Source organism: Ascidiella aspersa, chromosome 5 (assembly GCF_963924565.1).
Source record: "Ascidiella aspersa chromosome 5, kaAscAspe10.2, whole genome shotgun sequence".
Taxonomy (NCBI): Eukaryota; Metazoa; Chordata; class Ascidiacea; order Phlebobranchia; family Ascidiidae; genus Ascidiella; species Ascidiella aspersa.
In genome coordinates this window covers 18,875,529-18,947,617 of record NC_139451.1, presented here as the reverse complement: position 1 = coordinate 18,947,617, position 72,089 = coordinate 18,875,529, and the positions used below count along the sequence as shown (strand labels likewise).

General features: G+C 36.7%; 3 protein-coding genes across 3 annotated transcripts in view; all 3 read left to right on the top strand.

Annotated features, from left to right (window-relative positions):
- LOC146145223 (tyrosine-protein kinase HTK16-like) overlaps positions 1 to 16,529 on the top strand; it is a 17,172-nt gene extending 643 nt beyond the window's left edge. Inside the window, exons 3-17 of the mRNA XM_083389478.1 lie at positions 1 to 153; positions 611 to 790; positions 2,042 to 2,168; positions 2,595 to 2,770; positions 4,242 to 4,380; positions 4,900 to 5,037; positions 6,172 to 6,296; positions 7,541 to 7,628; positions 8,450 to 8,623; positions 9,305 to 9,451; positions 10,077 to 10,207; positions 11,465 to 11,611; positions 12,500 to 12,626; positions 13,082 to 13,164; positions 13,724 to 16,529. The exon at positions 1 to 153 is cut by the window's left edge and continues 20 nt beyond it. Coding sequence (XP_083245604.1) covers positions 1 to 153; positions 611 to 790; positions 2,042 to 2,168; positions 2,595 to 2,770; positions 4,242 to 4,380; positions 4,900 to 5,037; positions 6,172 to 6,296; positions 7,541 to 7,628; positions 8,450 to 8,623; positions 9,305 to 9,451; positions 10,077 to 10,207; positions 11,465 to 11,611; positions 12,500 to 12,626; positions 13,082 to 13,164; positions 13,724 to 13,847 — 2,059 coding nt within the window. The 3' untranslated portion in view covers positions 13,848 to 16,529. The remainder of the gene's footprint in view (positions 154 to 610; positions 791 to 2,041; positions 2,169 to 2,594; positions 2,771 to 4,241; positions 4,381 to 4,899; positions 5,038 to 6,171; positions 6,297 to 7,540; positions 7,629 to 8,449; positions 8,624 to 9,304; positions 9,452 to 10,076; positions 10,208 to 11,464; positions 11,612 to 12,499; positions 12,627 to 13,081; positions 13,165 to 13,723) is intronic.
- A 3,392-nt stretch (positions 16,530 to 19,921) lies between these two features.
- On the top strand, positions 19,922 to 29,361 carry LOC146145222 (solute carrier family 25 member 44-like). The gene is made up of 6 exons (XM_083389743.1): positions 19,922 to 20,124; positions 22,177 to 22,287; positions 22,399 to 22,479; positions 22,672 to 22,802; positions 23,284 to 23,620; positions 26,200 to 29,361. Exons 1-6 carry the CDS (start codon positions 19,987 to 19,989, stop codon positions 26,485 to 26,487), a joined length of 1,086 nt encoding a protein of 361 aa, XP_083245869.1. The 5' UTR covers positions 19,922 to 19,986; the 3' UTR covers positions 26,488 to 29,361.
- Positions 29,362 to 42,667: 13,306 nt separating this feature from the next.
- On the top strand, positions 42,668 to 59,881 carry LOC146145221 (apelin receptor A-like). Its single transcript, XM_083390510.1, has 10 exons — positions 42,668 to 42,829; positions 44,790 to 44,899; positions 46,281 to 46,421; positions 51,810 to 51,916; positions 52,088 to 52,166; positions 53,255 to 53,475; positions 56,913 to 57,037; positions 58,730 to 58,861; positions 59,119 to 59,192; positions 59,764 to 59,881. Exons 1-10 carry the CDS (start codon positions 42,668 to 42,670, stop codon positions 59,879 to 59,881), a joined length of 1,269 nt encoding a protein of 422 aa, XP_083246636.1.
- The last annotated feature ends 12,208 nt before the right edge of the window (positions 59,882 to 72,089 follow it).

Below are 72,089 nucleotides of genomic sequence, written 5' to 3'. Positions count from 1 at the left end.
AAGTGTCAACATACCGGGAAGCTATGTTCTCTCCTTAATTCACAATGGCGACACCCAACACTTTCAGATTAACACATCTCCGCATTCTGGATGTTTTAGCATTGATAATGGTCCACCATTTGTTGGACTTGATCAATTAATTAAGTTTTATAGGTGGGCAAATTTGAAATATACTGTGAAATAGCCTGTTTTCAAATAATGCCTTGGTGTTTTTAAAAAAAAAACTTTTTGTTTGCCAGATAGAAACTTCAATATATAAATTGTACAAAATGCAAACATACAAATTCCACTTGCTTGTATAGGCTAACACACTATTTTTATATCAAGTGCCTGGTGCTTTTTATAGAATGTTTTTGCTGTTAGTAATATAGGCATTTTTCTCTAAGAGTGCCCTTTGTTTCATTAACTTATACCTAGACAAGAGTAATTTTAAAAATTGGTAAAATTTAGTGTCTTTTATCTTTATATGTATATATCACCAAAATGTTCTTATCTTAAATAATAAACTTCCAACTACAAGTCATTCTACACTAAACATTGCATATTGTAGTGAATTTCACAGGATGCGTAAATAAATTAAAGATGCTACATGTCTAAAAATCACTTACAGAACCGGGGCTAATGGTTTACCAACAGCCCTTACCCGGAATTCGCCGGGCTACCCCCTTTCCCCCTGGCTGCAACAGTATGGGGTAAACACCATTGTCCATCAGGCAGTGGACGAGGCCATTGATACCTCCTTGTTTCGTCAGCTCTTGGTGCAACAAACTTGTCCTAATGTGAATATAAGGTGAGCTGAGATTAGTACTTCTCCACCTTTAGGAAATAAAACTCAATGAACTTATGTTCACAAAATGTTATCCCAATATTACATGTTAACTTAAATGCAAGATTTTTTTATCAAACGTCCTTAACTATTTTACATCTTAACTGTGCACCTTGGTGTATGATTTTAGTACCTTGGTATATGATCAGTGGTTCTCAAACTTTTTTGTCTGGCAGATGATACTTGCCTTAGAAGAATGTTTTATCCAATCCAAATATAAAATATATAAAATTAAAAAAATCAAACTGTACTACGATTTCTTAATCATTAAAACTCAAAAAATATGCTGGATAAAATCTTAAGTCTTTGTGAGCCCCACCAGACGGCTGAGATTTCCTTACAGACCACAGTTAAAGAACCACTCAGTAATCTAATTGCTTATTAATTGTAATTCTCGTGTGTGGTTTATTTTATTTTATTAATCTAAATATTGCATTTCTGGAATATGAATAAAAATTATTTGTAAAATGTAGTTTCTTTAAAACATTTTTATACTCAATAAAAAATTGATTTTCGTAATTATTAAATTAAAAACTATGAAACAATATGTTATCCAAAATTCATCAAAATTAATTCTAACCTTGTCTTTTAAATAGAAAAGAGAAAACTTTCATTTATTTGGTTTCCTGTGTGTCAAAGATTATTTGACTTATCAATTGACACCCATCTTATAGGAATGCTAGAACAACCCTGAATAGTTGGCAGCCACAGTCACACATCCAGGTTCCTCTGGCTTGCAAAGCTATGACTAATTCCTAGTGAATAATAGGCACCTAAACTCTGATGCTGCCTGTTGTTGCGTCATGTTGGCTGAAAATAGATGTTAACTGACAATGTCCTGTTATCCTGTTACAGTACTCCCTGTTGTCTGGGTTTAATTTCTGGCCCACTCATGTTATTATGAAACATTGTTTTTTTTTTATAAGCGTTAAAACTTGTGCCCTGTACACTGCTTAAAGTTATTATTTTTGGTATCATTTTGTGCTAAAGACCATTGTTTTTATTAGAGTTAACCTTTTATAAAACAAAGCACAACTTTTATCACATTTGAACAGCCTTAATTTAGGTTGGCAATATTAGATTTATGATTTTATTTAATTTAAACTTATGTTTGAATGTCTTGTTTATAGTATAGTTCCATCCTAAAGATATGTTTATGTAAATAACATAATGCATCTGTGATGTGCATTTCCCAAATAACTATTTGCTTCACAGAAATTTGAGTGGAAGAACAGCCCTCCATGAAGCTGCGGCCAGGGGTTTAAATGATCTTATTTTTGAACTTTTTAATCGTGGTGCTGATGTCAAGACCAGAGATGCTGACGGAAACTCACCATTGCATGTAAGTTTATTCGGCTGCTCGAAGTGTCATAGGTTGCTTGGGATGATTATATCTCAAAATAAAGCTTCCCTCATATTCTGGCACTTAATTTTTTTTTAATTTATAGCAATAAATGAGATCATATACTTTTTGTACAGAGCTAACTATACTAAACATAACATGTTGCTAAAATCTGAATGTTGCTCAATAGTTTAATTTACATATAATACTTTGATTGAAAAACCATTTAATAGCCTTGTTGTCTTTGCCAAACAAAACATTGCTGGGTGATGACACACACTTTCTGCAGACCTATTTGTCAAACACTCTTTTCCGACGGACTAATTAGTCATGTGCCGGAATCTTAAGCAAGAAAACTTGGAGACACATTACAAATTGCTTGCACAAAATCATGTGCTTTCACTTCTGTCTGTGTATGTTTTGCAGCTGGCATGCAGAGGAAATCATGCAGACACTTGCAAGATTCTCGTCAAGCACTGCCACGCCAAGCCACAGGATCGCTGCTGTGGCACTGGCTGGGTGCCACTGCATGAGGCAGGTTACGGTGGATACCATCAGTGCATCGACATGCTGCTTAAACATGGAGCCGCCTGCTACCCAAGGTATGACACAGTAAACAAACAAAATTGGTATCTAGTTATGTGTTGCAAACGAAAGCTCGGTTTGATGTTTCTGACATGTTGTTTAGCAAACCTCTATTTCCACATACCAACATATATTATACACAAGATTTAATACAGAAGTTTTTGTTTTTTAAGCATAACATTTTCTGGTTTTTAAATCTCTATTTAGTTTTAATCTGGGATCAAATAATAATATTCAAGTGTTTAATTTTTCACGTGTGCTTAACAAAAGGTTTGAAAAAAAAATAAGTTTAGTAATTCCAACTATTTCTTTGTTTAATTTGTTTCAACTGTAAGTTAGTTTTATTTGTAGGAAAGTGACATAAAGTGAGTCTTGCATTTTTATGTTTATTTAGAGGTGGTAAATATGTAAATATTATCATAAATTTATATTACTATGTATGCCGCCTGATTGATATAGCTCTATTTGAATAAAGAAAAAGGTTCATTTTATTGCTCTTAGTAGAATGATTTTATCTGACAACTTTAAGTTTTTAATATGAATACAAACAGGTAATTTAGCTTCAGGCCATGTTGTTTTTCCGCAACTTTAAAGTGCATACAAACTACATTTACCCAAGTAAAATGTTTAAATTAGTAGGTTTACCCTTGTAAATCAAATAGGTTTTTCGTTATGTTTTTCATAGTTTGTAATAAAAGATATAAAAAAAGTTTTGAAATTGTTATTAAATAATTTCATCAGATTTTATATTGTTATTATTAGGCCAGCAGTACGTTTTAGGTAATTTTTTGTTATTTTGCTATATCGACACATTCATCATCTGGAACCAATAAGTATGTCTTGCTCTATATATATAGGTTATGCACTCTTTTTTCGAGTGGACCACATACTTTTCAAAAATGCAATCTTAAAAAAAAATTACAAAATCTAATCATACATTCGCAAAATCATATAGGCATAACTATTAGGTTCTCATGCAGATAATGGATTAAATACAATAGTATACATAATGGGTCACTTTATTTGCTAATTTATTAACACCCTTTTTTGTTTATCTTTAATGTATAGACAGAAAAGTATTTTTGTTGGCATCTTGTTGCATTCAAAGTGTTTATACTTCCCCTTCGCTTGATTAAATATTAAATACCTATAAAATGTTGTTTTGTGCATCTTTTTTATGTTTTTTATGTTCAACAGTAATTAAGTTAAAAAAATTTTTTTATTGGACTATCCATTGCCGGGCTTTACAGTCATTTATCCCATGTTGAAAAAGTTTGGGGGCCTCTGGTGAGGTTAGGGGTAAGTTAGTATCCACATTTTGATTTGATTTGATTTGCTGTTTCGAGATAAACTTAAAAAAAAATTCAGGAAAGTTGCCTATCAGTTAAAAGTCTGGGGAAAAACTGTGGCGATCTATTTTATTCTAAAACAATAACAGATTTACCTTTTTGCGTCACATCTCCTAAATCATTCATTATTGTTGGACAGATGCCTAAATGGCGACACACCTCTGGATTTGGCGAGGAAGAAACATCATCGACAGTGCATGCAACTGTTTGAAAAATACAAACCACCTAGCCCCCACTTCAACCGGTCACACTACTTACACAGCTCTGCTGACCGATATGTAAGTAGCAAAGTTCTACAGTACACCGAAAAGCCATCACAGACTCACCGAATCTGTCGAACAATGATGCAAACAGGGCAGGCTATAAAAAGAACTAGCCTGCAGTGAGGTTTAACCTCACGTCCTCCATCTCCGGTCATACCGGGACCCTTGTTCTACCAACTGAGCTGCCCTGCTTGCATCATTGATCGACAGATTCGTTGAGTCTGCGATGGCTTTTGTGTACTAATGATAGTTCAGCCGTAATCGTTCGCCAAAAAGCAGCTTCAAAAGGGCTAGATCACAGTTGTTAACACACAATAGATGGTTCTATTCGTAAAGTATCGGATTTACTGCCGAATTTCTTTGACTACTATGCAGTTGTTGTCTTTAATAAAACAAACAATACATTGTATTATTTCGCTAATGTTCTTTTGAACTAAAGTAGTTTTTTACGTGTTTGTTAGTATCCACAGTTGCATACAAACTTACAATTTACGAGCGTGCCGCCCTTAACGAGAGCTTTCTCCCCCCTGCCAGAAAGCGGTCGAACTTCTGGAACACGCCGGACTAAAAGACGGATGCTTCTTGGTTCGACTGAGCAAGCGAAACCCCGGCGAACATGTTCTCACCATGTCCTTCAAGGAAACAGTGTTCAACTACGAAATCAAGAACAAGGTTTGCAGCGCATCGCTCGACGCGACGCTAATATATCAATGCCAATACAATTGGCGAAACCGCTAGTCATAGTTCTTGCCTTACTCGAGCCCACCAACACGGAGGGTTGGGTTAGTCGTTAATAGAGCCAAAAGTTGCGGTTAAATGAACAGCCCGGTAGCTTTACAACGGTACCAGTGCTCCTTCAGAACAAGTTATTTTAAACTGGATCAGGTTTTCAATTTTCGTTGCCCTATTTGAATTCAAGGTCACTGTGTATCACGGAAAGTTCTAAAATAAATCATCATATTTTTTAACACTAAAGTGTCCGACAATATATTGGGAATATTTTTGACAATTTGATAGTATCTTTTTTAGTCCTACAGGGTGATATCACTGTGAATCAGATACCTTAAGGTAAATTTCTGAAAATATATTATTTAAAATTTGGAGGAAAAAAATAATCTTCCTAGGCTAAGCGACATTTTTGGTTACTTGGTCATAGTAATGACGTAATTTGGTCTCTAATCAGGCTGTCGTAAATCGTAATTATTTCTAAAATATAGGGAAACAATATCGGAATAATATCGACATTTCTGGTTTCTGATATTGCTGTTTAATATCGGGGTGTTATATATTTAGGTTAAAATATTATTCGCCAAACCATGTATATAATTAGAATTATAGTTATTTCAAGTTTTTTTCGCCCAGCTTAAAAATTAAACCCGAAAAGGACAGACGAGTTAAAGTCGATTATGAAACGCCCAAACATTTCCTCAAATGTTTAATTCGAATAATTTTTAAATGTGTATTTACACACTACACAGTGAGTAATCAAGCTATTTAAAAAACTTCAATTGTACAGTTGTAAGTATTTTGTAGAAGATTGTCATTTCCGGAGCTTTTATTCAAAAAGCCACTTAATCCGATTTATATTGCGTGATGAAGCCTTTCATGCTTTTTTAAGCGTGATAAAGGTTCACCTTTGACAGGTTTTCAATACTTTTAAGTTTGTAAACTGCTTACTTTGTTTAACAAGTATAACATAAAATCGCAAATAATGTCAGTAAACATTTGTTAAAACATGGTTTTGGCATGATGGCCAGAACTAAATCTACTTTTTGCCTTCCTTTTTGACAAATGGCGCTTTTTCAGAACAACTGGTTCTATATCGACGACGGTCCACTTTTCTCCTCACTGGAATACCTCATCGACTATTACTGTCGGTGTTCGGACGGCTTGCCTGCAGAATTACATTCCCCCATACCCCCATTTTCAAGGTATCTATTTATTTTTTTCAACTTAGCTTTCGTTGCAATCGCAAAATCGAACTCATTGATTTATTATCTCAAAAAAATATGTTTTTCGCAAATAACTACACAATATTCAGCTTTATTGCTTGTGGTAATAGAATAACAAATCATTGGTAAGAAATGAACGCTAGCCTTAAATTCTTATATTCTTAGATCTGGGAATGTAACCCTTATGTGAGGTTCGACTTCATAGCTTTTTGATAAATTTTACCGCTATTCATGAAAGTGAGTATCAGTAGTACTAAGTACTAACATCGTTGGAAAAATAAGTCTGAAACCACAGCAACAGAGTAATTTCATTTGAAGAACTTGGTACAAAAAAGAGTTGCAGAAGTCGATTTCATTTGGACAGTCACGAATATTGTCGTTTAAACTAACATGCCAAGTTATTCCACATTTTGTTCAATTAGAACATCGAATTCATAACGACTGCACGAATTAAGGTTGGCTCTTGTTTTAATGACGGATGATTCATGTCAAGTACCCCAACGATAAGTGTGTTGAGCAGTGAAGTAATTTGCTATAAGGATTTTCAACGTTACCTTGGCTTTGGCTTAATAACATCAATATTAGCAATGGAGTCAATGTTATACATGTTTTGTAAAAAAACATCAATCGACCAAAACACTGAAAGGTGAAATACATACCACGACAACACGTTTTTAATGACTGCACGAATTAAGGTTGGCTCTTGTTTTAATGACGGATGATTCATGTCAAGTACCCCAACGAGAAGTGTGTTGAGCAGTGAAGTAATTTGCTATAAGGATTTTCAACGTTACCTTGGCTTTGGCTTAATAACATCAATATTAGCAATGGAGTCAATGTTGTACATGTTTGTAAAATAGCGCGTAAATAAACTTACGTGTGTGATTTCTGCGATTAAAAAGATATCTTGCCTATTCAAACTCTTTTACAAACGATATTGACTCACTTTTTTATTACCCCATATAACGGCGAGATTTCTATAGGAATATGTTCGAATTCCAGTTAATTGCTATCTACTTTATAACACTTCAAAGTGTTAAAGTACATTTCGACATTTTAAGCGGAATATGGACTCACCAACATTTTCCACACTATATGTTGTCTGAAAGCAACAACCCCTGGCTTTTACCTGAGATAAACTACCTTAGTCAACGTAGCTCAACGCAAATCCAATTCGCAATTCTGCTTTAAATCCTGATTTTGTGTTTTGTTGTTTTCTGCAGAAATCAGCTTCCGCCGGTGCCTAAACCTCTACCTGTCAAACCCCGTGAAAACGAACGACCTCCAGCCCCGGTTCCACAACCACACAAAGTAAGACAAATAACGAACCATATCCTGTTAAAAAAAGGGAAATCAGTCGATATGTATAACTTGTTTGAAAAGAAAGATTTTTACCTATCGTTTTACAGCCGCTTTTACGAACTTTCCATTGTCCAGCAAAATTAGCTGGTAAGCTTGTTTTTACGCAATACTTTTATTTTGTAGTTTTGTATGTAAATAATTAATTATTAAAACAAGGTTGTCCATTTTTTGTTGGAATATTACGTAAAAGTCTCAACCATTTCTTTAGATAAGTTTTGGCTACTTTAACTTGGTATACGTAAACGTATTTGTCTGGCGATAGTTACTGTGTCGGGATTAAATCGTAATAATAAAACCTCGTCCTATCAAAGAGATGTTAATTAACAAATATCATAAAAATACACTTTTGCTCCACGTACGAATGCATTCCAGTCAATTCTAAAAGAAATATATATGAAATTGATTTCTGACCCTGGTTATTAGATTAGTTCGTTTGTTGTTGTGATTATTGCGTGCCGTCATTTGTTTATATAACAAACTGGCAAATAAACACTTTAATAATTGTAAAATTGGCCTTTCGGAAAATAATTTTTAATAAATGTACCGGCCTATATGTATATTTTGCCTAGTCGCAATATCATTGCTCTGATGAAGATTTCTTGTATAGCTTATCGAAACGTCGGTACATTTAATAAAAAAAAATGCCGAAAGAACCATTTTACAATCGATACAGTGTTTATTTGCCAGTTTGTTATGCAAACAAATAACGGCACGCAAAAATCACAATAAGGCAACAGTATATTGAAACACTGTATTATTCTACATTGCAGCCCAAAAACCACTACCCGCCCCAGCCCACGCACATACCAGGCTTGACCCCGACAAACCCCCAAGGTCAACTGGAAGACATCGACCCGAAAAGTATCGTCCTGGGCAGAGAACTCGGTCAGGGCGAGTTCGGGTCGGTCCTCATGGGAGTCTGGGCCAACCCCAGCGGAAAAAAGGTATTTTTTTTTTAAAACCAATTAAAATCTGAATGAATACCACTGTGTTTGGGAGCAATGTTAACGTAAGTTGTTTAAACATGTAAAGAACCGTTGTCTGGTTGCTTCTCGCTTTACAGTTGGCCTTTTATTTCACTTGTTTGCACACTAACTATTTAAACCTGACAGACTCCGTTTAGTATTCTGGTTATGCCGTTATTTTTGACAACAACGATCTACAGGTCCGATTGAAGGTTTTAATACACAACTGAACATGTGCATACCGTTAAAGTGCCCAGTTGTGAAATGACCAAAAAACAAAACAAAAATATGTCCCGAAAATAAATATTAGCACAGTTGCCGGTTATCGTTGTACTACAATGCTTGTAAAAAAAACTGTAGCCCTTCTTAGTATTACTTACAGTTTTGGGATTATTCAACGAATTTATCAGAATGTTTTTTTAGTTTAAAATTCCTTCTCTATTTTTAAAACGTGTCTCCACATAACACCACAAGTGGTGTCCGATTTAACTTCCATTATTCACATATGTTTAAATTGAAAACTTTTGTCTCCGGTAGGAAGTAGTTTTTTCTATGGTCTGGATACAACTCGATTTTCACACAAAATTTAAAACAAAACCTATTAGTTCACAAGTAACCAAGTCGAACCAGCCCTTCAGGTTCATTTGTGATATGTATCAGGTCCCGGTCGCGCTCAAGACATTGCACGGCGAGCACATCAACACTGGCGAGGTGGAATTTCAACGCGAGGCTGAGGTTATGATGGGACTCGACCACCTCTGCATCGTCAAGCTGTATGGCATTTGCAGGGGCGAGACAATGATGATGGTAAGGTGATACAGAGTTCGACCAAGCGCGCTTTCCTTGTTTCCCAATTCAATCTATGTAGATTTTTTTCTTTTGTGTTTCTATCTCTTCCTCCTTTAAGCTCTTACCCTTTCACTCTCATTTATTTGCTTTTGCTATTTTACTCTTGTTAACCTTTTTTCACTTTTTTACTTGCTCTTACTCGCTCTGTATCTCACAATCTCACTCGCAACGTTTCCTTCACACTCTTTTTTATCCAAATGCTGTAAAATTTCTCACTTTTTTGCTTTTTTTAAGCCGACAAATGTTTAAAAAACATGTCAGGGTTACTCAACTAGTTATTATAGCCAAGTTTCAAAAACAAAAGGTAAAAACTTGCGGTTAACCACATTAATGCTTATGTGTTTTTTTTTACATTTTCTGATTTAATTTACTAAAAAAAGCTTTTGCTGTTTATTAACTTAAAACAAATCGCCGGTTAAGTAGCACTTATATAAGTGATAATGTAATTTCATTGGTCAGCATAGCCTTTGAAACGGCTGTGACAAATTAAATATAAACGGTAAACATAATCATTAAAATAGCGTTGATTGTTTGCCCTATTGTTTTGCTTTGTATCGGACTTCACGGATTTTGTGTCGCGAAGGTGCAAGAGCTAGTAGCCATGGGGTCAGCCCTGGACTACATCCTCGATTACCCGATGGCCGTGCAACTGGCCGACTTCAAGCTGTGGGGAGCCCAGATCGCCAGCGGCATGAACTACCTGGAAGGCAAGGGGTAAGAAAACTTTGTAATGGCTGTAAAACTAGTATTTTCCTCTTTCAAGTTTTGATGGGAAACTCTTAATAGTCGGGTTAGGTATAAAATTTCGCTTTGTCAATGACTATTTCGACTTAATATTAAATTCACTATTTTTATATAACTGACCTACTTCATATATTTTAGTAACTGTGAACTATTTCTTTTATTAAAGAATTGGCCCCCCAAAAATGTTAATGCAACTAGATCCCTATTAAATTGAAAGCACTATTTATGGCTAACGAACGCTGGGTTGTCGTAAACCTATAATGTAAAGTTCGAACTTTACAACAACAGTAAAAAAGAGGTTTGCCAGCAATCTATTTTTAAAGAATTTACTTGTATGCAAACGACGGTTTGCGTGTTTTAACCTATTTTACTGCATTCCCTGACTTAAGTAGATTAACCAATGACTGGAACTTGGTTATAGATTTATTAATTGTTTCCTTGGGTATGTAACTCCAACATGTCACGCAAAGTTTTGCAGCAGCACAATAATTACTTCGTTACTTAGTTATGGTCTACGTAAATGTCTGTTTGTTATCAAATGATAATTAAGACCTCTTATAATGCAGCCTACTGTAATCGAACTCAAAATTGGTATTTATTTCAGTAAAAATGTACAAACCTTCAATGTTTATGCACAGTGCAGGAAATCCCTGAAAATAACTTTACTATTTTGTACGATTAATATTCAACATCCACACTGTACTTTGGCAACAGTTGTGTTCTGCCTCAGGAATTTTGTGCAGAATTCACTATTTAAGCTTTAAAGATATATTCGAAATGTTGTGCATTTTTTCATACGCAGTACCTAATGAGATTATCTTTCTTAATCTAGAACAGGGTGGTCCAACTATATTTTGTCGAGGGCCAACAGAAGCAATTCGTTTCATATGGGTGTGTAACAAAGGTGCCGTAAAAAAGTTACCGAAAACATTCGCGCGAAGCGAGATAAAATTTGCGTTTATATGTTTAAAAAGATAAGGTAAAGGGAGCAAGTGCATTTATGTTTAGCCGAGCGACTCGACTGTGGGTGAATAAAAAATATTTTGTTTGATTTTATTACTGGCCCATAAAAATAAATTCGCGGGCTAATAAAAAGGGTCCGCAGGCCTGTAGTTGGACCACGCTGATCTAGAATATACCATTTTCATAAAAAAAAAAAAAATTTCGGCTTACTGTTTCCCGGCCGAGCTTCGAAACGCTAACCCTCGGATTCTGCTTCGTGCGCAGCTTCGTGCATCGGGACCTGGCCTTGCGCAACATTCTTCTCGCGTCCAAGCAACTCGTCAAGATCTCCGACTTTGGGCTGAGCAGAGCAGTGGGCGCCGGAAGTAACTACTACAAAGCGTCCGCCGGTGGCCGGTGGCCTGTTAAGTGGTTCGTCCTCTTTTTAATATTGTTTGTTTATCTAAAAATTTGGAAAATAAAGATTGTCCTGAATTTGACTAATTAGGGAATCATTTTCATTTGTTTTACATTTTGACTTTATGATAGAAAAATGAGTAAAGGTTCCATAGACTGAAAGTAACAATTCTATGTGATAAAGTGTTTTTACGATGGCCTTGTATTCACCCATTCAACGAAAAAAAGAGAACAAACGTGAAAGTGCACTCAGCCAATACGTATTACAAGTGACTGAGATAAAAAAGTGGGCTAAACTCTGCTGTAGCCCATTGTATTTACATGTATGTTATAATTGTTATACAGCTAAAGTTTGAAAAAGTGTATTTAGATTCATTTTTACTGATAATTCCTGGATGTATCCATCTATATTTATTAATTAGTCTATTTAAATAGCTGCAGAATTTTACACTTTTACACTTGTTATTTTTAGATTAACATACTATTTGATACCTCGCCTATAAGAAGCATCGTTTAGACTTAGAACACGGGTAACTTAGGGGCGGGGTGGCGGATCCAGCCCGCCAATGTAAATCATACGTCCCTCGACTTCTTTAAACTGAGCACGAGTAAATGCAATACCTTTTTTTTAAATCAAACAAACGCATATTTTTCAAAATGTGTTCGCCTTTTTTCAATTGTAATACGCTGCAAAAAACCTAGTACGCCCGTATACAGTTATAATAATAAAAAAGCCTAATATACTTTTTAGGTTTTGCTTTAGCGACTCGAAAAAGGTTGCCTACCCTCGGGTTCGTGTTTAAGAATAGCTTATCGAAGGCGCATCAGACTAAATAAAAAAACCTTCAATAACATACAGCAACCCTTTTTTCCGGCAATCTGATTTTCTGTACATTTTACCAGGTACGCCCCGGAATCCATCAACTACGGTACGTTTGCTTCCAGTTCGGACGTGTGGAGTTATGGCGTCACCTTGTGGGAAATCTTTTCCAAGGGCGAACAACCCTACGGCTCCATGACCGGGGCACAGGTTCGTTGACTGCACCTAAATGTACCTCGTTTATGTCGTCTAAGTGTGGTGCAGAGTGGGCTACCTACAGTGTGTATTTAAACATGGTGTTCAAATAAAATGGAAGTTTCGTTGGTCTTAAACAACACAAAAATAAAAGAATTGAAAATAAACAGAGAGGTGGTGTGAAATATTTTAATTTGTCCTTTTTTTGTTTGGCAAAAACTTTTTTAGGTTTTCGTGTAAAAAATATATATCAACTGTTTGAAATTACTGCAGTTTTGTATCATTGTGTGTTTAATGCAGCGCAAAGATGTTTTATTAGTCAACTCCAAAACTGACTGTGTTTATGAAGCCCTGAACATAGAACTGACTTCTCTAGACAAAGTTAAATGGGGACCTAAGTAGTAGTAGTATCTTGTAAACTGCTTGGTTATTTTACCCATGTTTATAAATCTGCCTTATTTTTTGTGAAGGTTATTCAATACATCGAAGACGACAAGCGGCGCTTGGCCCGGCCCGAAGGCTGCCCCGAGAAAGTCTACGAAATAATGCTCAAGTAAGTGCCTTATCACAAAACTTTACTTCAGTGGCGCGTTATACCCTTTTTCTTCGTTTTGTATTTTTTTCGTTTTGTATTTTGTTGTTTTTTTCGTTAGTAAAATCGCGTTTTTTTATATATTAACTATAGCCGCAATGCATAATTTATTTCAAACATAGCTTCATGGTAATTACATTTGTACTACAACTTTTCGGCTACCTATGCAAAAGTGAATGACATCGAACGCTCGTGCAATGCATGGAAAACTACAATAAAAGCGTCACTGTATAGCAGCTTTAACCTGCCAACGATTATTAATTTTCCCTGACCACATCTAGCTCATAGTATGCTTGAGTTGGACTTACAAATATTGGTCTGCTCGAATTAGTAGCATCATTCTCACGTTGCGAACTTTCGCTGTTACATGTGCTGGCACTGAATAGCAGCTTTAACCTGCCAACGATTAGTCTTTTTTCTGGCCACATCTTGCTAACACTATTCTGGCGTTGCACCTACAAATATTGGCTTTCTCGAATTAGTAGCAGCATTCTCACATTTCGTGCTTTCGCTGTTACAGGTGCTGGGCTTACAATCCGGAAGAGCGACCGACCTTCAAACGCTTGCACTCCAAGTTCCGCAGCGACCCGGACTATTTTAATATGCAAGTTCCCGGACACAGGGAAAACAACTTCGATTCCTGAAAATTGCCGCCGACAAAAACAATTGCCGACACCAGAAACGAACGTTGCTTCGCGCGATTTCAGCTTCTCGATTTTTTGCTTTTGCACTTATTAACCTTCCCGTGGGGTGTGTCGTTGTTTTAAACGAGGGCGGCCGCAAGTTTCAGTATGTTTTTACCCGGCGCACACAAGACTGGCCGTCGAGTTGCGCGATCCTAAACGGCATTTTACTACCTTTGCGCGGCCCAGGAATAATGTATGTGATTGAAAAAAGGGAACTGGCGTGGTTTATTGCTGTCTGCTTGTTCGCGGTTTTAAGTTGCAAGCTTAATGTCTTAGAAGCAACGTTTTACATGGACATCATTCCGAACCATCGCACATCGACCAATGATTCTATTGTTTGCTGCATTTTGTCTGTAGTGGATGTAGGGGTTAAGCACCCTTTTGGCAGCATTGTACTTTTTTTAGCTTCGAATTCACTTATATTTTGTTTCGACTGAGTTTGACCGACAATCTTTTCAACTGCGCCGTTTTTGCCGTCCTTTACTTTTATCGACTTTTTACTGCACTAAGTTTTCCATATTTTTCTGTGTTCCTACTTGGTCTCCAAGCTTTTTTCGTGTAACTCTTCGATTTTGTGCAAAAACGTGCCTCTGGTTTTGCTTGCTTGGTTGTGCTATACCCGGTCATAGCCATTTGTTAGCTTACAGGCAGAGTTACCATTCCTAAATGAAATTTGCTCTTTGGCTTTTCGCAGTTTGTTCGCCGACGCTTTACGGCGAAAGTAGTGTCACTTGAATGACGTTGTCAGAGTCAATGTCACCCATGCCCCTGTTTCACTGACTTCTAAAAAAAGATGAATTAGTAACGCTTCGTATTATAATGAAATCTTCAATTGCCACCTTTACCCCATTTAGCGCTCTATACTCCGATTCACCGCGTGTTAGCTTGGCAATAAAGCCAAACCCACGAGGTATAACGACAGATTAAAACTTTTTGACCAATCTTGTTTATATTTTAGGATCTACGTTAACATTGGATTGGGCCGACGCCCGACGCCAAGCTGTATTATCGCCACCCAACATTGGCGAGCCAAACTGGCAATAGACATTTAACCATAGTTTTTATCTGATGCAGCGTTTTTTTAACCTGGTAAATTAGTAGCGGAGGGTAACAAATCTTCGTAACACTACAGCAGTTTTTACCACAAACAGCTGAAAAATACTTTCGAACCTTTTTATTTTATTCTTTTTGTCTATTTAACCACAGCAATGAAGTGTGACCCTACTTTTTTTCCCGAAACATATGGTAATGGTTTCATAATGAAATACAAAGCTTTAGACAATCTTATTTTTGCATTATGAAATTAGTAAATTTCGCCCCAACGCTCTGTTTCTTCTTCTTTTTGCCAGTCAACAATATTATACAAACACATATCTTTAATGCACTATTTCTTGCCTTTAGTGCATACTTTCAATCGTTAAGTTGTTTACCAACTCCGTCGCCGTTCTTCACTTTAAACATCGTTTAAGTATGTCAACCGCCGTTATCCACTGTATGGTAGCTCAATATGCACTGTTGTATATATTTCCCGGTCCCCGCTCTTAATCAAGTGTGGTTCGTTTAATCAATTAATCAAGTGTAGTTGTTCGATGTTTTTTTGCTACCAAATAGCTGCCTATTACTGCTAGTAACACGGAAACTAGTCAAAGCCTGTATTGTGAAAGCAAAAAAAAAGCTGTCCATGTATTTTCGGCATATTCACAGCAGTAAGAAGTAATTTGTCGTGGGTTTATCACCAATCTACCCAGGCTTATCACAAAAGTTACTAGCATCTCCTGTAAGACAAAATCTCCACTTCGAAAAACTTTATATAAACCTTAAACAATACAGTTGAAAAAAGCTCTTACAATGCAACAGAGAAACACAAATTGTGTTATAAATTATCGCTTTTGCAATGCAACGGGAAACCAGCCTAAAATTTATTTTTGCGATGTGGCTTGCGCAAGTGTGTGAAATGTGTGACTGCTAATTTGCCGTGCTTCCTTATCCTGTTGTATTGCGCCAGGCCCCGTTGCTTTCCGTTGCAATTTTTGGTCATTCTACGGACGACCCTGTGCCTTGCTCGCACTTTTTGTCGTGTGTCCGTTTTTTTGTTCGTCCAGCATTTTGTGTTTTGACGAGTTGCTACGTTTTCACACGATTAATGCTGTTGTTTTAAATTTGCGAAATCCGAATTTGTTCACCGGAATGAAGGCCTGACAGCTGTACTATTTTCTAAGCTAGCAGCGTGCGAACTTTGGTTTGTGCAAATCAATCACCACTGCTGAACAATGTCGGCCTGTTGGTTTTAATAGCAAGCGTTATTTTCTTACATATTGCTATATAATTATACAACTCGTCGTAAACGTGAAGAAATGCGGATAAAAATGTATAAGATTTAACTCGTTTGAAATGGCCGTTATACCTACGTATATTTTGCAATTTTGTGGATGTTAGGACCGAATGTTCGGATGGAACTTAACTAACTTAACAATTTGTGTGTGCTGTGTCCGCACTTTAAAGTGCATAAGGCACGCCCATCCCCGTCTTCATTGTGTAAACGTTATCTATCCAAGTCCTATCACATATGCTACTTGTTATCATTACTGCAACTTCTAGTCGCCTTTTACTCCGTTTCTGCGAATATTAATAGTATCCCTTTTGTCCTAGTATCATGTGATTTGAAAATATATCATTGTGTTTTTTGCAGTGACGTCATAGTAATGTGTAAAAAGGAAATGATATCAGTTAGGGCAGAAAGTACACATTTCGTTACTATTTGAATAAGATTTAGTTACTTGCTGTTGGCCCCTTCGTTACAAGTGTTGTATAAGATTTAGGTTATTTCTTTCGAGAACCTTTTTGTTTTTTTGAAAAAGTTTCTTCATATTGTTAAAACCACTTTCTCCTACGCAGTTTCCTGACGTTAGACCTTAAAAACCGTCAGCCCGCTTAACTAAAAGGTGGCCTAATAATACCAGTATGAATGAGGTAAATAAAATGTGCGATAATACGCTTATCCCTGGCCACTGATCGCATTGCAATCCGACTTCTGTTTTTTTGTTTTATTCCTAAAAATATAAACGTAATTTGGAATATGGGCTCCGCTCCAAGAAAGTTTTTCATGATGTTGTTTTGTTAGACCTCCATGTTTTTATTATAACGAGACAGTTCGTAAAGTTCTAGTAATAATGGAATAAGTCTGTAAGACTTCAAGAAAATCAAAGCTGTTGGTGGCCACCAGGGCCAGGCCATGTATCGTTCTTTACGCCATCCCTGTATTTTCATGGTCCCCGACTCTATAGCCCTATCCATCCGTTTACGTAACTGAAGTAGGTAAGATACACAGCAATCCGCTCACAGGGATGTCATTTAACTTATTCTTCCACAATACGTGATTGGAATATTCTACCATATCCTTTTCAACATTTACAATTCATAACCTTATCGGTTCTAAACTTGGTAATGCACACGTCGGAGTCGGTTATTTCGCTAAGCGCCGGACTCCTACGTTTGCAGTTTTAAGTTCGGAACCGATAAGGATGCGAATACTGCACAGCTCTGGTACATAGCCTGCTAACGCACATTGTGCCGTGTGAACTAAAACTTTACCAAGCGTTAAGCAAATTACAAAACCTAAAATATTTATTTTACTTTATTTTTAGGATTTTTATAACCGTTTACCACAAAAATTACATTTTTGATTTTAGCTGTTATTAAGCATTTTTGTAATGCGGTCTTTGCAATTAATCCTAGTGACCCTTTTGTTCAGGTGTTTCCAAAAAATCTGAGATCGAGTCACATAATGCGGCATATCCAGGAGGGTGGGGGTTCGGAACCCCCCTTTTTGTTAGTGATATTATCATTTTTTGTTCGTTTCTGTCAGGATTTAACAACGTCCGAAGCGGCAATGTTTGTAAAGTAGGCCTACTTGGGTCAAGCTTCTTAAGCTAATGCAAAATCAAAAGCAAAACGATGTTTTTCGTCTCTTGTTTGGTCGACCGTAAACCCAGGATGTGTTTTCCTATTCGCCTTTCGTTATTCGTTCAGGTTGGCTGATTAGCATGGGTAGATTCGACAGTTGAAATAATGTTTCTCGCTGCGCCAATATCCAATGTTGGTGTAACAACGGAAGTTATATAACTGAAGCAGATTCTCTACTAACTGCGACTGTTCAAACTCCCCTTTTTATGTAAACAAAATCATTCTCTATAAGCATATCCTAAAACCTTGTGTTTAGTGTGTAATTGACACAACTTATTTTCTCTCAACCGCAGCTTGTATTTTAGCTGACTTGGCACATGTTGCACTATTAGTAACATAATAACACCCGAGAAAAACAATTTCGTTTAGTATTGCAGGGGCCAAAAGGCTTGCTTGTTTAGCGTATAGTCCCTTACATGGAACTTAGAAAACTGCGCTGCTGATAGTCACAAACTGAATCTATCAAAATCAATCACAAATATTTCACCGTAGTTTAATTTTTCGCCTGAAGTTAACGATTGCAAACGTCGGGGGTTTCGACGAACGTGTTAGCTTTGCGTCTTGAAGGTTCGCTTTTGCTTTTTTTACGTTAATCGACTGTGTCTGATTAATAATGACGTCATTAAAATCCCTATTTTATCACGTAATGTCCATCACTATTTTGACGTCATTATGCATGAACGTCGGACGGAAAATTCCCTATGTTAGAAGTTTGGGCCCCTTTTTTGATTTTCTGGATACGCCCCTGGCTCACATTTGTCACTTGGTTAACTGCAAACAGTCACATCTTGCACATGGAAAGAAATAAATATGAGTTGTTTCTTTCTCAATTTTCTTTGCACAAATATACTACTTATCGTTGCACACTAACAATATTGCGTAAACTATATTTAGCATTCCTTTATTCACAGTGCAATAAATATCATTTTGCTGTCGGAATTTTTTAAATATGTTGACTTTATCCTGTAAAAAGGAATAGGAGCTGAGCAGGGATGGATCCTGTGAATTTGTTTGAAGGGATCGTGAAAACGTTAGGCGTCAAAAGCATTGGCCCGTTAAAATAAGCAAACAGCCATGAGACGTACAGTTTGCCAAAAAAATGCATGGGCATGGCCTTTTGTTATGAATGGATATTCAAAACATGCTAAAATACTTGAAAGTCACACAAATTTTGCACTAAATATTTAAAATAGGCAAAAACCTACACGAAAGTTAACACTGGACGCCCTAAGAACTGAAATGCAACCTAAAGTGCCACATAAAACTTCATGGTTAACGAGCCGCATGCGGTTATTAAGCCTCGGCCACCCCCGCTTCCTTCTTTTGCGATCCATACAAGCCATGCAAACTATGCTATTTACTCTTTTTATCTTCAGTCGGCTCTACTTCTACCCATTATATGTTTTTCCAAAAATATTACTCTTTTGAAAATGATAATTATCGCAAATATACGAAATAACCCTAGCGTACCAAGTTTGTTTTTTTTTGTCATTTTTGTGCAATTTTTATACCCTTGATCCAAATGGTAATCGTCTTTTATATGAATAAATTAATAAAATACCTCAAAGTTGCATATTTTATAGCACTTTGTTTTTTCCTTAAATATTTTGATGCAGAATATTTAATAGTCAGTATTTTTAAATGGTCTGTATCATTTGTATGCAATGATATATAAATAATTTAATTTACTTTTTCGTGGTATGCGGATCTTAAAAAAATTTAAAACAATTCTAGCGAAATGACAGTGCAGTAGTGAACTGTTGTGGACAATAGTGAAATTATATATCCAAACTATGTCGCATGTACGTACAACTGTACTAGTCGTCTTTTTTCGGTTGTTTGGCACCTAAGTCAAGTCTTTTTCGTCGGGACGCTCGCATGTGTTCCGCGATAGTTACAATTTGGACCTGCTTATGTATTAAATGATTGATAAGGTCATGTTCTGAGGCAAAAAGTAGCAACTTATGACTTAATGACTGCCTTCAGGCTTTGTACTCCTCCTTCGACCTTCCTTTGTTGTTGTTCTTGATTACCAATTTTCACAACTTTTTCTGTTAAGATGAATTAAACTTTAGGAAATATGGAATAAGTAGGTTATAACAAGAAAAATAGAATTAAAAACCAATCCAGAAGAATGAAGGAAGGTAGAAACTTTCAGATTATAGAATGGGAAGACTTGGACAAGAAGACATTTTATGCATATGGACTTGTTATGTCTGGAGCTTTAAGGCTAACAATATATCCCATGAACCTGGTTAAAACAAGGTTGCAGGTAAATAAATTTCTTATTTGCTTTCTAGGCTTTTGGGTAAGTAAGTCTCAGTAAATCCCACTCTCAGTTACACTATTATCAGTGGCTTTTGCCACTCACTTCAAGGAAAATTGCTTTAAATGAGTTCAGCTGCATGTAGCCCAAACACTTAGCCTCACAGTTTTAAACGACATAAACATCTTCCTTATAATAGTCTTTAAATTTATTTTATCTTTTAAAATGGCCGTATTTGTATTTGTGTAGTGCCACTTGGTTCCACAATTTATTTTATGTCCAGCTTAAGTTATGTGTTTAAAAAGTGCATTAAAAAAAGAATAAAAATTTATTTGCGATTGTGTTGACTGTGACATTTATACTGTTTTGTTTTTGAATTATATCCAAAAACGTTGATAACCTCTAAATTATCACAAAAATATATATATGTTATGTACAGTTTAGTTATAAATCAATCATAACAAAAATGTTTCATAAAGGTGTTGTCATAGGCATTGAATGTGTATTTCACATAGTTTGTTTAATCTTTGGTAGGGTAAAGTTTTGATAAATGTTCTGTATGTTTGCACTTGGGTAGCAAGTTTAGAGAGGCCCAATGGTGCTATATAGCAGGGCTGGCAAACTGAAGTCTTGCTGAGGGCTCTTGTGATAATTTGTCGACGTCAGTGGGCCACACCAATCTTAAAAACTGTTTTGTTATTAATTATATTTATTGGATCTGTACTAGCCAACTTATAGTTTAGATATGCAATCAAGTGTTTTAGCACCATTCATAAATACAAATAGTATTAGTGGCATCAGCGCCCACTTAAATTGTATTACTTTGAAGTGCCAAAAATTACACATTTTAGAAAATGTTTGAAACCGAGTTTAACTTGCGCCGAAGAGGTCGTAATATTTTTGATGTATTTTGTTTTAAAACAAGACAAATCACTGTTAATTTAATGTTCAATTGTGATGCACTTCACAGGTCCAAAATGGAAATATATCACGCAGACCTCATGTGTGTCAGTAAAGTAGCATGAGACCCTGGGGGACACAAGTTTTACTGATTTTCTTAATCGTAAACTGGCAAACTGGCAAAGTTTATAACAAATATTAAGGTTTCATTTGCCCAGTTAATTGGTTATAGCAAAATAGTGTTAAAAATGTACAAATGTTATTTTTGGTTTGTTGAAATTTTTTTGAAAGGCCTTGTGAGGTGCCTGCGGCCTGCTCAGCTTGACACCCCTGCTTTACTTTTTGCTTACTTTGCCTCACAATTGTCTTGAGTCATAGAATGTGTATGCATCTGTAGGCTATCTATGGTTAATATTGCACAATATATTTCATTTCTAACAAAGGTTTATTTTATATGTGATATTGAGTCACCATACATCAAAGCAATATAAAACCGATTGTTGTCGCCAACATCAAATGTGAGCTTATTAGAAATAATTATATGTTACAAATAAACATAAAATTTACTAAGGTCAAAATGGGCAGTGCCATTATTTTATTGAAACACAAGTAGCTAAATGCTTTCATGTATCTTAAAAAGGTAAAACATGTCTTCACCAAAGCCTTTTTAAATGGGTAAAAGTGTTTATGACTCTACAGGAAATTGTTAATCCCATCAATTGCTGTACATTTTTGACTTACATGTTAGTGCTGTATGCTGCCAATATGGCAGAATGTGGTAACTTGGCAACTAAGTGGGCCGAAGAATCAGCCAAAAAAACTTCTTTTGGGGGGTAAATCGATTTTTAAAAAAATAACAAAGAAAAATTTTAACTTTTTTTGGACCAATTTTTTCGGCTTTCTGTCTGATTCTTCGGCCGACATAGTCGCCAAGTCACTAGCTTTCTGCCATATACTGCTGCCAGCCTAAATGCCTTTCCTTTAATTCGCAGTAAAGCTGGTGTGGATTGTACTATTAGGGCTAAATAATAGTTTGAAAACTTGTTAGTGCTAATTGACTTTACTGCATTTCAATCAAAAATGAGAAAATCTTGATTAATTAAAGTTCTGTGTGCAAAGCATTGTTTTCAATTATTGTTTTGTCTTTGTTCTTTTCAGGCCCAAGAAGGCAAGGTTGCTTACAATGGTCTGTTTGATGCTTTTAAGAAAATTGGCCAAAGAGAAGGAATTAAAGGGTTTTACAAAGGCTTTCCAATAAGTTTGCTTCAGGTAAGTTAAACATTATATAAACTAGTATTTATATAGTAGTATAAAAACGTTTTTGTGCACTTAAAAGCTGCCAAGGGCTAATCGTATGTAAGCCTTTGTTTTGTGTTTAAGGTTTTTGCTGGACAGCTTTATATAACCACCTATGAAAAAAGCAAGCAAACATTGTTTAACAACCAGCCAATATCAATACAGGTTTGTATCCATGACTTTTAGTATTTTTTATACTGCTGGTTATTAAATACCACTAAAATACCTACAGCCTTGCCATCAATTTTGAGATTTTTTAACTTGTTTCAAGAGTCCTTTCTTTACCCATCACTGCTATCAGTAAACCATTTTATCTGCATATTTTTATATACATCCTTCCTTTGAAATTATTTTCAGCATCTCTGTGGTGGATTTTTGGCATCCACTGTCTCTCAAACTATCATGGTTCCTGTCGATGTTATTGCCCAACACCAGCAAGTCATTGGATCCAGCCACAAAATGACTTCTGTGGACATGAAAAGTGCAAAGTATATTTTTAGGAAATTAAAATTCATTTTTCCGTTGTTTATGGGCTCATAAAATGTCTTTTACTATTCATCAAAGATTGTTGTTCGGTTTTAGCCCAAAGTTTTATAGTGTTGCTTGTGTTGAGTTGTGGGTAGAAGGCTGTGTTATCTGACATGGCAAATTTGTTTGCCAAATTTGTTTTTACTAGGTTTTATTTTCAGTTCCACATCAGAACTGACACTGAACAAAAGAGTAATCCTGTTTCCCCTAAAATTTGCTTAGCTTATATTGTTTTGGTTTTCAATTTTCTTGTTTCGGGCTTAGAATGGTTTGTTATACCCTCGATAGTTCTAGAAAAAATATTTTCCCAGGAGTTAACTTTACACCTTCAAGGCCAAGTTCGAAGCATGATCGCAATATTGCGCCTTACTATTCACTAAGGGTGATCTGCCTGTACTGGGTCGAATATATTGTGAAACTTACTTACACCGTTATACGCAGAAACGGCAGTGCAAGCCTTTCCCAGGCAGCGCCGAGAAAATCAAGCTTGAACATTGTCGGTCAGGCCGTTCGAATTGCTCGGCATATCCTAAGGACAGAGGGCCTTAACGGACTTTACCGCGGCTACCTCGTGTCACTTTGTACATACGGTAGCAACAGTGGCTTTTACTGGGCGTTCTACTACCTCTACTCGGAGCTGCTGGAGAGCCTCTTGCCCGAAAGTGACAGTTGGCTCCGTGAGCAGTTTCGCATCTTTTCTGCAGGACTTAGCGCCTCCACTACCGCCGTGCTGCTCACCAACCCACTGGACGTAGTCAGGACCAGATATCAGCTGCAGGTTGGTTTAACGGAGTTTCCTTTTTGTTTGAAAAACAAAGTGCAGAACCGAGTGTGTTGTAGAATGCTCACTGTGTGTTGCGTGAAGCGGCTGAACCTGCAAATGCGGGCATTATAGGGCAGTGTTTCTTAACCTTTTTGACTTGGGGGCACACCTAGAGACTCTTGAAGAGTGGCGGGGAACTTTACGAGCGAAGCGAGCGCAAAATTTTTGAGTATTTCTCTTAAATCGCTTGCAATTTTTTGTTATATAGGCTTTATAGTTGTATATCTTTGAAGGGACTTCAGCCTTGAGACCAAAATAAAAACAATATCAACTTCGGAACAAAAGACAGTTAGGAATAACGCGAAAATAGGACTAATACCTAATAGTTGCAATAATGACAAAGTCGGAATCAGACCTAAATGGCAAACTAAGGCCTGTACAACTTTTAACAAATGTCGACAGGAAACGGCCATTGCCAGACAGGTGTCCCCAATCAGCCCATGCCCTTTCCCTATACAGTCCAGTTTAGTCATATTCCGATTAATTTTTGACTTATTTCGACATGTATAGGCCTCATCTAGACTATTTTAGATTTTAGTCTGTCGTGGTTATTACTACGAATTTGGCGTTATTAGGTCGCTGCTGATTGTTGCGTTGTAGGTCAAATGGTGTTTTCCACTTGAAAGTACTGTGGAATCAATGGGCTAAGCTTAATAGGAATGTAAAAAATAAATGTTTTATATATATTAAATTATTTTTTATTTTGCTCGCGGCGCGCCTGGCAGCCTTCCATGGCGTGGCGCACCGGTTGAGAAGCGCTGTTATAGGGTGACATCAACTCATTTTGTTTACAATATCAGTTGTGACTTTTATCTTTTGGTATGATTTATATTTTTTACAGAGTACTACATTCGGGAAAGGCTTTATATTCGGATTTATTTAGAGGTTTTTATTTCCACATAAATGGACTTTGTCTTGATTATAGCAGCGATATGCCTGCAAAAACCCAACTTAGATAATTTCAAACTGATAAGGTTGTAAAACACGCGTGGATGCGATGATATTTTGAGTCAAGATTGAAGCACAGTTGTCATTGCATTCTGGCGATATAAAAGTCTGTCTGTTGTTCTATAAAACCCGATCATTTATAATCCACGATATATTGCAATTAAGTTTTTACGATATATTTTCTGCAGAAATGAAATAAGACTTACTGCGTGTTGAAATACGCCTGCTGGCAAACGCATTGTCGCTTGTCGTAAACTAATTAAGTTCACCGGGCAATTCTCGGTCGATAAGTAGGGCGTACGTGACACAACAATACCTGCCTAACTTGCTTCTGGGCAACGTCGTTAGCAGCGGTGGTAGCGCTTTGAGCATTTACAACTAAAAAACCATGGTCAGGCTTTCCTAAAAGCAATAATTGGGCTGACCTGTACATTGCCACGCATTTTAAAGATATTTTTAAATTGTTAGCAATCACTCAGCAGTTTAGGTCAATGATGTGAAGTTTGTGTGAGAATGTGCGCATTTGTTGGAATTATACAAGGGGTTCTTAAACTGGGGTGCATGGACCCCTTGGGGTCCGTGAACTAGTTTTAGGGGGTTCATGAAGGCCTAATGAAAAACACTTTGTATATAAGAAGTATACAGTTTTTCAAACAAAAACAGTTTAATTAAAAATAATACGTTTTGCACTGAATGTAGACGCCATTACACTTTCACATTTTCACAATTTTGGGACCGAATTCAGAAGATTTCCGAAGTCTATTTGTATTGTGATTGTGTCGTCAATTTATGACGTAATTTTTGAAAATTTTCTGCCTACCGTGGTCTACGTGGAGCAAAAAAAAATTAGGGGTCCGCGGTAAAAAAGTTTAAAACCCCTGAATTACACATTACCTTAATTAGCTGGTAATTCGTTGCATCGTTTTAAACGTGTTTTATCTTTTGTTGATTTAATTTTATTTTCGTTATAACGTATAGTATATAACCTATTGGTATTCGTAATCGCTTTGTCTTTCAGTCAGTTGCTTGACTAAATGACGCTAATCTTTTTTTGACAGAGCCTACGTACGACCGACGTGCGCCGGAAATCTATCGGTCGAAATGTTTTGAATAAATCTAATTAAAAACTGAACAATCGAGGGTTGTTTTTTTGGGGGGGCGAAGGAAAACATAGAAATGCGTATTATTATCATAGTTAAAAATCCATGAAAACGTTTTCGCGACAGATTAAACATCGAAAAAAATATAATTATTTTTATAAATGTCCGTATTTGTCTAACTCTAAATAGTTTCTCTATATATAATTATATTTTTTTATATGATTATTTGTCTGTTTAAACGTTTTCTGCTGAGTCCTTATTTTCGGAAAGCTGGTACGCTTGTTGCAGTTCTTTAAAAGGTCAAATTTTCAAGAGGTTAAATTTAAATTAATTTAGCATCCTCTGTCACATAGTCTTGCCCATTTTGCCCAATTTTTAAGCTTACCGAAGTAAAAACCTTACTAGCTTGGAACCCGTTTCAAATAAATTCAAGTTTTACAAAGCACGTGGACTTTTTAATCTATTGCTAAGTAAATGCTTTTTCAGGTGAAGAGCAGCTCAGGATCGGCGAGCAGTTGGCAGATTTTCCGCTGTCTCATCGAGCAGGAGGGGTATCGGGGACTCACCCGGGGACTTACGGTTCGCATTGCCCAGTCTTCTTTCAGCTCCTGCTTTATCGTGCTCGCCTACGAGTACATAAAGAAGGCGAGCCTGAAAAAGGGGGCGGATCACACGCACGGGCGTCCCGCCCACGGCGCCATGATGGACCACTCGCACTTTGGCGACATCGACGAACTGAAAATGGTCTCGCCCACCCTTCCGGTCAAGCCGTGATAACTTCTCCATTTTTGTTCTCCTAGGAAATTCCCCGTTCGCTTGCGGCACACGGTGTTGGATTCTTCGCCAGTCGTCTGAGCTGTGCAGCGACGATTTGTGACCTATACCGATAGCTCTTAATCGGACGTAAAGTATCGCCAATCAGTACTATTCTAAAATTCCACCCAAGAGCCCAATAGAAAGGCCGGCTTCGGACAACCAAAATACTTTTCGTGACTCTTGCCTCGTTTTTATATCATTTTTGCGAAGCCACTATGCTGGTACAAACCTATGCACGCAGACATCATTATCTGCGGTCCGTAGAAAATTGTTTAATTTAGTAAGGCCTAAACTTTTCTTATAATTACCTGTTGAAAGGTTTTGTACAGTGTTAATGTACCCCCTATATCCAGACAATCAAATAATATTTAAAACTTATCAAATTTGACTAAATTACACTGGTATCAGCATCGGAAGTTATGGACTTGCGTCGTTACCAGAAAATACCCAAATAAAATTGCTAATTTTCCCCATTACTAAACCTGGTTTGCAACACGATCTAACAAAAAATAGTTTTTTTCTAATGTTGGTGTAATGCATGGGTGGACAACATATTTCTAGTCGAGGGCCAATGCCAAACTCAGAACGCATATTTCTAGTCGAGGGCCAATGCCAAAACTCAGAAACGGTCCCTTGCGGGCCGTTAAATTTTAATTGTGTAGACTTTACGTATCTTATAACAACCGCAACGCCTGATCTTTAGGGATAAAACTAGGTTATTTTGCTATTTTATACTACGATATTTTGCAATTTTATACATCGAGGAACAAGATTTGCAAAGAAATTTTGCTTTTCAGGAGTTCAAATAGCAAAAAATATATGAGGAACGGCCTTAATTCTAGTTTGTAAATAGATCGCTTGCCCGTGGGACGTAGGTTGCCTATCCCTGGTGTAATGCCTACCTCTTTTCTGGATCAAATCGGCACCAAACTGTCGATTACTTTCCGGCAAAATTATCCCTAACACACTGGGTAAGATGAATGTCCTTCTAAATGTTACATCAACATGCTTGCAAAACATATATTCTCTTTCTCTTCAAACATCCAAAATCGAGCTGTTGCAGGGTTAATGGTTTTGCAATGTTGTTGTTCCGATTGAATAATTATTTATGCCACATAAGTCAATTTTTGTATCATATTGCAGTTGGGCGTGGTTGTTATTAATGGTTGTTACTAACCAAAAACAAAATCAATCTTATGTTTTTTGTGTTTTTTTTTAAAGAATGCTTTTATTCAGTTGAAGTCTATATTTATTTATGCCTTCTTATTTTTCTTATTTATTGACATGCCTAGTCGACTCCGATTTGACAGTGTTGTAAAATGCCTGAAACCAGACCTCGTAACGGTATGATCACCGTAATACGACTGTTTTTTTTTAGCCACGAAGAACGCGACTGGCTTTTGCTTTATTTTAAGGTTTAAAATTATTTTATGAAAACAACTTTATTGTTCACTTTAATTTAATGCCTGCGTTTCGTTTTTTGGGCGGCATAACTGTCATTGGAGTGTAGCAAATATACTAATATAGCGGTAATAGCCTTAAAGAAATGGGTGGGATTGTTAAAAAAACAGGTACAGGTTCTTTGTGAGTTATGGCACACGTAAAAGTACAAGGGTTAAACATGAAAACCGATAGACCTATCATTGACAGTAGTCCAATATCAACGATTATGTGAGTGATGGACTTTATTTCTACACAATGCATACAGTAAATCCAATCGTACTTTTACGCAAGTTTTATTCGTACTAACCTCTGTCGACTTAACCAGTCGAACTAAAATAACCAAACAGCGGAAAAATCTAATCGTTTTTACGTAATGATTCGTCAACTTAATTACATTGCTCCCCGAAAATTGTCTCCTCGCATTTTTTTGTGTACGATCGTATACACAGATTTGAACCCGTGGTCCGCATAAATTGCTTATTGTTTTGTAGCGACGCTGCATAGTACAAATATACGAACAGTGCACTTTAACGTTTTTTCATCTGTCGTCGATTGAAGTTGTACTTGTTTACATAATGTGCGACCTTATTGTTGTTTAGCAAATCTATTGTTTGTCAATCGTATACTTAGGTAATGTTTTTGTGCTAAAGACAACCAAACCTAATTATTAATTCATAGTTATATTTCATTTTACAAAAGTTGTTACAAAGAACCCCCACACATTAACCCCAAAATTAAAAAAAAATCCGTCATTGTCGCTTTAAATACATTTTGCTATGCAATTGCGTTTTCAAGTAAAACTGGTGTGACTAACATGTTTAAATTTAAAGCGACCCAGCATTGTTGTCACTGTGATACGTAGGGTTGCATCGTACACCATTGCGTTGTATTCAGGAAATGACCGACTTCTGAAAAATTTACGTGATTGTATTTTGTTTTTTTATAAATGATTTCACTTTTAGTTTTGTTCCGTGGGTTGTCATAAACTTTAGGGGCGTTTTACTCTTAAATTAATGGCAAAACACAGCATGATATATTTCTGTGAATATTCGTGTAAAATGCAGTGACCTCCAGTATGCGCACATGCTTTGGTTTTATGGACATGGTTATACCGGTAACGTACGCCACACGTCTGAATTTTTAAATGTTTTATTACTAAAATGCCTTTTTTGTTGCTTTCAGTCGTGAATATTTTTTCAATGTGTTTTGTCCAAAATATAATTTTTAACCCTGTTTACACCTGTGATACTGTGGCTATTTGCTGCACTCCATATGAAGCGCGACCACCTACCTAATTTTAAAATTCTGTGCGGTTTTAGTATCACGTCTTTAAATAATGTGATGTTTTTTGTTTATCGCGAAATATATGCGAAACGCAGTCGTTTTACACTAGAAGTGTTCCTGTGTGATGGTCCCCGAAGGATTTTTTATATAATTATATTTGGCTAACACTCAAAAAAACTTTATAATGTCAAAATATTCCTATAAATACTTCGTGGTTAGTCTTTTTTTTGGATGACTCCGAATTGGCAGGTGGTTCACGGACGAAAAACTGTAGAGCGGCTGTAATAGGGACATAACGAATTACGAGTCTGAATTATTGTATTTATTTAATTTTAAAAGCAAAACATTTATTGACATTGGCAGGGTATATACCAATTTCCTTAACGTCACACGATATTTTAATATCTTAAGCCAGGGGTCGGCAACCTTTTTTGTAATGCGGACTGGTTTAAAACTTAAAATTTTGCCGCGGACCGGTCTTAAAAAAACAAATGTTTAATAACGGAAATTTATTACAACTTTTTACAATGCGAACTTTAAGCGTGTTTTGCTTAAAGAGCTGTTACCATCTGGAAATAAATGAACTTGGCAATTTAACCAAGCCCGCGGCCCATTTTAATAAAACTTTTAAGCCTTTAACGTTTTTTTCTTAAATTACACTTGTATAGAGTGGTATGATTCAAATTTTGTCAGCCGGTTCTATCAGAAATGTCATATTTTTCAGCTGGTTCTGTTATCAAAAGTCATATTATTCGGCAAATAAACTGATTATTTTTTTTATAAATACGGCAGAACTTCGTTTTACGAAGATAAATAGAAGACAGTGCAGTAGCAAAATAAAGCAGTAGTCGTCCACAGACAAACAATCACAAAAGTAAAATCACTAAAACTATAAAAATTAAAACCATGTATAACTGTTACGTGCGAACTTGACCATCGCACATTTTGAAAACAACACGAGCTACTTGGATCTAAAAAATCGGTGTATCAAGATTAGATACAAAAATCCATTGACAGTAATGCTAACCGGTTGGATGAGCTCATAAAATTTCGTGAGTCGATCGGTTCTATAGAACAGGTGCGAACCGGCTAAATCCCACCACTGCTTGTATACCATTATTACCTATTCCTACTTCTACCAGCTTGTTAAAATAAGAGTATTTAAAGCATTCTTTTAAAATAAGTTACACTTTGTATTATATATAATGTATTTTAGATCCCTTTTTTTGACCAGACCCTACGCGACACTTTGACTTCAAAATATAAAATAATGGTTATATAAAAAAGTACGAAGCACAGACCAACACATAAAACGTATAAAATAGATATACGTACAAGAATGCCAGATTGGATTTTTTGACAACTAATTTCAAACATCTGGCATATTTTAAACGTGGTTGATGTCAAAAAAATAATCAGGCCTTTTTCTGACATTTTTATAGAAGCAAAAACTGAATTTATAGAGGCTAAAACTATAGATGGAGGCTTAAACTTGCCAAAACTAATTAAAAAGCATACATTTTTTCGAAACTTTTCTGCTTAAATATCAAAACAATAAATTATTTCATTATTGGACATTGTTTACAACCATTTTTTGCATGAATTTATTTTATTGCACTTTTTGGTCAGGACGCTTAAACATAAAAGAAAATGATATTTTGGCCAATTTTATGATATATTATAAGTACAGGAGTTAGATTTTGCAATAAAAATGCATTTTTGTATGTTGTGAACGTGCTAGGCTATATATCTAACGTATATGGCTACAGCACACTAGTTGTTTTGAACATCGCGAGAGCGATAGTTGATACTAATGGTGATTTTTAAGCATATCAATCAACCATGGAGCATATTAGAACGAAATTTAGCTTGTTTTAAAATAAAAATACACATTGTTTTACTTTATTCAAGGTGTTTAAAGTTTGGGTTTAAATCAAAATTTAAATTTGGCATCCCTGCTACGGACCGGTAGCAAACTCCTCGCGGACCGGAACCGGTCCGCGGACCGGCGGTTGCCGACCACTGTCTTAAGCGATTTAACATTTTACTTGTTTTAAATCTTACGCACTTTAACCTTTTCTCGTTTTAAATCTTTTGTAAAACAAAATTTTTTGTCGTGTCGCCGACAAACAAACGACCTGAGGCTACACCATAATTTGTCGTGATATGGTAAAGGTTTTGATTGAACACTAGTCCCGAGCTATGATTCTACGTGAAGTGGACCAAATATGCAAGCCGTATCTATTCCAATCTATCACATTTTACAAAAAAAGTTAAAAAATAAAAATTGTTTCACATAGCCGACTTCAGTGCAACTTTCAATTAAACAACTTGTAGCGCAATTAAACCCGTCTCGCAAGTTTGGCGTTGATAGCCTATGATTGTGTATGGTTGTAGTGGAATTCGAATAAACTAACATAGCAGGGAAAGCGAATTTGTTAGAAAACATTAAATGTAGATTACTGTTTTTTTGTTAACTTTGTGTTGGGACATTAGTTTCCACGTTCACCAAATTTGGGGCACGTCGGTCCGTTGTATGCTTCACCAGGTTTTCGTAGATACATTTTTATTGTTGTTCATGCTGAGTTCTTTTTGAATTTTTTCTAGTTTTGTTTTTTCGAAGAAAAGTTGAGTGTAGACGTTCCGTATAGAAAAATACTGTTCGTGTGTACAGTAATGATTTTTTTTAGATTTGCCCAATTATATTTTTCTACAATTGTTTGAATTTCTCCGTGTATAAGGTTACTTTAATCAATGGTTTTCGGGAGGTTATTATAATAGTTGGTTGTTTTTTGGTGTGATAACGTATTCCATCTTTTAATATTTTGTGAATGTCCTCTTTTAATTGTTCGTTTGTAAAAGTTAGACGAAGCAATTGCTAGTTTTTGTTTAGTGTGTAGCATTCTGCTTGGGTTTAGAAAAGTTCCAATTCCGTTAGAAGAAGTACGCAATCTTCATGATTAAATTCTTCGGGTGAGGTTATTGATAGGTTTAATGTTTTAGTAATGAAAAGGGGCCATGATTTACCGATACTCATTACAAGATGAAAGGAAGTCAAGAAAAAGGGGTATCGTGCCGCAAGATGGCGTAAGTAAGCAAACTTTGAGGTCGCGTGGTTGCGCGCTTTTTGAATTGAGATTTTTGGCAAAGGCTTTGCCCTTTTTTGCGTTAGCTTTCTGCGGCGTAGCCAATTAAGACCAATTAGTGACGTCAGAGTGACGAAGCGAACGATAATATGGACAAAAACAAAATATGCCACCAATATAAATTTTCGGCCCACATATTTTCGACTAAAACAACATGTGCCCATAAATGAAATTTCGGCACATATGACAAGCGCAAGTAATGTTTTGTATTATAAAATTAAACCCCTCGGAATTCATCTAAAATTTTGGTATCACGTTACTGTTACGCTTTACTGCGATTTGTTTATTGGGTCTGTTGCATATCCCTTAATTGCCCAGTAAGGGGCAACCGCGTGAGTTCTATTGTTTGGTGAATGCTTGATGTGTTTAATAATGCTGCCTGCCAAATCCACAACTAAAATACCAATCAAAGGTATATTGTTTACAAAAGTGACACGCCATATTGGACCATTCAAGACCGGACGGAACTTAAACATTGCTAGGGCACTCTTTTAGGATTACGGCCGGCCATTTTCTAAGCCAAATTTCGGTGGCAATACGGCGCCAGCGAATTGATCGTGATAACACGCAAAACATTACATCACAAAATATTACATTATGCAACCTAATAAAACATTTGATTATGCTACAGCTAGAAGTCGCTAATCTAATATCTGTAGAAGTGGGTAATTAAGAGAATCATTAATGTCTTTTGCCTCGGTGAATTAGCCTTTCTTCTATCAATGGGAATTAGTAGAAAAATTGTTCAATCAGCTACTGTCTTTTCTGGCATATATTTTAGCCAACAAGCATGTCGTAAGCATTGGAGCGGTGGGAAAGCAGTTAGACAGCGTTTTGCAAAATGATTTAAATTTTCGAAATCCAACGTGCTTCTTCGCGGCCTGTCATCTGACTGACAGACTAATGAAGGGGTCGTACTTGGTGAACCCGCTTTCTCATGCGATTTAGGAAGGACCGCATTGCAATTGTGTCGGACATAGAAGCTATTTCAGGGCTCGGCAACCATTCGTATACACCAGACCTGGGCAACATACGGCCCGCGGGCCGGATCCGGCCCGCGGCGTATTTTCCTTGAAATACATAGGCTAAGCGAAAACAAGGGTGAGTTTCTACATGTTTGGTTGTTACGTTTCCAGGGACGAATCTAGTAACACTTTTTCCAGGGACGAATCTAGTAATGACCCCGTCAAATTATATTTTAGCCTGTTTTAAATCCTTAACGGAAATAGTTTTCGCGCTTTGCGCGAATCTCTTCCGTTTTTCTCGTATGTACCACGCGATTTTTTGCAACTTTACAGAATAGCGCCCTCTGCACTGTGACGCTTCCCAACGAAAGTTTAACAAACTTAGCCTAATATTTATATATTTTTGCACTTCGGTTAACAGGATTCCGTCTTTGAGATATGAACGAAATATAGACCGTTTTCTTAACTCTGAAATATACTGATTCACATTTTGTCAACCTAATTTAGTTAATGCCATTTTGTGTGTTTCTTTCGATTTACATCGTCTTTGCAGTATGGCCGTTCTACGGCAGGTCACACATTGGTAACTTACAGCCTCAAAAAAACAGAAAATTATTTTTTGTGCGAAATTTTTACGTATTTTAATCTCAATTTTTGGGTCAACCAACTTAATAAACGTCAATGCGTTTTACCTGTTCTCCAGGCGCCCGCTAAATCTGAATTAAAGTTTGCATTTTAAAACGAATATAGTCGCAATTTTTTCGCGCTTCGCGCGACTTCATGTGGCCTTCTTCAAGTTTGACTAAAATTGCACATTTTTGCACAATTCCAAACGTAATAACAAATTCGTTAGCTTATTTATTTTATACCGTCAGAGTATGACGTCATATTGCGTGTATTTCACATTCTATTTTTTATCCGGCCCGCCACATCATTTTAAGTTTCTCATGCGGCCCGCGGTTAAAAATAATTGCCCACCCCTGGTATACACTATACAGTGTGCCAGTTTATGAACGTGCCAAACATTTTTCTATGTTTGGTTTTGCACTGGTAGCCAGGGCTCTGGAGTCCGAGTCCGACTCCGGCCAATTTTATCGAATCCTGAGTTCATAGCTCAGACTCTACAGCCTGCTTCACCGATTTACGTAAACAAAATAAGATGGATATTCAGCTCACAGAGGTCATGAAAACCATATGCTATTCCATCAAAACAATTTGCAGTGTGCTACCTTATTAGTTTTGAAATTTGGTGCTGATGCGCACAGTAGCGTAGCCAGCCGAAAACATTTTTTGGGGGAAAAGGCATAAAGTTTGAAATTTCTTTGTCAATTAAAGTTGCTAGCAAACGGTTTCGAGCAGCAACTGACTGAGTTTTAACGCAATACTCAAAAACAAAATTACTATAGTAAAATTACTATAGTAAAAAAGTAGAAAAGCTTGGCACTACAACTACATTATTAAGTATAGCAAACATACCAATAACTACATCGTTTGTGCCGTAACACTACATGACAACTGAAGGTGTCTCATGTCTGAGATCGACTGTTGTGGTACTGCGCTAATCAATGCCAAAAATAAATTATTATTAAAAGTACAATATTATAAGTTTTGGGGGATGGTCCCTGTGGCCCCCCTAAGTACGCCTATGACTGCGCATGCGCACACGTCGGACTCGGGTAATTTTACCTAGTCTTTCGTTTTTAATCTTGGTTTTTCAGTCAACACAAAAACACACGTTGTTTACTTTTAATATAGAATACCCTTCTTTGCGCATATAGAGTACCCTTCTTTTATAGAATACCCTTCTATTTGCATTGTGACGTAATACGAACGGCTAATCGTAAACAACTAGTTTAAGTTAAGACACTAATTTGTGATACGAACTGGAAATGTGTGCAACCATTTAGTTAGCGCTAGTGTTAGTGATATAATAATTATGTTAATGATGTGGTAGTGATGTAATGGTTGTACTTTCTTAAGGTGATATAAGGGCGTGTTAAATCATTTGTCGTGCGCTGGAAAATCATCTCGCGTGCCACTTTTGGCACGCGTGCCAGGAGTTGCCGACCCCTGAGCTATATGTTCCACCAGATACATGTTGCTCCACAAATTTCACAATCCCTAGATATTTTATTTTTACAAATGAATCCCGAAATGAAAATATATCTCTTTTGAGCTCGGTCATCTTCATAATGTGCAGCGTTCTGTTTACGACAGAAAGCCCGCCAATATAAAAAAAAATATGTGCCCCAAGGGTGGCGGAGATGGTCCCAAACAATTTTTATGTGGATGACTGCTTGACTAAATATACAGCAATTGCCTTTAAACTCTTCACAAAGTGGAAAGGGAGATTATATGTATTATTGGCATATTGTGTTTGGAAAATTAATCTTGGCTGCTGCTTCGGAAAAAAATAGGTAAAAAGTACAAAGCACAACTGTCAGTCATTTTTCGAATATGCTAGTAAAAGTCCTATTACAAGGAATGCAATATTACAAGGGATGTAATTTGTAATATAACAAGGGATGTATTTTTCCGGTATTACAAGGGATGTAATTTACCGGACTTTGGCCGGGAACACACAATAGGACATACAAAGCAACAATATATAAAGTAGAATAATCTACAGTGCCATAGTATCAAGACCAAGGACATAATACAATCAAATAAGCAGTAATATGAGTGACAGAATAAGATCCGAAATCGTCTTAAAAAGACATAAACTCACCGGAACAATTAAGTCTTAAACTTTCTTAGGCTTCTATTTTGGACGCCGTTGGGGCGCCGCATTTTTGGCATTAGGCTGATTGCGCCTGTTTGGGGTTAGTGTTGGGAAATGTGTAAGGTTAGAAATTAATTTAGGGTTAAAATATTGGGGGAGTTAGTGATAAACTTAGGGGTGGGGTTTGGGGTCGGGTAAATGGTTGTATAGGCATTCGGTCTTATTGAGGGTTTGGTACTTAAATTCCGTTTTAGACGTTAGTACGACTATATTAGGTATTAGCCCTATTTTGGTGTTATTCCGAACTGTGTTATATTCCGACGTTAATGTTGTTCTAATTTCGGTCGTATGGCTGAATTCCCTTTGGTCGTCTTAAGATATTGTAGAAAGACCGTGCTGCAAAAAAGATACTGGGCTACAGCTCCGGACGATGCGACTGGAATCAAGCTCGTGAAGAATTTGCGAGATCTGCTTCAGATGGGAGAATACAGACTGACGAAGCGGCTGTCTACATGTCAGTCGGTCATTGGATCGATTCTAGTTGCAGATCGTTCAAGTGCCGCTCAAATGTTCCATTAAGACAGTGGTTTCCGATTTTTTTCAGCGCGAGCTAAACTTGAGTTTTGTGAGTATCTCGCGACCCAAGACGCATTAAACTAGGATATGAAATAAATTAGTATTTAGTGAATTTAATCAATTCTTAGCAAAGACTTTTAGGTAGTTAGATAGCGTATTACTTATCTATCTTATGGAATCACGTCACAAAGTTACGTCATATAATACTCCAATTCAAAAAAAGTGTTGTATTTGAACCCACTCGTGCCCACTCACAAAAGCGCGAAGAAATTGCGATTATGGTACTTGGACAAGAATGGCAAAATTTCAATTTAAACGGATACATTTACAGAGATAAAAAATATATACTTAAGTAATAAAAACTGTCAAAACTATAGCTTTGGGAAACATGGCCTACCCCATGAGTGCAATCAAAAAGTCATCTTGTTTCCTATCGAGGAAAATGCGATTAGCTGGCCGGTGGTGATGCTTTGGATGGCCTGTTGCAAACCATTCCAGTCAGAGTTTTTGTCAAAAGACAGTCTATTTGAATACGTTACTTCAGTTTCTAATCTCACAACGAGCAAAGAATGCTTCCATGACTCGAGTAACTTAAAGTAATCAACTGTAGTTGCGGTAAAAACTCAAATAAATGTATCGAACCAAGTAAACCATGTCGATGCCCATGTGGACTCGAATATGAGTGGGGCATAGAACTTGGGATTAAACGGAAATTAGAGCTCAATTAAGTCTGATGTCTATTACTATCGCGTCATTTATGGTTGATGGAATCCGTGATCCGACAAAGCGGAAATCTATCTTTAAGTATATTAGAGATAAAAAATGCCATGTAACCTTAATACAGAAAACACATTTTACCTATGGTCATAAGAAACATTTGAAGATGGAATGGGGGGGGGTTTAAAAATATTTTTTTTTAATATTTTTTGGAATAAGAAATAACAAATACGGGCCAAACAAAGATAAGCCTACCCCAAAGGACGAAAATGAGTCTGCGATTAACACCATGTCTAGAAATAAATCAACGGGCCTTGTTAAATTTACCAGACATTTTGACCAGATATAAAATCTCTGTTTTGCAAAGCTTGGCACTACACTGAAAATATCGGTTAATTTAGCAAGAGTAAGTCGCAAGAGGTCGTGACCTTATTACCTAAACCGCAGAAATTTCTCTTAGAAATACCCCTCTTAGGATTAATTCGTATCCAACTTTACAGCAAAAAAGTTTTTCGCACTATTTTAAATTGTATACCATTTGCCTTTCTTTTGCCTGTTCTTGATTAAATTATGTTTAAATATTATGGGGGGCCGCGAAACATCGTATTTTTACGTTTCAATTCCCAATCTACCGTTGCAAGGAGTGCGAAGCCACACGAATGTGCGCGAAACTCGGCAAAGGTGACAAAGGCGACACACCAATTGCTTGCTGTCAGAAAGTGAATTGGTTTGCCAAACTGTGTTTTAACAAAACACATTTCTAACTCAATTTCGTGTTTTTGGACAGAGATTGCAACCACAACAAAAATAAAAAATTATATTGTTTTACAAAAAAAGGTTCGATTTGCTTCAATGGCAATATTTCATTTCTTGGAAATATTTTATCTATAAGGGTTGCCTAAGACAGTTTTTGTTTTGCACAGTAGAAGTTAAAAAATTCAGTCTGCGACAGTTACAAGAAAGCAATTACTGTTAAGTCGACATGCGTTTTCCATTAGGCCAAGAAATCAATTAGGTAAGCGATTCTCTTCGCTGGAAAGCGTTTGACGTTTTTGTTTTTAAGCTCGCTGACCTACATAGAATGTATAGTGCCTCGAAACGTAAGAATAAATGTCTAGACTTGACGCCACTCAAAAAATCATGTCTAGACTACATTTAATGAATTGTTTGTTTTTTCAATGTCCAGAATCTACACAAAAAACTAATGCAATACTTTTTGTCTAATGCAATAATGATCTATAACAGTGTTTCTTAACCTTTTTTCAGCCGCGCCCCCCTTTGGTAATTTTCCTATGCCTCGCGCCCCCCTGCATAAAACGATTCAGATTTTTCAATGAAACATCACTGAGATAACTTGACAATAGTGAAGTTTATTGTAGGTCGCGCGGAGCGCAAAAAAAATTGAGCTTTACCTGGTTGAATTGGCGCTAACCTGTAAATCAGGAGGATTTTCGCATTGGGCACACAACAAATGGCTCGTGCTCGACATATTGATTTTTACCGAGCTGATATAAACAAACGTGTTGTGGGGGCATTTACTCCACAGTTGAAAGGCTGTGATGTCGAGCGCAAATATTAAACATTGCGTTATCGTGTTTCAAAAGATGTGACGGCACACAATACAACGGCAATATTGCAAACACATTATAGATTCTTAAGTTTCCCTGTTGCTAGCCTGTTATCATACATAAAATATTGAGAAAAAATAGTTCGATTGTTTATCTATAAGTTGACAAAGCTGTAATTGAATAGGCCCGTTAAACCTTTGATGATATGAAAACATGAAATGGCACTCGAAGAGACTTTGGGCTAAAAGGTATATAGTCAACAAAAGTTGAAAACACAAGATTCTTTTTGGCAATTTCAATGTTGGCAAAAACAGAGTTTGTACAGCGCTGTGGGAGTGACGAAAACATTAGAATCATTGTAAAAAAAAATTAAATATCAACTTGGAGCTCGCGCCCCCCTAAAAATTGCTTGACGCCCCCCTAGGGGGGCACCCCCCCCCCCCGGTTAAGAACCGCTGATCTATAACTTATGTTTTAGCAATTTGCAATTTTTTTGTTGCCCTGAAGCACTAACAAACGGCTATTAGCACTAGGGTTCCTCTTTTTCCTGGATTTTTTCACTCCCGGAAAACGGGATTGAAAAATGAAATTTCCCGGAAATCCCGGGAATCTCGACGAAAAAATTATACCTAATTACGTCATTATGAAGTAAAAAATTATTTTATATTAGCTCCAAACATTTAATTAAGCTCATTTATGTTCTGTAATATTGTTTCTGCAATCTTACAAGACCTTCTCGTAATAAAGGCTGCATCCGTGTTTGTTTTTATTATAAAAAAGCGCATGCAGGGGCAGCAGGGCGCTTTTTCATTGGTAGAACAACAAGTTTTTTTGGTTTTGCTATGTTGACGAATTACCGGGATTATAAAAAAATTCTCGCGAATCTGGATCGTTAATTCGCGGGAAATCCCTGCCATTGAAACATTCCGAAGAAGAACCCTAATTAGCACCCATAATATCTAAATGTCGTTTAGCAATAAACGTGTTCAAAAGTGTGAAGGCAAATCTATAATGCAAACAAATGTAGGTTTAACTGGATATTAGTGTCCCTAAACTTATTTTATTTTTTTTAAAGTTCGGGTTCAACAAAGTTTTCTAAGTGGCCATAGTTCACGGACGAAAACAAGTTGTAAAGGCCCTGGTCATCACTTTTTAAGTCGAACAACCATCCTTTCAGTTAAAGCAAAATTAATTATCACTAGGGCGATTATACTTTGACCAAAAAATTTGACCTGTTAGTAATACATTGATTTAAATAACCTAGGCGTCGTTATTCATACGTTTTTTATAACGTATATTGCTTCAAGGACGAAATAATACGGTTAAAATGACTTTGAATATACATCAAAACTAATTGTTTTACAAAAATTAAACGATAAATTAAAAAAAAAACTGAACGACCAATTTTAAAATGCTAATAAAGTTTTTTTTTAATTTTGTAAACGATTATGTGCATTTTCATTCGATTTTGACCAATTTTGACCTAACGTGTAAATTTTGACAAAATTTTAACTTTTTTTTTTTTGAAATCAAAAAATAATCGCCCTAATTATCACTCATCTGGCCTAAAGTAATTCGTTTTATTTCATTGACTGGGTTCGTTTAACGAAATCATGTGTAAGCGTCGTCGAGCAAGGCAATCGCGTTTTGGTATGTTAGCTATGTTTAACCAAGTTTTGACAACTGACAAATGCCAAAGCCATTACTGGATATCAAAATTCCCTAACGACCTTGCTTCTACCCTAGTGCTGATGTTTTTGTGGTTGCTTGTAAGGCATGATAGAGGCTTCCAAAATAAAACCGAAACCAACGCTTTTAGCGCTTAAATGCAAATAAAACCAAAAACACAGCAGTGTATTAAGGCACAAATGGCATTTCAACAATGGAAATAAAAAACACCTTTCTTGTATTTTTCTAAAACCTATAGTCTTACAATATAACTGCGAATTATGTTCAAATTTTTTTGTGTTGGGTTATCACATTTTCAGGTAAGTTTGTTGTTAAATTAAAAAAAACGTTAGTCTGCACCAAGTAAAAAAAGTTTAACAAACAATGACTTCACTTCAAAAAATCGGGTTGTCCATTGATGCCGGGTGCCTATAATGATAATGACCCCTTTGAACTAATTCTTCTTTTAATAAGTTGTAACAAAAAATCCTAGCTTTAAGGCTTGTCAGTTTTTTACAGTTTCTTCTAAAAAATATACCAGCTGCCGCTTGAATCAATAAAGTGAGGCCATTAGATTTGATGTGAATAACGCCATGGTGCTAATCTTTGTTTTGGAATGTTATCTTTGGCGTTAAAAATTGATTTAGGGTCGTCGCCTGCCCTCGTATGCCCCCCAAGTAAGGTTGCCTTCATGTCGCGCAGCATACGTTGCCCCGATCAGACGCGCGTTTTCGCTTCGTTTGCGAGCGTTACCGGAGAAAAAGGCATTCGGTTAGATCGGTTATATAGGATCAAAAGCACTGACACGGCTGAGCCCTTACAATTTTCAAGAAGTTTTAAAGTTGTCGTTGGCATCGCAATATTTTATTGAACCTTTGAGAAGAAATTGCTATAACATGACGATTGAAATACTTTTGCGATTCTAGACGCTTCAGCGACTTAGATCGTGACCTTCATTAGAAAAATTGCTTAGACAGAAAAGTTTTAGTTGCAAGGCGTGCTAAAAACATTACCAGAACATGTTTTTGTTGTCCAAATAAGTATATAAACAGTCGCCTTTAAACAAATGATTTCGCCTAAATATTCTTGCGTATTTCATTTAGACAGAGGTTCTCAAACTGTGCGTCGTTTTAATTTTCCAAGAGCGTGGTACAATAATTCCATTTTGTATATAAACTCAATTGCGATATGAAATTCTTGCTAATGTAAATTATTATAATCTCTTGACTTTGTATTTTTTGATATTATTGTTACGAAAATACTACAGCAATTGATTTTATATTCTGGTACGAACAATCATATATTTAAAAATTAGTTACAAACAATCAAATAAAAAAATTATATCGCTAGGCCCGTCGCAACCCTCCAAACTTTTTTTCTCAAAAGCGTCGCAAGAAAGTTTGAGGACTACCGCAATTAAAGGTAGAAAATTTGTTCGCGTTAGGTTTAGTTGAACAGCGCGAGTTAGAACAGAGAAATAAAATAAAATGCTTCTAGTAGAGAAAACATTTTTAAGTTTAAGAAAGCAATCTTTTCAAAGTTTAATTTAGAAAAAAAGGAAGTCAATAAAACGTTTTTTAACGCGTTTGGAAATGTATTACGCTAGTTTAGGGGTTCTTAAACTTTTTTTACCGCGGACCTTTAAAATGTTTTTTGCTTCGCGTGGACCACGATAGTTAAGAAATTTTCAGAAATGACATCATCAATTGACTAAATTTGCTGAATGCGGTCCAAAAATGTAAAAGTGAAATAGAGTCTAAATACATTCAGTGCAAAACCGTTTTATTCCTATTTAAACTGTTTTCTTAAAACTGTGAAGTAATCAATAATATTTAAATATTGATTACTTCATAAATATTCACTGATATTTTAATTAGGTCTTCATGGACCCCCTAAATGTAGTTTGCGGACCCCGGAGGGGTCCATGGACCCCAGTTTAAGAACCCCTGCGCTAGATAGACAATAAACAGGTTCAAAGGTTTTTCTCGTTTTTTTCTCACAGTTTTGTGGTAAACAACCGGTGAGTTGTTTTGCTGTTATCTTCGAATCATGAATTCCACTCTGTCGGATGATCTGCTGACTGCTGCTGGCAACCAGTCCACACCGATCACGAAATACGTTACAACCACCATCATTTTGCCGGTCGTCTTTTCCTTGGTGTGCACTGTAGGCTTGATCGGCAATGGATTGGTGTTGTTCGCTATGTGGAAGGTATGGATATGTTGCGCTGCCGAGTGTTACACTAACATGGCTTTTTAACGTTAGTTCAATAGGGCTCCCTTAATTCCATACTTAGTTTTTCTTAATACTTTGACTTTTAGTTTACCTTATCTGGACAACCAGTTTGGGTCATTTCATTTTGTGTGGTAAGAAACCATTTTTAATTATTATTTTTAAATCGTGTAGTTTAAACATAAAGTTATACATTTATTTTGAAGGAAAAGCATCGCTTATTCTATTTCGTGTCACGCAAAATGAACTAAAAGTTCATCGAATTATGTCTGGCATACGGTAGCTGTGTAAACACAAAATATTTTGATTGACGGTATTGAAATACACATAATAAGAAGTGTCATTAAATTTTTGAAAAAATAATTGGACTTAACAACCTGATGAAACAGCGGAAAACGTGAGGTTATCTCAAACAAATGTAATATATTGAATGACTTATTCAAAAATCCAGATATTTTATTTCGGGCAACATAATTACGTAAAGGGTTATTTTTACTCTCTGTATATGTATGTATTTCTTGCCCGGCGGACACAACTGGTAATTTTGTGGCGTATTGCCAAGGCAGGAGTTTGTGCAGGACAACTGTTACAGCTAGAGGTTCCACAATAGCCCCACAAACCTTCAGCCAAGGGAGCCCTGCGATATCGATTTGTTGTATTAATATAATAATTGACACTTTGGAATTGACGCTAATGGACAGGCTGATATGTTGGTAAGCACGTCAATAAAACCTGAATAAACCTTCAGGGATAAACAAACCTTTATCACAATATGGTGTACAGCTGGTGTACAGCGATTTGACAATAATAATTTTATGATGAAAAAGTATCCAACGTTTCACTGAATTGTTTTTAAGTGGGTTTGTTTGTGTTAAAAACCTTATAAGAAGTCAGTTAATACAAACACAAGTTTTGGCCCTAATTTTAGATAGCCCTGTACCTGCACAGACGCCACTTTATACAGTCTAATAATGTTTTATAACTTAAGTCGCGTACATTTTGCAGCGACCGGTTAAGATAGAGTAGGAAAATGGCTGCTTTAACGTAAAAAAATGTTAGGAATGGGTAAAGGGCACTGGAAAACATCGCGCGTGCCACTTATTAGCACAGGCTAAGTGTAGCAACGTAGAATCAGTCGAAAATATGTGGATCTTAGGTCACTAATCCCTTTCTGGGTGGTTCAAAGCCTTATACTTAACCCCTGTAAACCCTTTTAACTAAACTGAACAGTTAGGGCAATTCGTCTTTGTATAAAATAGATATATGTTAAGTAAAGCTTTGATTGCAAAGCCCCTTTTAGGATATCACTCTGGTTTATTGCTGATGAAATTGTGACCGAACAAGGGTAGAATTACCGAACTCTATTTGATTTTTAAAACTATAAAACTCGAAATGCATACACCAATCTAGTGCCGAAAAAATGCTTACTTGAATGGATGCAACGCGTAGCCCACCATATTGCAGTAAGTTGCGTCGTAACAAACTAGGAGAGTATCTCTACGAGCTTTGACCAACGTCTGCTCGAAAGCTATTTATTTGTGGGTCTGCGATGGTTGCCACCCACTAAGACAGTGGTTCTCAACGTTTTATGGCTTGCGGCACCCCTACAAGATTTTTCCGTGGGTAAATCACTAAAATGTCACAATAAACGGAACTGGAACAACACACCTCAATTATACACAGCGTAGGAAGTAAATGGATTTATTCCACTCCAATCTTACACAAAAAGTTGTAAGAGTTGAGCAAAAAATAGATTCCTAAAGATTCTCAAATACCTATTGTCACCCTTCTTGGGCATTAGAATTGGTGGCCCAGGGTGCCGCGGGCACCCCGGTTGAGAACCACTGCACTAAGATATTAACTTTTATATTACATATGGTGTCTGCATTGTTTTGTATTTAAACAGTAACGGTTGGTAGAGTTGTTACGTGTTTTTCAGGTGTCGCGGCACAGCATAACCGACATATTCGTCACAAACCTTGCAATGGCCGATTTCCTTTTTCTCTCGATGCTTCCTTTCTGGACAACCGAGCTTGCCCTGAATAATCGGTAATTTAGCTAATAAGGATGTCAACACGCAGTATAGAATTTTACAACCGTTGGCTCTCTTAACGATTTACAAAGGCTTTCTCTTTTTCTTACATTTACGCGGGCCGTACACGCGCGAGCAAACGTATTTTAAAAATGGGTTTGCGCGAGCTGAGGTATGAACTCGAACTTACGGACGATAAAATTCGTCCGGTGCCGGTCCGCGGCCCGTTGGTTGCTGGCCACTGTTATATAACACACAATTGATTTCGAGAAGGAGTTCTCAAATTGAAGTACGGGTACAAGAAAAAGTTTAGGCTTATACTAACTGCACAGTTTACCCGTAGGAGACAATGCTGTTTCTTGTATCATCGTATCATTGTTAGTGGAATGCTTTATTGAAATATAAACACTATTTGTGTAATGCAGATCACCTTCATTAGAAGTAACAGTGAAAGCACATGATCTTTGTGGCTATTGCTGGTTTTCATTTAGAGCAGGAATTCTAAAACTGGGACACGAAAAAATAGGTTTAGGCTTATACTAACAGAGTTTACCCGTAACCGACAAAGCTGTTAGTGGCATCATCAAATCATTGTTAGCTGAATGCTTATATAAATAGCTATTAAATTTTTCCCCCATAACCAACGTATGGTGTTACTGGAAAATGGGGAACTATTCTTAAATAATCTTGCCAACTTACCAAACAAACTTTCGGCTGATAAAAAACACAAAAAAATTGGCATAGTTCCACAATTTCACATTTTAAGAGCCTAATCTCACTAAGCGATGTCTATCTTCATTACAAGAGGGAAAGCACATGGGCTTTGTGGCTTTTAACCATATTATTCGAAAGGTGGTGCGAGTTTTGATAAATTGTGTCAAGGGGGACGCGCCCAAAAAAGTTATAGAACCTCTCAATATATCGTGTTAATGTTTAGGTCGATCCAATTCATGAATCACTTTATATGGCTCAGCTGTAACATTGTCGTAACAAAATGTCGAGTAAGTGCTACTGGGGTACATTAAATCGCTGCTTTTTATTCTAAAAGTTAAGTAAACTTAATTGATTTAGTATAAAAATAATGTACTTTTAATTCGCACTTGACATTTATTGCCGGTTTTATATAAAAGATTTTAATAATTATTTAATAAATGTTCTAAAAATAAACGGAATATTTCGGATATTTCCACCATCTGTATAAAGCCTAGTTATTTTACCTGACATATGTATTACGTTTTTTTTTTTCTGTATTCAATTTATTGTATTGTCAATCATTCCGTCCACCAACAACCCCTGTTATACAGGGTTACTTTTGCTGCGCAGTGACGCTAGCCTACAAGACATCATAAATGTGTCTTTTTCTGTTGACTTATAGCCTTCTTTTTTATTGAAATGCAGGTGGGTGTTCGGCTACGGCCTATGCACGGTCACAAGTGCTTCCACATTGGTGCATATGTACGCAAGCATATTCTTTCTCGCAGCAATGGCCGCCGACCGAGTGCTGGCCGTGGTGTTTTATGCCGTCAGCGGACGAGTCAGGTATAGTGCAACAATATATGTAACGCCTGGTATTATTATTGCGATTAACAGCATGTTAACAAAATCACGACGTGCTTAATGTTTCTTTGCACACATCTATAATAAAATCGAAGTGTACAATAGTTTCAAAACCCAAAGCCATGTGAAATTGATCATACTGTATTTCCCCTTATATCAGTGCGTTAGGCGCAAATGTGGTTAAAAAGCGGATTAAGGTACATTCTCAAAATAAATAGATCTTCTTCTCTCAGTAAAATTGCCAAATAAAAAGAATATTTAATTATGGTTATTTTTCTTTTAACGCTTCGTTTGTGTTGTCAAACCAGCATTTGTTGGAAAAATACTTTCTGTATTTCAACAAATACTGTTCAAATTACGCCTGATTTTGCAACAACACACACTTTTTTTCCACGTTAAATGATTTAAAGTTGTTTGCAATTGCACTTACTGGCGCACACAAATTTCAATTTAAACAAATCTCAGTTCATTGGTTTTTGGCGATACTTTTTCGTTGTGTCGAACTGAAAAAACTCGACGGGTCACCAGCGCTAATTTGATAGGGACGAAGCTACAGAGTATATAACAAAACGAAAACGCAGCGGGATACGCACCCGAACAAAAGAGAAGAGACATAATCCAACTTCGTAAAAAATTTAATGAACGTCACAATTCAAAACGGATTCGCGGTTTGCCGATCTATGACAACGGTTAATAACATTTTAGGGTTGGTTGATCAAGCTAGTGTTTTCGTTAGGATACGAGGGAGGTTGGGTGTGTTATGTTTTGGCACTAAGCATTTTCCTTGAACACACTTTAACTGAAGTCAAGACCCAAAAAAGTTTTAAACCGGGTGCAAAACAATATTAAAGCATTCTCACGTTTATTTTAATTTGCTCATACTGCGCACTTGATTTTGTTTAATTTATTTGGTCATTTAAAGAGCAATTCTTGCCAGAACAATTCCTCAATAGGGAAAAAAAATAGGGAAAATCAAAAACCTCTCAAACGCTTACGATAGCAAAGACGTCCTTAATTGGTAGGTCAGTTTGTCAAAAAATTAAACCTATTTAGATTTAAGCAGGTGTTCGTCAGCTTGCGCATTAAAAGCAGGTCCGTGATATTAAACACAGCAGAGATTCGCCCTTTAAGATAAATAACAATTTTAATCAACCGTGGCCAGTTGTTTGCGACAAAACGAGCTGTTTTCGCCAGTAATATTTTGCATTTCACCATATAGAAGAACCGGACCCGACCGTATATTGGTCCGTCTTCGCTGTTACATGATCACTGATCAGGCTCGTATCTAAGTTTTTTGTTGTTTTCTCGATTAGATTGCTTTTATTTTACAAACCTCTCCAGCTTTAATAATCACGATACGTATAAGTAGCCAGTCGAAAAACGTATTGAGTGTGATCACTTGTAGAGTACTCGGTTGATCGACGTACAATTTTATCCAATGTTTGGAAACACCATTCAATAAAATAAAATATTTAAACCAATTAACATTTACTTTCCGTTGGTAACAATATATGCGCAGCCGGGATATTGTAAAACATCCAGTATTTGTAAAGCGATTTGGACCACATCACTACCTACATTAGATCAGTCTCCAACCTGTGGGTCGCGAACCAGAGTGGGGTCGCCTAAAATTTTTGCGGGGTCGCCGTAACTCATCATTTTTCTGCTGTTTTAGTACGATTTATGTATTTCGCTTTATTTAAAATGGCGTCACACTGATAAACGTGACTGGGTTAATAGCGGAGACAAGCTTTCTTCTACACAAAATTGCTGGTTTTAGCTTTTGAAAGCTGCTAAATCAGGTAACGTGACATTTCACAAAATTAGACTTCTTTGATTTAGCGCAGCGAAAGTCACTTTCTTTAATGAGTTATCAAAGGGCTGTTTTTTTTCAGTAAACTTGGGTAACGTGGTTTGCGTATATAAGAAGCTTTATATTTTGAATTCAATCAATAAAAAGTAAATTTGTTTCGGACTTAACAGAACAGATTCGTCTACCTTGTGTCACAATCAATCGGTTATGGTACTATAATAATAAAAACGTATCTTTGTGATAATGAGGTGCAGCACAGCCACTGGCTGTTTGCTGTTTGGTCTACTTAAACTAGGACGTTATTTTCTAATAAAACATCCAGACAGCGTTAATAAACAAGCTGAGTGCTTTGTATGTAAATTGTAATCTCTTGAATCACAAGAAGGCGCCATGAAAGCTTTTACTGCACTCAATAAAGTTTCTATTTATTCTTTGTATGTCGCCTCTTGTCACATTGTAAAGCAAGAGAAAGCTTCTCATCGTATGCAATTTAATTTTCTGTATTTATTCGATATATAACAAAGAAGAAGTATTATCCGAAGAGCTTCTGTTTTGCATTCACTGCAGTTGCATACTGGATGTGAAGATTCATAACTTAGTAAGTTCTTTAACGAAAAATCTATATCCTTTTGAAAATGTGCTGGAATTTGTACCGATGGAGCGGCAGCTAAATTTTATCTGAAGAACTGCATAATACTTTGAATGCAGTCACAAAGTCGTATAACACTAAACCAGAGTTTATTTTCTTGTTTGTGATACCAGATGGGTTCTGGTCACACAAGATTATTATTAGACACAGCAGTACGTTGGTTATAACGTGGTCAATTCAGAAAAAAAGTTTGAACACTACTATGGCGACAGCCTGACACCGTCCAACGAACAAGACTGGTTAATAATTCATTTTTATGTCATAGCTTTGCCGAAGCTGCCCCTCCGTGTTGTGGAAGAATTTACAGAAACCGCATGTATAACTCGTTTAAAGAAAATACTCAAAACTGTTCAAATATTTATTTTGGACTTCGATGCAATCATACCTGATTCTGTCTATTTTTGTCATTAAACTAATCATTCCGTTTTCAACCACATGGCTTTGTGAAGCGAGATCCAGTGCAATGGTGATATTAAAAACGAAATATGATAATCGCTTGGAAGTAGAGCATTACATCTGGTTATGCTTATGCAAAGTTGAGTCGCGTTTGCCAAACTAGTGGCTCTTTGCAGGCGCAAGCATGGCACTGAAATGCAATTTATTTTTGAAACAAAGCATTTTTTATGTTCGTTCGTTTGTTAAATTCATATGTTTGTTTAAAACTTCCTAAAGGCAATTTTATTTTGATGTACATGTGTAGCCACAGTTCTCTTGAATTATGTAATCTGAAAACAAACTGGGGTCGCAATGTAAATTCTGATTTCCTTTTATTTAAATTGGGTCGCGCATTAAAAAGGTTGGAGACAACTGCATTAGATAATAACGTATTTAAATCTCAAATACCAACAAAGTGCGACTGGACAAGATACGTGAAGTTGTAAAGCCTTAGGAGAACACGACGCCAATTTTGAACGTAAATGGTTGTTATGACGAAGTGGCTCAACGTAGATAATGCTTTGTTTCAAATAAGAATATGTGTTTAGATTTTAAGTGTATTCACACGTTAGAGGTCGGTTTCTTTCGACGCGGGACAACCTTTCAACCACACATAAATAACTTGCTGAGGATTGCGTAAATACCGCGTCAGAGGTGCTGACATACGTGAAGCAGGTTGCTTAGTTTGATTTCGGCATGACGCGCCAAGATGTCCAGTTAGCGCACCCCTATCGTCACCTTAGCAATTTGCGCTGGGCTGAGAGTGTGCATCGCCGCTGGAGTTGTGATGCAGACAGCTGTTGCGATGCTAATGGGCGCGATTCGTCGCTTCAGTTAGTTTACTTTAGGTCAACGCGGGGCGTCCGTTTGCGCGACCTATTGTCGCCGACGCTGCTTGAGGGAAATGGTTTGATGCGATATAATTAGCGTCGCGCTCTGCTATTTTTTTTGTGGCTTGCAGCGCACGAGTGATACCGTTTCACTTTCTTAAGCACCTTTGAGTTGGTTTGCTTTACTAATTGTTTAATATAGTTTTCTCTATACCAAAATACCTTTTAAGCAACGCAAGTAAAGGAGTTGTAGACCCTCTCTTGATTGTTCAACCATGCAATTTAAGCAAGATTTGCAATCTATGGGCGACTGGCGTTGGTTGTATTTCTGTTTGCGTTATTATAAAATATAAAATCGCCTCACCACTTTTTATTAAAGTTGTGGGATTGGCATAATACATAACAAACGTTTGGGTTTAGGTGTCACACCAAGGTATTTAAATAAAAATCCCGCAATTTGGATTGTTCTCAAGTTTTGTTACCAACTTCTACGACGTTTTTGTGTGGTGTTTTAACGTGGACAATTGCACGTGTTATCCAACAAATTAAACTGTAGGCGGATTCCGCCTAGTTTGCAGAAAAACATTTAGGATTTGGCCTGGGCACGTTGTCTCTATCAAAACTTAAATAAACCCGTTTTCCAACATAAGGAAAATAAGGCAAAGCCTTTTTATGGATTACGCCCAGGGGATAATAGGATATTTAAACTGATATTTAGTCGTTAACATTTCCTATTCAAAATCACAAGAGGCTGCAAATTTTGCTGCACGACCTTTAATGCCGCATGTTGTCCGCCATTAAACTGTTTCAAGGCTGTTGTAAAGCGTTGTACAGTTTATTAAAAAATTCCCTACAACAGTCTCGGGTGTTTCATATGGCTGTTATCCTTTCCGCTACATGTTATATATGAGAAAGGCAATCAGTTTATAAAAGCAATTACTTCTAAAACGGTAAGTTCAAAAACGTCGACAAAAATGTCGCAAAACGTTTGACCTATATTTACGTTATGCAATGAAGATTATTTTTTCCCTTGTTAACAAAACGCCAATCAACAAAATCCATAGCTGCAATCTCGAATGCTTTTAGGCGCGTCGTTTGCGGTAATTCGTCACACTCGACATGGAATGCCAGTCTGCTCTTTACATTACATGATTGTCCTATTGTTCTGATTTTGCTGTCATTAACGGAATATATTATTTCGCGGCGTTTGACTTATTCGATTGGCGTTTTAACATTGCCGCCAAAAAAGTATAAAACAGGAAAAGCCGACTTTATAAAGCGACAGGCTGTCAATATTGTGACCGAAATGGGATGTATCGATGAATTTCGATCCAATAATACAACTTTCGGGTCGAAGTTAACGAACGATGCCCAAACTTGATGAAATATAACTTCCCAAAAATGCTTTAAAATTCATCTATACCCGGATTACCCGCTCTGCGCGTTCACACATTGTAAGTTTACAGATGGGTTTTTACTGTTTGGCTAGTTTTTCGCAAAAAAATGCTGCCGGTGCAATAGGACTGACACAATTTATCTATTCGATATATGTAATTCTGGGATTAAGCAGCAAGATAATACGTACCGATAACTGAAAATGCAACGTTATACCAAAATACATTTATTCTATTTTTTTGTTTCAGGACTCGTTTGAACGCGCTTGTCGGGTCCGTGGTTATTTGGAGTTTTTCAATGTGCCTAAGTATTGTTCCTGGAGTCTTTCGCGGCTTAGTCACCAGCAACATTACAGGTGAAAGTTTACCATCAAATTGGTTTGTATATTATGTTGTGTTATGTTATGTTTGATTTGCATCACTGGCCGAGAGCGATTTAGTTCCCAAAAGGATCAAAAAGAATTAAAAACAATTCACTATATTAGATGATATTAACAAACAAATTAATTCAGACGATTCTACTAAAGGTTATACACGATGTACTTGGACGTTTGACGAAAGCCTTCCCTCGCACAAAGGATGGTTTATATTTCACGCCATTTCGAGGTAGGCGTTTTTTTTATTTTAAAAGTTTCTTAATGAGTGTTACGTGTTCACTAACACATTAAACACCTAATTCAATTAATTGCTATAAGCCAAATCTTAGAGTTCATTAAGTTATATTACGAATTGATAAATAGAGTTTTAGATTACGCGTTTCAGCTTTCGTTTGACAAACATTTTCTTCAGTTACATAAAACCATTTTTGATGATGCAATGTTTCTGTGTTAATGTGCCGGTAAAGCAATTCGTCGATTTAATTGCAAAATTCCTAAGTTTTTGTGCGTTCGCTCGCCTCGTTTCAAACTTGACATGTAACCTTTAATCTCGTAATCTATAACTGTCTTGCGGGCGGTGTCCTCACGTTCTGCAAAACAAGCCACTTGTTTTGCTGGCGTCTGACTCCCGCTGCAAATGGCCTTAGAATGGCCGCTGTAATGCCTAGCCAATAGCCATGTTTTTAGAGTGCCGGCCAGTCTTATTGTCCAAATATGACGTAACTTTCGTGTTCTTTTTCTTCCTACGTATTGGCTATATACATGTCGTTTCTTAGCGGCTTTGGGCTGTCTCTAGAGAAGTCTTTTGCGCAGTCTTAGCCGACAGTCGCTGCAATAGGCGGTGGCTGTCTGTCTCACATTAAAGTTTTGACAGGTAGCATATCTGACCAGAAACCTTCGCCAACTAATGAGAACTCTCGCGGTTTGCGGCAACTGTAGTGGGTCAGGGGCCAGGCCCCAGTGCACAAGCCGGGGCGGGGCGTAACAATGAGAACGCCGAGAAGTGTGGGTTATTTCGATGGCCACTAGTTTGCAAAAAAGGCATACTTTAATCGTTAAGTTTACAAACGACTTAAAAGATTAAAATAATTCCAATACAACCGCACACTCAACATATTCGTTTTTTTCAAATCATTGTTTTCTGCTTCGTTTATCGGAGCGTTTGCTTTAGTTTTGTTGTCATGCTGTAGCTTACAATATTGCGTTCCAAATCTATATCATGGGCTGTCTGAAAGTACCCTCGCTACCCCCTAGAGCGGCCGCGACAATACCCCGCTGTTTAGCGGCGCCGCGACTAAACCGCTTAAATTCCCGCAGGTCCATGATCGGTTTTGCGCTGCCGCTGTTGGTGATCGCCGTCTGCTACGGGTGGATCGCGCTGTACCTCAACACGCGAAAAACGCGTGGTAAGCTAACCGGCAAGCTGCAGGACCGAGCCACCGTTCTAGTGCTGGTCGTCATCGCTGTGTTTGTGTTTTGCTGGACGCCAAACCAGATCTCCAACTTCGTCTACGTGGCGCAGGCGCTCGAGCTAATGGGTAGGCTTCACAGCATAGAAAACGTTTGGCGTTAACCGCTTATGTGCTTGTTTAAAATTTAAAACCAACCTCGATCGTATTTTGAACGATCGCAGGACTCGAAACGTTCGATGTCTTTATCCAAAAATCTCAAACCCTGCGGCCTTGCCGTACATTTTACCTTGACAAAACTATTTATACTATTACCTACAATTATAACGTCAGCTTGATAAACGTATTTTATAATGATTCTAAAAATATTAATCGTTGCAAATATTTAAAATGTGTGTCACATTAAATCATCTATTTTTTAAAGAACTTACTTATTTCGGTACTTTGTACTCTGTCTAATCGTGAGGCGGTTATGCGTTCGCCGTTGCAGACCGTTGCTGTTTTTAAAAAACGTAGGACAATAAATTATGTATTTCTGTGACATAGTTTGTGTAATTTCTGCCATACCAAAATATCGTTCCACTGAATTTATTTAAACATTTTGTATTCACCGATAGGGGTTATAGCTAGAGTTTTTGTCAAAACTTCCAATCAAATAATAATTAACATATTTTCATCCTTAAAAACATCACAGATTTTCTAACACCTAAGAAATATACGCAAACCAACGTGAATCGGTTTAAAATCCGAAATATTTAGAATAATAAAACGCTTAAGTGAGAGAAATCTTTAGCAATGCATTGTAATAATTTTTTCGAATTATATTGTTTTACAAGTATCATTTTAGAAGAGTTAAAACTTCTCAAATTTTATTTTTTGTTTGTTTTTTGAAAATGTTTGTTAATTTTTATTTATCCTCAAAAAAATATTGTTTGTTAATTTTCATTTTTTCCTCAAAAAAAATTGTTTGTTAATTTTCATTTTTTCCTTCTTTTAGCACATGTAGAAATAAAAACATTTCGAATCGTTCTCTCATTGTTATACGTCATGCCGAAAAATGCCATTAATTTTGCTTTTGAATAAAAGGGGCAATAAAGGGATTAACAAAATTTAAATTGAACAATAAAACAAGGCGTTGTAAGAAAAATACATTTTAGGACCATTTAATTGCAGTAGTTCGTTTGGTCTTTAGTTTATATTGATTGCAAAACAACCGGACTTGATGCCAGTCAACTGATAATCGATATCTTCATTAGGATTAGTGCTCCGAGATAAAAACTTGGTTGTAGTTAGTGAATTGCAAGAAACTGTGCTTAACACGACGCATATAATATAACTTATTTTTACCAAGAGTTAACAACAGGCCTACCTAATGAACCGGATAAGCCAAGCACAATAATATTACCTACTTCTAAAACACACATGTGTGTGTATCTTTCATTATATATATATATATATATATATATATATATATATATATATGTATACTCACTATAGTTTTATTGTTATTAAACCGTATCTCATAGTTTAAATGGTCTGTAAAAACTCGCTTGCAGAACACCATGGAATACTTTACGGCAGTGTTTCTTAAACTGGTGAATGGTTCACCCCAGGGTGAATAAAATTTTTGCAGGGGTGAACCAACCAAAAGGGGTGAACAAGGCTAAACCGTCAGAAATGGTTGATTGCTCTACAGTAAGTTGACTACTGAACTGTTGTTTTTTGGTATTTTCAAGTACAAAAATTTGGTGATTGTGTTTTGTGCTTTTCTAGCTTTATATTTCTGGACTCGAGAAATTGTAGATTTGCAATGGTAAAACATAGCTTGAGTTAATCTTAACAAAAATTGAAACAACCTAAGTCATTTTGTGCTAACCGTAAACAATCCATTCGCCCTCTGCTGCAAATTATTGTAGATGTGCCGCCGAAAATTTTAAACCTTGTCGTAGTGCCGCAAGTGACAAAAGGTAGCGGGATGTAATATAGATGATAAAGTCAACGTAAACGTCCTGTAGAAGTAACCACAGTGTTGTAATGACTTAAGTCAGTGACTTGACTTAAGTTCACTTAAGTCACGGTTTTATGTTTTCAATAAGCATTTATTATAAAAAATGGGTTGTTTATCCTATTTTTTTACTTAAACAATTTGCTTGCTATATGTTGCGTTTATGTTATTTTTTAAATGATTTATTACTCATAATCGGACGAGTTTACCAGTTTTAATAGTTTAAAGTTTATTTTTATGACTTGCCTTGAAATTGACTTTCTCTAATTATGCATGACTGGGACTCGACTTCTAAAATACTTGACTAGGATGTAAATTATTTTACGAATGACTTGACTGGTACTTAAATCATTTCAAAATGACTTGTTTACAACACTGAATAACCACTTTGTGTATTGCCAAGATATTAACTGGCGTGTGGTAAGACTTGCAGCACGGAAATTTTGTAACTTGCTCTAGATGCGGTTATCCTTAACTGTCAGGATCGGTTGTGCCTGTTGCGCGGTAAGCCCGTAAATTCGGGAACCACAAGCCGTGTTTTACCGCAAGTGTTGTGCAGAAGTATGAATGTAAATGCACCGCTATGAATTATTAACCACATTGATCCGTATGCCGATTGACTCACGAAAACACAACTATACCACCCTAAACAAAACAGCTCGTTGACAACCACAAACTGTAGATTGGATTCTCCTACAGAACAATAACTAGAGTCATAATTTAACGTGTGAAAAAAAAATCGACACTTTAAACATTTAGGATGATTACGGTTGTAAAGTATTGGTCCATAAAATAACTCAAAATCGTTTTTTTTTCTTGTATAATGTTCGAATACCGTATATACTTTTTCTATGGGATAAGTTTTACGACTGTTTCAAAAAAGGCTTTGAATAAAAATGGCAAGTCCAAAGAGACGACAAACTGTAATTTTCTCAGTTGATTACCAAGGGCAGCGCGTCTATTTTCTTCACCAGGCGCCGGAACCGCGACATTGCCACAGAAAGAAGCAAAACACGAACGACATTTGCGCGACCGCCGCGAGAAAATTAGACGATGAAAAATTGATACCGACCAGAATCGAATTTTCTGCTTGGCGGTTTCGCCTTCTGTTGTTGCGCGGGGTCAGCGACATATAATTGGATTCGGATTGCATTTGTTTTTAACGCCACCGGTCGGTCGAGATGAACCCACTTAACGCTATGCATTCGTGTCGAATTCCGAGACCAATTGGCCGCCGCTGGTGCATTTCAGTCGCGCAGCATCGGGCCATTTAACGACATCGCTATAAAAACCGGATCTTATTTCCACACCAAATTGATATGAGAATCGTTACGCTCTCTGTTTTACTTCGATACCCTTGTTTTGCTTCTAGTTTTTGGTCTCCATGGTAAGAAAAAAACATAACCGACTTATTCATAAGAATACAACGTGTTGAATATATTTTTACTATTATTTAGGAGATTTATAAATAGTTTCGAAACGCCTCCTATATGTCGTAATTGTTTTTCAAGTCCTTGCGTCGATCACATGGGTTAACTGTCGCTACCTTTGTACGTCGCAGAAACGCCAACCACGCCATCCGAGGTTCACTACAACATCCACATGTTTAGCACTTGCCTGGCCTGGGGACACAGCTGCATGAATCCAATCCTCTACGGCCTGATGAGAAAGGATCTCAAAGCACGGGTAAAAAACGGTGTTGCCTTAGCTTTTTGGCAAGTCGCCATTACTTCGCGAAAATATAAGCAAAACAGTCGTACAACGCCACAAGGAAACTGTTTTCATAAATTAATTTAAATAAATCAGGTCCTGCGACGATTTTGTTGAACATTGTATATCTAGATTTAAGCAAAAGATTCACGTAAACCGCACATCATGAACGAAGCTTACGAAGGCACAAATTGAATATATATTTAGCACTTTCCGGTCCCTGTTTCGTTTTATTTTTAGGTAATGCTTAAACTTAAAAAGTTTTAAAAGAAAACGAAACTAATCTTCTATTTAGATCAGTGTTTCTTAATCAGATAAATGGTTCACCCCAGGGTCGATAAAATTTTTGCAGGGGTGAACCAACCAAATGGGGTGAATTAAGGTGAACCGTCAGAAATATATGATAGCTTGCGAGCAGGGCGGATATTCCGGATGTTCAACCTGTTTCATTATATATAGACGAGATAGTTTTATCATATCATGAGACAATGGTGAATGAAATCTGGAGATAGATACAGGGGTGAACAAAACCAAAAAAAAAAAAAAAAAAAAAGGCTGATTTAAAAAAAATTGATCTCATGCTGGGGGCCAAACATTTAGGCAATGATTTTGGAAACATTTGTCTGACAGAGCACAGCCACACGCTACGTAAAATTGCACCCCCCATTCAAACCCTGCATTTGAAACCTACTTTATATTGATCTCTTACCGCCCAACAATCCCTGATCATTGTCGAACAGAGCCCAAGGGTATCTCTTCAACAACGAACAAGTCAGCTTTTCCTGGATTAAATTCGAATGATTTTATCACCGAAAACTATTTAAAATCGATTGCTCAACTGAAAATCTGCAACAAACAAGGCGCTATGACGTAGAATGGTTCTGAACAGCTACGTAAATGCCACCACTCATAATGATTTTTGTGTGTTTGTGTGCTTTTTTATTTCAGAAAACATTAATTTACGGAAATATTGCAGAAGATGTAGTAAAAAATGATTTGGTTGCTTAGAGACAGTGGGCACTGGACTCTAATTGGCAAAACAATTGTACGTTACTAATGTTGGGTGAAATGTACGTATACCATAGGCGTATTCAGGGCGGGCCTGAGAGGCCATGCACCCCCCTCCTCCCCCCCCCCCCCAAAAAAAAAAAAATTATAAATATTTTACTCTTAATAATTTCATGTTTTATCATTTATATGAGCAGTACCACAGCAGTCGATCACAGGCATGTCACACCTTCAATTGTCATGCAATGTTACGTCACAAACGTTGTAGTTAGTATTACGTTTGCTATACATTAATGTAGTTTTATTAATTTTAGACAGTTTTTGATCTTTGAATGGTTTATTAATATTGCGTTAACACCCACCTAGTCAGTTGCTTTTTGAAACGGTTTGCTAACATTGTTATCTGTGTTCGTTACAGCAGTTAATACAATGACGAAAGCTAAACAAAAAAGTTCAAACTTTTTGCCCCCACCCCTCAAAAATTTTCGGCTGGTTACGCCACTGATGTATACCGCATAGCAATATTTCAATGATTGGGCCAATGCTTGAACGACTAATCGAAAGTTTCTTTGAAGGGTCTTGCTTACAAAGTTTAACATTTCGCGGTGTTTTCTCGTTTATTGGATTACACCAATTACTACAATTCGCGTATTTATGTAGATGACAAGCATTGTCTGTTCGGCCACCGGCAAATGCGTGACGATGTCGTGCGGTCGATATTTCTCAACGAAAACAGCCTTTACCATCAGAGGCAGCAATTCGAGCCGAAAGCAGAACAACATTTTGGTGGACGTAGGTTGTGCCTCATTAATCTGTCGGGCTAAGCAAATGCATTTATATTTTTAAATTTGGGTAAGTTACACCATCCGAATATTCACCTTAGCGAAACAAAATTAGGCCATATCAAACTGGTAAACTGTATTGTTCTTTAGTAGACAGGACAGAAAACTTTTTCACCACAAAAAGCTATTTTTAGGCATTAGCGACACCTCATGGATATAAATATGATGTTTAATACAGTTCAGATATCGACTTATCGCTTTACTTAGGGATCTCCGGCATATCACCTGACAAGCAAAGAGGAAAGCGCCATGGTAGAAGAACCAGTCACCGGAATTACAAGGTTTAGTATTGCAAAGGCCACATTCACTTTTAGTCCGCCGACAGCCCGTATGCTGCTTAAGTTGGATACTTTTTTATTAAACAATTGGTACAAATGGATAGCAAATAGTTGTCAAATCTCTCTTATAAGATTGATATTGGAACACTATATACGTACCTGTTCATAAGTGTAATGGTGAAAATAACGGACAAAATAGACGTAAAAAGCGACATGCTTTATTGTTCAAACGTTTCGGCAAATGCTCATGCCATCATCAGTGATATGAAGGCCACATCAGTTACACCGTTTATATACACTTTAGTCGTTTATATACACTTTATCATTCCTTTATGCGACTAAAGTGTATGTAAACGGGTGTAAATGATGTGGCCTTTATATCACTGATGATGGCATAAGCATTTGCCGAAACGTTTGAACAAAAAAGCATGTCGCTTTTTACGTCTATTTGGTCCGTTATTTTCACCATTGAAATTGATATTGAAAAAAAATAATTTTTTTCACATGATTCGTATCACACATTGGTAAACTTTCCTTGGCCAGTCTTTTCAGAAACATAACATTTACGTTTTAGGTTTGCGACCACCAATCTTTATAAGAGCAAACGATTGCAAATAAAGAACAAGGATTGTCGACTGTTTATTCCGGAGCTTGACGGCCAGACGAGATCATCGCGCATTGGATCCCAATAAAAAGCTCCACCAAACAATCTACTCTGGTCGGAAAGGTTTTCGTTTGGAACGAACTGTGTTTTTACTACTCGTCGTTGATACAACCGAAACACTTGGATCGTTGCTTTAAAATTTAATTTAGAATGCCTTTGTTGCTTGTAATTTTGACACATACTTTTGCTGCATAGCAGGGTGACATTTTTGTAAAGCTGTCGGACATTTTTAGTAAGGCACCATGCTGTAAAAGCGCGAATGCCTTTTTTAGGTGTGCTGTGATAAGTTACCAAGTTGTACTGTACGTCGTCAGAGCTTTGTGCCACAACGAAGCTGTATTCTATTTTGATAAAGCTTGGCAAGAAAACAATAGAATGTAAATAATGCAAACATTTCTGGAACGGTTTTGGTGAAAGCCTAAGTCGTGTCTCTATATTACAATCTCCATGAGGAAAAGAGCAATTGTATTTACAATACGATATCGGGTCATCTTAAAAATTTCATAGATTGTCATTTATTTTGACACAAAACTAATAGTGTAAATTTAGAGCACCAATATAAAACTAGACGGGGTTGCGGTTGTAGTACATTTTTTCAGAGGGTATTTTTCAGGGCTTTATTTTCTTGGGTGGTTCAATAATCGGGTTATTATAAATAGAGTTATTTACCAATTTAATTTTTGTAATAATTTATATTACACTTTGGTTTATTCGTTTTACGGTTTATATTATTGTGTACTTTCTCTTGAAAAAATTCTTGCCTTCACCCATGACTTACAGATGCAAACGAACTTTTGATGGACATATACACATCCCAAAACTTTTCCTTTACTTGTTTCTGCAGGCAAAAACAGATATGGGCCGAAAATTTTCTGCCTTCACTTCTAATGTAGATGCAAATTTTTTCCACAAAAAAACGCTTATTGTTTTAACCCCCCCCCCCCCCCGTCAACTCACATAAAAATTTATTTTCCCCCTATTAATAAAAAAAAACTACAATAAATTAAAAAATATGTTTGATGCCCCCGAAACCATAGATAAACAATATTTTCGCGTGACAACAACAAGTTTTTAAAAATTTAAAAACATTATGACGTTTCCAGGCTTTTTATGCCCCTTAAACCATCATATTGTTTATCAGAGATTATGTAAAAAAATATGTTAACCCTAGTAAATAGTATTTCACGACAGATTTTTACTTGTGAATATAAAATCATTTTATCATCTTCATTGTATAAATAGTTGCCTGCTTTTGCCATAGTCAACATATTTTGCGGAGTTTCGATAATTACATTTCCTTCTTAAAACTGTCAGATTTTAGTCTAGAATTCATCAGACTGTTTCTTATCGTATTCCGTATTTGTTTATTCAGATAAAAAAAATTTTTTCGCACACAATTATAAGGTGGCGTTATACATTTAGATGAACTGGTTATACTGCGAAATCTTAAGGCTTATGGAAACATATTAAACAGTTTTCATAATTGCCTATAACATTCGATGGCCAGGGAGACGTTTAGGTTTGGTCTGTATTTGTTTAACATACTGGCTTCTGACGTTTTAAAGCAAAATACAACGCTTTAACGCAGGGTTTTCCAACCGTGCCCTCTTTGAAAATATTGAGGAATCAATGCTTTAGTGGTGGATAGCGCCAGCCGAATGTCATATTGAATATCCAAGACACTGCACTGCTTTGTCTTTAGAGGTAGCATTGTTGAAAACCCACATTCACAACGATATGTTGATGGAAAAGGCAACACCAATGGCATGAAAATTTCATTAAGCTTAGGGTACGAATAGCCCAAAATGTGGCCTAAATTCGTCGAAATAGGACCTAAATGGCAAGAATCGTGCCTAAACAACACTTGACCTATTCCCAAACTCCACCCCTAAGTACATCACTTACTCCCCTAATAATTTCAACATTTATCCATTTTCTAACCCCACCCATTACCCACCAATATCCCCAAAAAGGACCAAACATCCGGTGTCGGATTAAACTAGGGCGTCCAAATGTCGCCCCTAAAACGGCCGATACCGGACCGATGGCCCCGATCGACCCATACCCTCCTCCTATAGTTTTAGGCGTTATTTTGGCCATTTAGGCTTTATTCGGATGAATTCAGGACGTATTCCGACATGTCTTATTCAGACGGTTTAGATTTTAGATCTTATTCTGTCGTGGATATTACTGCGTATTTGGCTTTATTATGAAACTGGATGGACCGACTAACATTTTAGTAGAATAGGCGACATTGTAACATTTCGATGCGCCGCAAAACCTATTAAATTAAAGGTGTGACATCATAAGTATTTCGGTCTTCTTCCGACCGATTTAGGACTTATTCCGAGTTAGAAGGTACTACGACTATTTGATATGAGTCCTTTATTTTGATCTTATTCCGAACTGTGTTTTATTCTGACGTTGATGTTGATCTCATCTCGGTCTTGGCTGTAATGCATCTCGGCCTTATCACGACAAGCCCCCAAAATTGAGTTAACATGCCATATTATGCCATGGTACGACACCTTTGGGCTGATATATTTCCTTAAAACGGTCCGCAAAAACACACAAAAACACATGCACATCTTGCTGAACATGATGGGTACACAAGCGTGCGTTCGATGGATGTTGAAATGCAACATTAGACGCGATTGCAATCTCAGAAAAAAATAGAAGATTAGGCCTACATTAAATACTGCGCGTTCTACACATTTTGGGTGAATTGGCCATAAACTGTAAACTCAGGAGGCTTTTCGTATTGGGCACACAACAAATTGCTCGTGCTCGACACGAGAAGATTTTGACAAACGTGTTGTGAAGGCATTTACTCCACAATTGTAAAGCTGTGATCTCGAGCGCAAATAAAAATGTCAAGCGCAAAAATTGAACATCGCGTTATCATGTTTCAAAAGATGTAACGACAATACGTCTCGCCTAAAAATCTTGTTAAAAGTATAAGCAACTAACTCGAAATGCGAAAAAAGAGGACATTGGGACATTTTTGAGCGTCCTCGGAGGACCATTTAGTTTTCTTGAGAAAAGAGGTCAAATCCTCCTAAAAGAGGACATATAGGGAGTGGACCGCAATGCCGCCCGCGGTTCGCGGGTTGGACATCCCTGAACTAATTTTTTTTTAATGTTTCCATTACAATCGTGATATTATCATATTCGCCATATTGCTGTTTGATTCGCAAAGTAGCCATTCCATTTAAACAGTTGCAATTAAATTCGTTAACTAGGCGTTTTATTTGCCATGTTTCTGTTTGATTCGCAAAATAGTCATTCCATTTGAAAAGTTGCCATTAAATTCGCTAACTAGGCGTTGAATTTGACATGTTGTTAAAATCTTAAACATGCTATGCCATTTGTCATGTTGCTGTTTGATTTGCAAAGTAGCCATTCCATTTGAAAAGTTGCCATTAAATTTGTTAACTATAGGCGTTTCATTTGACATGTTGTTTAAATCCTAAACATGCTGTGCCATTTGTCATGTAGCTGTTTGATTCGCAAAGTAGCCTTTCCATTCGTCAACTAGCGTTTCATTTGATATGTTAAAATCCTAAAAATGCTAAGCAATTCGCCAAGTTGTCAAGTATGCCATTCGCCAAGTTGCTCTTCAATTCTATATGTTATTAAAAACGCAAAGATGTCATTCGACGTTATGCTGTTTGATTTGTACGCGCCGTATCCGCAAATTCAATTGTCACGTTAAAATCACCTGTTGGACGTTTGTAAAATTAAGTTGCTGTCTTATTTTGTGGTTTCAAAAGCTATTTTGCTATTACATGTCTAAAAGTTGTAAATAAAATTTGTTTAGGTAATCACAAATAAGATATGTGAATTACAAAGTTGACAAATGGATTGCATAGTAGTCATTACAATCACCAAGTAGCTGTGTAAAATTAAAAGTAGAGAAGTCAATCGCCAAGTGTTTGAATCATAATAAGTTGCTAAATGAAATGCAATGTTGCTATTTCATTTAAAAAATTAATAAGTGAATCAACATTATACCGTTAGAATGCGCGTTTACCTAATGAAACCTTATCATTAAACTCCATAAAATGGTATTTTTGCGGCTTTGGCTTTCCATAATGTGAGGCTAAATCATTGTTTTTACGTTGGTAGCCTACACTGTTGTCGGACTACAGAAAAAACTAATTATATTTTGAATTTTTACCAAAGATTACACAAGCCAAGTGTGTATTAAGTAGTCAGGATATTAAAAGTGTACTCTCATTTTCACTCATTTTCAAATCACACTGTCCTTTGGTGGAATTCGAACTCATTACCTCGGCTACACCAAAGCGACGTGCCATTTAGTTCCAGCGATCTAAATATTGCCGTTTTACTTGCCAACACATCCTGACATTTTACCTTTAACTTAACTTTTGATTATGTAAGAGTTGTATAGTATACAGCTTTAAATTTACCACCTTCCTACACATTATAAACATCTCAATTTTTTTTCTAAATATAGAAATTTTGGAACATGTTCAAATCCCTGCCTAAATTAAATAGATTATAAGCGGTTAAGTACACCACCAAGCCCTATAGATGTTGTCATTAAATCCATCAAAAACAGTGTACATACATCCCGGTAATTTTGAGCACTTGGCAAAGTGTTTAGCACGAGGTGAAAATGGGATGAACTGTTTTGTAATTAGGTATTGTTCTTTTTAAATTAGGTTTAGTAAAAGTTATCGTGTCTGCTCTGTGTGTATGACAGCATCTTTAACTTTACTTTGTTCTGACATTTTCCTTCTACTCTTTGCTTCAACGTTTGTTACTTTTCTTATGCGTTTAAAGGTTATCAGACACAAATATATATTGCTTTTGTTTAAAATGTTTCGAAACCTAAAATTATGTTACTTTATTTTCTAAACTGAAAACAGGATATTTCATAACGTTTGCTTGTAGCCTATATGTTAATCTCAGTGCGTCTCTAAATTTTTAAACGGTACACCTGGAAAAAACACTATTCTAGTTGTTAAGGTTTAGATTTGTGATTAAGAACAACCTGATGGTAATAATGTGGAACATTTACTTGTGATGTCCCACATCTCCCGAGAAAAAAAATTCCCCAAATTTTATTGTGACAAATCCTACACAGCTTTTAACGACATGTTACTTAAAAACTTTAAACTGAAATCATTGCATCGAAAATACTATTTTGTTGAATATACGAATTTCAAACAATACCGTACACAATAAAACGAATTTGGAAGAGAATTGGAGCTACAAAATATTCGTACAAATTATTTTTATTACGATGGACCCATGGTCTTGATTATTTCGGTCGTGCATCACCTCCATAAACCCCTAGACGTGTTTCGGTATATATCAGGGATGTCCAACTCAAACATGCCGGCGTGCCAATTGTCATCTTATAAATTATTTCCGTGCCAAAGTTTAGCAACAATTTTTTTCTTCTAATATTACAGGCGCTTTTATACAAAAAATAAAAGCCGTATAGCGTTATAATATCAGAAGTAATTGTTCGTTGTCGTAATTGCTGGGATTGTTTTGTATTGTGAATAAACAATGACAATTGGTTGTATAACAAATTAAGCTTTTTGATATTTTTTGGGGGGCTTGCGTGCCATTTTTTATAAGGTCGTGCCTCATATTGGACACCCCTGGTCTAGTAGAAATGCGCATCACTACATCAAAGTGTCTCTCGGTGAGCTGACTTTTGTTTCTTCACACCAAGCTATATAATAATATGTGAATATGCTAGCCTCCACACAGTATAATGATACTATATCAAAAGTAATTGTTGGTTGTCGTGATTGCCGCGATTGTTTTATATTGTGAACAAACAATGGCAATTGGCTGTATAACAAACATAGAAGTTTTTGACAATTGGCTGAATAACAATTTTGGTGTTTTGGAGCGGCTTGCGTGCCATTTTTTATTACGTGGCGAGCCACATTCGGCACGCGTGCCGCTTGTTGGACACCCCTGGTATATATTCTTTATTAGTGGTAGACTGGACAATCAGATATCACTTTGTGTTTATAGAGCCCATTGAAACTTTAGGGTTTTGGGCAAATAACGCCACGTCTCCCAAAGTATCGTGGTCGTAAGTTCGATTCTCGCCGCAGTCTATCTTTTCTAGTGGCCAATGTCTTGCTTAAAATTAAATCCGTTACGGCTTCATGATTTTTACTTTTTAGAAAAGTGCCCAAAATTGTGAGCAGTCTTAACGCCACAACGCCACATATAAATATTACGTTATAACAGACGTGAAAAAGTTTCGTTACAAAGCGACATCAAAACAACACATAGAATTCAAAATCTTCTATTCGCGGCCGAACTTCTGTGCAAACGTGAAATGAAATCGAATTGTATCCCATCAAGAATCAGACATTCCAAAATGAAATAATGAAAAATAACTTTTGTCGGGCCATTTCCCGCTTGATTTGCCCCCATCTGGTATCGTCTTCGCTCCAGTATTAGGCCCCCGCGGCCCGTCGGTCGTTGTTCGCCAGGGGCTGAACTTGATTGCTCCGGGCCCGAAACGGATAAAGGCGCTGGGCGAAGTTGGCGAATGTCAGCTGGAGCAGGATAAGGTTGACAAAGGCGCCGCCTGAGAAGATAATCTGGAAAAAGGTGAAGGTCAAAGAGTCCTGGAAACTGCGCCAGGACGATATCATGCTAAACGTGGCCACGTCGCAGAGGACACAGCTCACGGAGCAGACGGCCACTCGGGCAACGTTCTTTCTAACCTCGACCTTTAGGCGCGCGTGCGTAATGCGAAAGGTTTTGGTCAGCAGCGGCAGCAGCACAAGCGCAATCAGCGCCAGCTGGCACAGTAGGAACAGCCCGATTGTTGGTCTTATGTAATTTTCCGTGGTGGTTTCCACGAAGTGGCAGCCACGCTTAGTCGACGCGACGGAACCTAAAAAGAAAATGCCCTGAAATGCGAACGGCAGCAGAACGAATCCGCCCAGCACCGCGTAGCTCACGACGACCGCTTTGCGCACGACCGCCGCCGACAGGATCTGCTGCTGAGTGTAGAGATGCCGCTGTCTCAGCCACAACACCGTATAGCTGAACGACCGGTTGGATAAGATCAGCACGCCGCGAACGGTAAGGTAGATGTAGCACTGCTGGGCGGTGTTATGGCCGCGCTGAGCTATCTCGACAAAGAACCAGCAGATGTTCAGCAGGTGAACGCTGGCCGCCAGCACCACAAACCAATTCGAAACGGTCAGAGTCCTCTCTTTTGCATGCTTTAGGTTATACAGGACAGCAGCAAGGATAAAATAAACACCGGAAGCAACCAGAAAGCAGCAAACGGCGATTTCGTAGTTTCGCGACTCAGGAGAGGTTTCGCTGTGTGTGTCCGATTTCGTTGAGTTTCCCAACGGAGATGCAGACGTAAATGCAACGAAAATTGAGTGTTTTGTCGTCATCCCGGCGACAAATCTAACCACAATATATAATAAGGGGTATGGTCAGTGGCAGGACGAACTTGGCAGGAATAGATTCAGAAGGGAGGTTGAGGCTAAGACTCCTCTCCAAAAAACATTTGTTTTTTTCAAATAATTACCTACATGCAAAAATAAAAAAACAGGTTTACTTTTGAATTATACTTTGCTTTTTGGTTTGTTTGAGTTCGTTTGGGGTATTATTGTTTAGCCACCGCATTTTTTTTGTTAGTGCTTTTCGCCACTGTTAAATGTTTTTTTGTATATGCCACACCATTAAAAGTTATTTTTTTTGCTAACTTTAACCACATGAAAGATAAAATTGATTTCCTTTGCTGAAAGTATTATTGTTGCACATTTTTAATGTATATATAGGCTAGAGCTAGACTTGCGTGGACTTGTTTTGTGACGCTACGTAACTTGATGACACAATGTCTTGCATAAATACCTTAATTTAAAATTCGCTGCTGCTCGAAGTTTTATTGACTTAATCATGGCTTCGTACTACAAGACCTTGTCATGGCCAATAATGCTTGCACAAAGTGATAAACACCATAAAAAATATCAAATACCATATTACAGAACTAAGCATAGCATATTGTACGTTTCGAATTGTACCTCCTCTCTATGTTAGAAATGAATAAAGAGATATTCGAAACGTTTACATAGTTGAAAAAACAATTCAAACAAACCTATTAGTTTATCTATGCTCTAAGACAGGGGTCGGCAACCTACGGCCCGCGTAATTCATCATGTAATTCATCCGGCCCGCCGCCTCTTTGACAAATTAGACACGACAAAACTCTCTTTGACAAATTAGACACCTCTATTTCACGTACATTTTGACTATTATAACTACGTAATTGCGAAAAATTTTCGCGCTTTGCGCGAATGCTCATTATACGTCCGGTTTGTTTACGTTTTGATGCTGCCTTTTCAACTAGATCAGCGATTCCTTATCGTTGCGCCGTGGAAGGCTGCCGAGTGCGTAGCGCAAAATGGGAAAAAGTATTAAAAAATATTGGATATATATTTTGTAACATTTTTTTAATTTCTATTTTCGGCAATGTAATAAAACTTGCAAAAAATTTAATAAAAATACCGGTATACCAAGAAAATCGCACTTGCTTCTCGCAAGATGCTCACAAAGATGTTTTTATAAGCCTTTAGATTTGTGTATTTTTATTTTTATTTTTATTTTTTAAAATACATGTGGCTTAGAATTTTTATATTGCCCAGGGTGGTTTAAACCCCCGCGTTGACAGTTAACAAACACTGAGCTTGATTAACTTTAGATGTTATCGCGTTCCTTCAAAGTAATTTTATTACACTTTTTATTCGCTTTGCGTCAACACTTTACTGCCTCTGTAAATGTAATTAGACACGTTTTAAAGTGCAAAAAATATCCGAGGCCTGCCTGATTCACAATACTTCTAACATTTTAATAACACATTTCTTAGATATCATTTTGTGCGACCCGCAGAGACCTTTTTAGTTTGGTTTTGGCCCGCGACTAGAAAAAAGTTGCCGACCCCCTGGTCTAAGACTAAGTTAACAGCAAACATTTTTTACTCATCGGCAAAATCAGATTTATTCATGTTAAAGAAGAATAGAACATTGCGTATAAATTCCTAATATTTTATTATGGGTCAAATAACTCCGCTTGTATCTTCGTATGTCCTTATTAAAATTACCTGAAACATTGCTTTTCAACCTTTAAAATCAGCAATTTTTCATTTCGGAAAATTCCATCCGCACAAAACAAGCACAGTAAGTTCGCATCCTTAAGTTTTATTTGTGAAATAACAATGAACGGTTTTGTATACTAAAACCGAGTACCTATGCCTTGGCCAATATAAAATAGATAGCTTAAGCTGCAATGAACCACTGAGAGACTCTATTAATGTACCTGTAACGCATAAGTGGGCGCACCAGCTTATTTGATTACTGTATTGCACATAATAATAAATAAGTATGCACCATTTTCATCCGCACATTTATCTGTACGATGTTAGTCATCCGCACAAGTGCGTACCATCCCACGGGTTGAAAAGCACTGACCTAAATATAATCTCGAAAAAGTAGTTCGTGCTCTTTTATGAACAACATTCATTTTTTTGGTGTTGTATAACCAGTGAAAGATTGTCGTCAAAAAGCTTTCAGTAGGAGCCGACAATGGCGCAAAGCACCAAAAATTTAGATAAATATTCATAACGTTCAAGCTGTAGTTGTTTTTAACAGCAGAAATCCTATCGGTTCGACCAGCAAAATTTTGACTTAAATATTCACACGTTGGATCAATAGTGTAAAGCGGAGGGGGTAGATCAATACGCCGGTTACAACCAGAAATGGGATTCAAGCTGCTTTCACCGGTTGCAAAACCGTTAATTTGTTCTCGGTGGCGAGCCGCTTTGTGAATATTACATCACCAATGGAATATCAGATTCTAGCTATCCACGATAACTAAGCTATCTTTAAATTTGTAACTAAGCTATCTTTAAATTTGGGTTCTTTAAATTTTTGGTAAAAATAATACCTAAAAACAGCAAATTCTTACTTCAAACTTAATTCTATACATTAACCAACGGTGACAAACCTTTTGTTTCTGATCAGTAGAGCAAGTAGCAGTGTAAGGGAAAATGTTTGCTTGTATCTGCCAGGGCCAATAAAACAGTGTTGCAAATGCCCAGCAAGTCAATGTCTTGCCTAAAGTCAAGGCAAAAATGACTTGGCTTGACTGAAGTAATTTAGATAAATGACTTGACTTCGACCTATTTACCCAGTTGACTTGATTTAAACTAAGGCGATTTAATTGAATACATTTTATTCAAAGTGAAAACTGATTATTAGGTGAAAAAAAATGTTGACATTTTTGTTTTTGTTTTGGCAGGTTTGTAAACAAGTCATTTTAAAACGACCTCAAGTCCCAGTCAAGTCATTCGTAAAATAACTTTAGTCAAAGTCAAGTCTTTTTTAATAAATACCAAGCCAAGTCTCAGTCCAAGTCATAATTTGAGCAAGTCAATTTTAAGTCACTTCCTTGTCATAGAAAATGAACGTTAAACAATTGGAATTGTTAAAGTCGCATGAACAAATACTAAACTATTAACGATACCTAAACTAAAAAACAAGAAAATTGCAACATATAGCAAACAAAAATTACGATAAATAGATCAATTTTATAACAAAAATGTCTAATAAGAACACTGCATTTTAACCCAAGTCATATGACCAAAAGACTTAAGTTAAGTCAAGTCATTTGAAAACAGCGACTTTTTGAACTTAAACACTGGTTTTTGGTGTTACTTTGCAAAATGTTTTTCAGATTTGACGAGTTCACCGCTTTTATTTGTTTGCCATTTAATTTTGATGCCTTCGGTTTGACTTACTTTGGCAATGACTAGAACCGAGACTTGTTATTTGTTGAAAATGGCTGAACTTGAACTTGAGTGAATTTGCAATTGACTTGACTAACATTTACTTCATTCAAAAACCCTGGGCAATATAAAAATTCTAAGCCACATGTATTTTTAAAACAAAGTGCAATAAATGTTCAGCTATCGAGGCCCACAACTACATAATACTAAGCTATTCAAAAGTAACTCGCGACCCACTAAAAATGGCTCTGCGGCCCCATTTGGGCCGCGGCCCACAGTTTGCCGACCACTGGCATAATACATTGATGATAAAAATAACAATACTCAAATCTAAAGGCTTATAAAAACATAATGGACCGTTTTCATAATTGCATATAACAGCCGATGTACATGTATCATATAACAGCCGATATAACAGCCGATGGCAGGGAAGATGTTTAGGTTTCGGCTGTAAGTATTGACAAACTTGTGTATGGCGCTTTAAAGCAGAATATACTTCTTTGGCAGATTCTATTTTGCTGCTTTAACAGTGCCCCTTCGTCGCGTATTAACGCGAGACAGTCTGTATAACCAGTATCGTTTTAACCATATCCTTTTCAGGAATTATTGCTACCGCTAGGTAGGAGTGCAGAGCTAAAATCAATTTTTGGATGACGTCATATTTTGTTTGCAATTTGTACCCCCAGTTGACTGCCCCTAGGTAAATAGACTTCTAAATCTTTAAAACGTTATCTACACATAAGCCTCCATTGTATCTGGATATTTGAAGTTTCTCCGAATTATAATTTTACTGTAAAACTCTGGACAAAAAACGGTCTAATAGCAAACTATAGCAAACCATAGCAAACCATAGAAAACCATAGCAAACCATAGCAAACCAGAGCAAACCATACCAAACCATACCAAACCATAGCAAACCAAAATAATCTAGACGGAGGTGAAGTTGTTGAATATTTTAACAGGCGGTATATTTTTAAGGCTTGGTGTTTATTTCATTTATTTTATTTTTATTTTATATATATTTTTTTCATTTAATTTTGAGTTAGTTGTCTATTATAAATACCCCTAACCAGGGTTACTTTTAAATCTTATTAATTTCACTTTATTTCGTGGTATAGCACATATGTTGCATGTTCTATCGTTTCCTTAACTTGTTTCTGCAAGCAAAAACAGATATGGGCCGAAAATTCCCCGCCTTAACTTATGTCTTAGATACGAAAGGGGTAGTTGCCAGGGGTTCATTTTCCTATACGTTAGTTTGCTAACAACTATGCAAAATTAATTTAAGAATCTTTTTGCAATCAAAGTATTTTATTTATTTATTTTTATTTTGCCGCTTTAAAACAACAATTCTATTTCCAGAAAAAATGACAAAATGGCCTTGACGCTTAACAGTTTAACTTGACTAATTAAAAAAAAGACT

Coding starts and splice junctions, on each gene's coding strand:
- LOC146145221 (XM_083390510.1), top strand. CDS start 42,668: ATGAATTCCACTCTGTCGGATGATCTGCTGACTGCTGCTGGCAACCAG. Junction 57,038..58,729: donor GAAAGGATCTCAAAGCACGG/GTAAAAAACGGT, acceptor GTATTTATGTAG/ATGACAAGCATTGTCTGTTC. Junction 59,193..59,763: donor CCAGTCACCGGAATTACAAG/GTTTAGTATTGC, acceptor TTTACGTTTTAG/GTTTGCGACCACCAATCTTT.
- LOC146145222 (XM_083389743.1), top strand. CDS start 19,987: ATGAAGGAAGGTAGAAACTTTCAGATTATAGAATGGGAAGACTTGGAC. Junction 22,480..22,671: donor ACCAGCCAATATCAATACAG/GTTTGTATCCAT, acceptor AATTATTTTCAG/CATCTCTGTGGTGGATTTTT. Junction 23,621..26,199: donor GGACCAGATATCAGCTGCAG/GTTGGTTTAACG, acceptor ATGCTTTTTCAG/GTGAAGAGCAGCTCAGGATC.